General features: G+C 35.4%; 2 protein-coding genes across 2 annotated transcripts in view; both read left to right on the forward strand.

The window, feature by feature from the left end:
- Positions 1–1,021: 1,021 nt before the first annotated feature.
- Positions 1,022–30,905, forward strand: LOC138701740 (uncharacterized). The gene is made up of 4 exons (XM_069828967.1): positions 1,022–1,185; positions 20,667–20,822; positions 27,146–27,307; positions 30,612–30,905. The coding sequence occupies exons 1-4, from the start codon at positions 1,102–1,104 to the stop codon at positions 30,780–30,782; spliced, it is 573 nt and encodes a 190-aa protein (XP_069685068.1). The 5' UTR covers positions 1,022–1,101; the 3' UTR covers positions 30,783–30,905.
- A 29,668-nt stretch (positions 30,906–60,573) lies between these two features.
- Positions 60,574–72,089, forward strand: part of LOC138701741 (uncharacterized) — a 23,037-nt gene continuing 11,521 nt past the window's right edge. Inside the window, exons 1-2 of the mRNA XM_069828969.1 lie at positions 60,574–60,732; positions 65,367–65,522. Coding sequence (XP_069685070.1) covers positions 60,652–60,732; positions 65,367–65,522 — 237 coding nt within the window. The 5' untranslated portion in view covers positions 60,574–60,651. The remainder of the gene's footprint in view (positions 60,733–65,366; positions 65,523–72,089) is intronic.

Genomic DNA, 72,089 nt, shown 5'->3' on the forward strand with positions numbered 1-72,089 from the left:
ATTCTGGAAAGTATGTTAATAGTAGCGCTTCCAAAAATGAACTTCTAAAGGAAGAAACTGAAACTACAGGATATCGATAACAATTTATTAAAGTATGTGATAAATGTTACATTTATCAACAAAATAGTTCTTGAAGTAATTTATTTAATTTTTGAAAATTTCTAAACTAAAAACATTTTTAAAAAGTAGGCCTGCCATTGTTTGAACTGCTTTATTGATTGGTTGCGTTTGCTGCTGTATGACATCTGGTGAGAAATAATGACAGAGCAAAATTTGAAAGTTTGCGTTGAAAATTGTTTTCGCATGCTACTGTTTACAATAGTGAATTTTTAACAAGCTCGCCTATTACTAAAATATCTAGTTTTAGGAATTACTGTCAAAAAACTATCACACCTAGGAATGAACTGTGCATGTGGAGATATTCAGTATCGTTTAAATTGAATTGTAATGGGCTAATTATTATTTTAATTTTTCGGGAAATACTGTGGCTATGTTGCTCTGAGAGCTTATTTGCTGATTAAACTGCCGTTAAATTGTTATCTATTTGTTTAAATTCCAAAATACCAGGTTTAGTACCAGTTCGAAAGTAAGAAATTCTTTGTTAGAATTTCTCAAGTTCGTATAGTTATCTTTTCTATCGTAATATTGTTAATGGGGTTAATAAGCTTAATGAATAGGATTTTTTTATCTTTCACAGGTGAGGTTTAAACTCCCAAATGCAAACGCCCTTGATGCAAGACATAAATTGCGTGCAACTGGAGAGATTATCATTAGTGGAAGTTCGTAGTACAGGATTCAACGCATTTACTTTCCCATTAACAATTGTGACCCCTCATCCATGTCTTCTATTCATTGCTTATCATTCCCGGTTTAACACAATAGTTGAGCTAATCAGAATATACATCATACCTATCTTTAAAAGATACAACATATGACATATTTATATAGTTTTAATAAAGTGTAAAGTTGCGTAGATTATTAAACAAAGAATTGTATATAAAATTTCATCAAATTAATTCTCCTGAAATTATCGTGTTGGATATAAGCAAGTTCCTTCACATAACAAGCCTACACTACGTAGATTTGTACCACTTGTGTATCATGGATCGTACGAAGATTTTTGTAGCTGTTGCACTTCTAACCGCAATGGTTTGCATAACAGGGACATCTGGAGGTGGCAGTAAGGTATGTGAGACTTAATTGTTTAGTTATTAAAATATAAATACGAATCTAACGAAATTTAGACGCACTTTCTAATTACGCATTTAAAGTGTTCCGCATCGTACAGGGTTGGGCGTAAGTCATAGTAGGATATTGGAAATGTAGTATGGAGTAAGTAATGGAAGAATATATTTAAAAAAAATTATTACATAACACAAAGATACAGTATGTCATAGGCCAGTTTTCCGCAACCATTTTCTACTCACGGCACACCCTAGACAGGCCTAGACTCAACACGGCACACCAAAATGTTAATCCTCTCAAAAGTATATGATGTGACTCTCCTAATATAATTACGTAATGCATAGGCCAGTTTCTATCTGATGCTTTTCCAATTCACTGCGGGCTAAAGCAGGGAGATGCACTATCACCTTTACTTTTTAACTTCGCTCTAGAATATGCCATTAGGAAAGTACAGGATAATAGACAGGGTTTGGAATTGAATGGGTTACATCAGCTTCTTGTGTATGCAGATGACGTGAATATGCTAGGGGAAAATCCACAAACGATTAGGGAAAACGCGGAAATTCTAGTTGAAGCAAGTAAAGCGATAGGGTTGGAAGTAAATCCCGAAAAGACTAAGTATATGATTATGTCTCGTGACATATTGTACGAAATGGAACTATAAAAATTGGAGATTTATCTTTCGAAGAGGTGGAAAAATTCAAATATCTTGAAGCAACAGTAACAAATATAAATGACACTCGGGAGAAAATTAAACGCAGAATAAATATGGGAAATGCGTGTTATTATTCGGTTGAGAAGCTTTTGTCATCTAGTCTTCTGTCAAAAAATCTGAAAGTTAGAATTTATAAAACAGTTATATTACCGTTTGTTCTGTATGGTTGTGAAACTTGGACTCTCACTTTGAGAGAGGAACAGAGATTAAGGGTATTTGAGAATAAAGTTCTTAGGAAAATATTTGGGGCTAAGAGGGATGAAGTTACAGGAGAATGGAGAAAGTTACACACCGCAGAGCTGCACGCATTGTATTCTTCACCTGACATAATTAGGAACATAAAATCCAGACGTTTGAGATGGACAGGACATGTAGCACGTATGGGCGAATCCAGAAAAGCATATAGAGTGTTAGTTGGGAGGCCGGAGGGAAAAAGACCTTTAGGGAGGCCGATTCGTAGGTGGGAAGATAATATTAAAATGGATTTGAGGGAGGTGGGATATGATGGTAGAGACTGGATTAATCTTGCTCAGGATAGGGACCAATGGCGGACTTATGTGAGGGCGGCAATGAACCTCCGGGTTCCTTAAAAGCCAGTAAGTAGTAAGTAAGGAGTCGTCATTTCAGTGCATTATGGTGCAGGGACAGTTTGCTCGCTGCTCGATTCTAGCCCTTAGATGTCAACTGTGCAGCAGGAGGTGGGGGGAAGGAATCAGGTGCTGGCAGTGGCGACCGTTCACTTGTTCAAACCTTGTAATCAGTCTCTAATAATTATAATTAACACGGAAGAAGCATGTACTTAATTTATTTTAAGAGGAACTGTGTAATAAGTAAACCACTTTTGAGTTTAAAACAAGAAACAATATGTATTTTGCCGTTATGTATTGTATCGGTTTGGAAAGTAAATATATATATTTTTATATTAAAGTAATTGAGAACTTACAGACCTATAGGCCTACTGCATTTTCATTATTACGGAATATTAAACAAATCGAATCCATTAGTAATATTTAAATCATGTCATCCTATTCCTGTGATCAAGTGTCGTCAATAAAATAAAATTAATTATCCAATTTTTATCTGACACTAATATCACAAAACCAATTATTTGTTATTATACATAACATATGAAACATATTATCGTTTTTGTTACAATGCTAAAGTAGGCTTAAATAATTTTATTACAATGTAAATAACAAATTATAAAATTTATTTTTACTGTTCGTTAGCATTGGTTTTCCTGGATTTTTAAATCACTTTTTAGTTTAAGACAACAAGCAAGTTGTACTTTTTCATTACGTATTGCAGCGGTTTTGAAAACAATTTTTTATCATATTAAAGTAGTTGAGAACTTACAGACCTATAATGCATTTTTACTGTTACAAAATATTAAACAAATCGAACCCATTACTAATATTTAAATCCTGTCATCCTATTGCTTTGTTTAAGTGTCGCCAATAAAATAAAATCAATTATCCATTTTTTATCTGACACTATATATCACAAAATCAATTATTTGTTATTTTGTATAACATATGAAACATATTGTCGTTTCTGTTACAAGACTGAAGTAGGCCTAAATTATTTTATTACAATGTAAATAACAAATGATAAAAATTATTTTCGCCGATGATTAGCATTGGTTTTCCTGGATTTTTTAATTCGTTTTTCCCTCACTAACTGGTTTATGTTAGGTGTCAATGCTCGTGTAGAATACAATCGAAGAAGGCATTGTAAATTATGGTCAGAAAGTTGGCTTCTGTGATGGGATGCGTTGACTTGGCTCGGCACACTGCACACTACTACCTCCTCAGCCAGCGTCTCGGCGCTCCGAACTAGTATGCAGGCCAGTTGACGATGGCTGACGTAATGCAATCAAATTTATTATTATTATTATTATAATTATTATTATTATTACTATTATTATTATTATTATTATTATTATAAAACAAAAATCGACTCTTGCATTTATTAACAATTTATGAACTTTAATTAACTGTAGAAAATACGAGTACACATTTCTATTACTAATATTAAAGTAAATAACTCTACTCATACTTTCAATGTGATACTTGGGCCTGCTTAGCTGCACACATTTGTCTGAATCATTGACAGTGCAAGCTTCATTCCTTCATCGATGGATTTGAGTCTCTTCCTCTTCAATGTTTTAATTTTAGTTAACGTCGAGAAGCCCTGTTCACACATGTATTATGTAGTTGAAAATAGCAATAACACATTAACTGTCATCTCAGTGATAGCCGGGTATTCACTCCTTATTGACAACCAAAATGTTTCCAAAGACACTTCGAGAAGTTCTAATTTCAATGTTCTTATGCAGAAGGAGTGTAGTGTGCGCTGATCCCATTTCCTGACGCAAAGCAGAAAAAGCAGCATATTTAGGGACCGCGATTTAATGAAGTTCACGACTTTTACTATTTCGCCCATCACAATTTTCAGACAAGATGGCAAAACAATGGTTTCGCGGTGAATGAGACAATGGTCACCCGTATGTTATGATATAGGCTTACTTCACGTACTTTAGCCATGAATTCTTTCACTCGGTCTGTCATAGAAGCGGCTCCATCTCTAAACACTAATGCAATCCTCCCATGTTAATTCATTACGGACCACATATTCATTAGTTGTACGAAACATTTCTTCACCGGTTGCTCGCTCGGGCAGTTTGCACAAAAAATTGCAATTACATTCCCATCAATGTATCGAATGTCCTGTTGAAGACTCCAATCTCGGAACTTGCATTGTGAGGAAGCGGGGTTAAGGGGGGAATCAAAAACAACAGATAACGTACTGTGTATCATCATTGCACGTATTCAATATTTCAAGACGTTCTGAAAATAATTTCATCCATCGTAGACTGGAGATCGAGATATCTGGTGCAAATAAATGAATTCCGGAGCAAGGGACATTCAGTTTTTTTTTATATAGACGAGACCTGGCTGAACAGCAATATGACATTTCGAAAATGTTGGCAAAATGAGAATGTAATTCAGGCATGTCAGAAATCAGACACTGAAAGTGCAGTGTATGTGGGCGGAACGCCGGTCTGTGCAGATTGCGTCATTCACGTGTTGCTCTTTCCAGTTCTTAGCGGGAGGGATGTACAAGAATCTATTCTGCGCTTCTAGTGTTCAATTAAATTAACATTTGGACATTATAAACATACTTAGCAGAAGGAAAAAACACAATTATTGTCAGTGTCTATATTTGACAATACTTGTAACACAAGAAACAATAGACTTACTCAGTTACAATTCACAAAGCAGTCGTTTGTAAAGAATCATACGATTTGTGTACAGTATTTGAAGAAAATATAAATATTGCAGTAATTTCGAAACAACAAAAAACGAACACAGTATTCCATTTTACATAGTAGATACTGATTATTTCAAAGTAATACTCTTTCATTGTTCCTCAAGCATTATTGGGACCATTGGTGCACAAATGTTAAAGAAGATATTTTATTCCCAATTACATGCAATAGGACATTGTGAGGCTTTTACACTGGAATCACTTCCTTGCTGTATACTAATATAAATTCACATTATTATTAATAAACTGGATAAATTAAGCTTGAATTTAAATTTATATATAGTTTATTTGGAAAACGTTGAGCAAGTATCAGCAAGTTGGGAGCGTTACTGAATTGAGTTAAAAGAGTACTTCACAAGCTGTGAAGCCAGGACATTTCCTTTATGTCATGTTTAAAGGTTTATTAACATAAGTATATTAAGATAATATAGTAACGTGAGATGGAAAATTCGCCATTATGTATTATTTGTCGAGAAAAATTTTGCGCCTCACAAATGGTTGCTTTCTTCCTTCCCTTACAACCTCAAGACCCTCATATATATTCCTCAATCAATATTCTCATCACTTATCAGCTTATCAAATAAAAGTTGCAAGTCGTCTAACCATTCATGGCTGTGTTAGTACAGACTCCAAAACGAACATCATTGTCATGTTTATCTTGCCGTGAGAGTACCAATTAAGAAATAAGAGTTGGCGAATATCATATTTTGAGAACTTTTCTAATCTAATTTAAATTCTCACATCAGTATTAGGTCCACATGATATGATGAAAGCCTTTCATTTTAAAATAATTACTGTTGGCTGAGGAAAACATCATAACAATTACGTTTATTATTCGTGATTTCTCTTCTTCGTTATATCTGTGGACTCCTCACTTTATTTTTCAAAAACGCATTCACAATCACAGCTCAATGAGCACACCCGTACTGATCTGTGTTGCTGAAACCAAAGCTGTTCTGGTACTGCAGGTAATGTACAGCCCTGTCGCGTTCCCCTCCAAGCCGATTCACTCCCTCCAGGTAGGGGAATAGGAACTGCACATTGCACAGAGACCAGTGCACAATGTGCAAGGTTTTAACACGCCTGGTGTAAGTGTCCACACCAACCGAGGAGAATTCTGTAGACACATTGCAAATACAGAAAAACAGTACTGGGATAAAGATGGACTCCAGTGATAAACGATTAATAAAATTATCATTAGGTTTGTAATGTTGGGGACCAATTATACAAGTTGACAGCAGCTTGGTACATAGGCCGGGGACGTGAGCTAGTACGATGACATTGACTTGGTTCTGCGATCGAGTACACGAATAAGGTGCACATAAACAAATCTAGACAGGCCTAAAAGTAAATATACTCTATGCAACATTACAAAGATATATTTTTACGTACCTTTTGTTATGTGCAGAAGAATTATCATAGAAGTATTCGCGGCTTTGATTTTCTTTCTTGATTTTCTTGAGCTACAATGTCTCTGTATATAATATCGCTTGTCACCTCATATGTTTGTATTACATAATTTACATGTAATGGTCCCGTCATTCATTTCAAAACACTCACCAAATTCCGCTGCAAAAATATGCGCCTGAGAACCTTCAACCTTCGGCATTATTATTCAGCAGGTACATTGTTTACGCATGCTACGGTAGTGACTGGCGAACGGAGTATTCAGCAGGTACACTGTTTATATTGTCGGACCATCGGATCTGTGCCCCTTCAGCGCTGTCGTCGTTCTTGGAAAAGTTAACGCCTGTACTCACTCCATTCCACCCGATTTCCTCCGACCACGTTAAACAGCAGGCCACGAACCTTGCCGAATAGGGATATTGCCAAACTTCCGTCAAACGGTGTCATAAATAACTGGTCCTCCATGCTACAATATTATTTCTTTCAATCAAAATACATCTTGTATTTCTACATTTGTTAAACCTAAATCCCATGTCTCGAATCACTTTCCGTAGTTTTTCTCTCCAACCTTGAAAATTATTACTTCTCTCGCAAGCTTCAGTAATTTCTTCAATGTTGAAACTTCTTTCTGAACGGTATAAAATTCTTGTATCTTTCTTCTTAAAATAGATGGGTTCATATCACCTACAATAATTAAAAGTTCCCTCGGTCTGTTCTTCTCTGGTGATTCTAGCTTTTTATCTCCCGCATAGACTCCCTCTCTCCTGATTTTCTTTATTAGGAGTTCTGACCTGTCTATATAAATTACATAAAATGTTGTATTATCAGTATTAGTTAAGTAATTTTAATACATAATCAATTGAAATAAAATAAGCCTCACCTGTGATATCAGTTGCTCTTTTCGTTGCCTGATTTATAGGAAACAGATATTGACCTGTTTGTTTCTCTTCATCGCAAAATGCTATTTCGTACTTGCTTAATAATATTTCTTTCGCCACTCCGTGCTACAGTTTTCATGTTGAGTTGACAACACTGGATTGCAAGTGCAAATATTGTAAACTGTCCCGCAAGAAGGCCAAAATCGTGAGTAGTAGGGGACAGAAAGGGAGAAAGATAGGAATGCAGGGAGAGAAATGAATTACCGAGGCTGAGAAGGAATTAGAGTTCAGTTCGCATATCTTACGGGGGCACAGATCCGATGGTCCGATTATACATGCTACAGTACTGATGGTGATCGGATAGTCAAGTTGAAGCCACCGTAACGCACCCTATCGGTCCTCAACATTACAAGCCTAATTGTTATAAATTTAAAGGGGCTTACGACAGTGATAGTGATAGTGATAATATTAGTAATACTGATGACGGTGACGGCAGTAGGGGTAGTGAAAACAGTGAGGCTGCACCTGAATGTGACGCTGACATGGGACTTGTTCAACAGCTTCCGCTGTGAGGTGTAGTCCGGGTCAGCTTACTTCATAACCTATGGGTGAAACCTAACCATTTTTCCCCCATTGCTACATATGCTAGTGGATTGTGGTGATTTCCTAGTTTGCAGGTTGAATTTTCTTTTGCCAACTTCGTTTCGAATTTCGATATTGACAAATACTACAAATGGTAGTGATTTTGTAACTAGTATGTTGGCAGCTGAGACAAATATCGACAATATCTGTCGGTACTGGAGTTCCATGAAATTAAAATTGTACTAGATTTCTGAGCCGGTTACTGGAAGCTAGTGAAATTTGAACATACTAATAATTAATTAATATCAGTATTAATATTAATACATAATAGTTATTTTATGTGTTGCGTTGTGGTTATAATTCAAGACTATAGTCAGGTAAGTTTTCGGAGTTAGTACTAATAATTTCATGTGGTCAAACAAAATACATTTTTAGGTTAGGTCTCGTGAGTTAATTGTTTAGTCAAACCAATGTATTTCGTATTCCCAGACAAAATACTTGACATGCTGATCCCTTTCCCGTATAGTTTGCCTACGAAAATGTTACAAATTATTGAATTATTTAGAATAACCTTCCAACAAAGTACGGTAAGTAAATAAGTCATTTAGTATGTAGGATCGTGTGATGTCTGGTAACAGATGGCAACACTGACAAGACGGCAATATTTGCTGTTTAGGAACTGTTCTTATGTGACCATCACTATAGGAAGAGAACATAAATTTTAGACAGCTGGTAGCAGGCTAGCATTACTAATAGGGGTCACTAGTGTGACCTCAAGGGTCGCGTCGCATTCCTGTCAGGTTCGAAGATTAGAGTCTTCAACAGTACGAAAGAAGTTGTGCACGACCGCTAATATCGGTGGACTCGTGTATCTGAAGTGAGAACTTCTGACTGCTCTTTATTTTATCCTTCATAATGACTTGGATGTCATTGGCCATGTCACTAACCGGGCGGTTTATTGTGTCAGCAGAAGGAGGAATTTAATTTTAATTAATTTTATTAATTTCATACTATAACAGGTAAAAGTTCGCGTCACACCTTTCACCTTGTGGAGGCACACCGGTTGCGGAACACTGTGACCTGGCTAACAAATCTCACTTTTTGAACATGACGCCAGATAGATGCTCACTAGAGGCTGTCAAACTGTCGATCAGGCTTGCCCATGACTGTTTACGTCTGTGAGCGGGCTTATGCTTCGTATCGTTCGCCCGCCTGCAACCTTCCCTCTCAAGCAGGCAGGCAGTGTGGTTGCACGTGACTCCCAAACAGTCCTAAGAGTGACCCGAAAGGCCTGTGGGTTCCGCCGACCTGCAGCAGACTGCTGCTTTCAGATGCATGATAAATATGAACCTAGTCGTTCAAACCTGACAAGAAGCCTACAGATATAAGATAAACTACTGAAAACTTAATGTGTTGTCTTCTGAAACGTGCCGTTAATAAAGACAAAGAATATTATTTCTCGTCAACATAATATCCATTAAATGCCAACAGTTATTATAAATTACTTGCACTTTCCTTTTCATCGTAGTAATAAAAATTTAATGCAAATCATTCAAACTTTCGGCTTCATAAATAAAAATAAATCTGTTCCTCAGAATTTAAATAGGAAATCAATATTCTGAAGAACGAAAAACTTTGATACAGTTTACAGGTATTCATGAGGCTTTTAATTGTTGATAAGGAAAAAGTTAAAATGAAATATTTTTCTATAATAGTTGTTGATATTCATAATAATTGTTACCAATATCTTTTCAACATATTTCTCTTCTCTTCTCTTCTCTTCTCTTCTCTTCTCTTCTCTTCTCTTCTCTTCTCTTCTCTTCTCTTCTCTTCTCTTCTCTTCTCTTCTCTTCTCTTCTCTTCTCTTCTCTTCTCTTCTCTTCTCTTCTCTTCTCTTCTCTTCTCTTCTCTTCTCTTCTCTTCTCTTCTCTTCTCTTCTCTTCTCTTCTCTTCTCTTCTCTTCTCTTCTCAAATAGTCACAAGTTACGAAATGTTACTATTTTGTTGAGTCAGATACACTTTGCAGGAATATGAAATGTATAATATTGTCTTATTACTTTATGAATTCTGTAGCGCAATAAATCGTAAAACTGTGTTTCTTTAATCAAGAAATATCTGCCGTGTTGGACCATAAGATAAAGATTTTTTGAAGTGACTAAATAGCCAACGAACTTAGGTTTCAAACTAGTACTGTTTCATCTTAACCAGCGCAGACTGGCTTCCATGAATGCAAGTCACTCTACCTTGTAATACGAGCAAACAGGCAGGCTTTCTTGGGTCCCGCCTGGACTGAACCTATAAAACCCGGGCTCAATGGGTTCAGGCTAAAAGTTAACTTGCTTTGTAGCGTCACCGGAACCCAAGCCTGACGGCAACCGGGTACGGGCGTGAGTCTTGTGTGATTTGCCGGTCTCTAATGCTCACAATTACGGGCAACATATTCTTCTAACAGCCGAATGAAAGAGTGCATTACACGATGCAACATGTCCATATGCCGACATTCCCAGTACCAAGGCGTGTCTATCGCTGAGGATTTCGGAGTAGTGTATTCTGGTTCTCTTGCACCCTCTCAGGCGCTCTTCGTGTCTTTGGGTAGCCAGAGTGCTTTTTGCCACGGCATGATGCAGAGGTACTGTCCACGAATGCAGTCAAAAGAGACGCGCGGGAGGGTAGAGGGGTCGCTTCTAGCAGAGTAAAGATGGGAAAAGTTATTTTCTCGTAACGGTTCCAACTGTTCCAGTTCCTTGAAAATACTAGGTTCCAAATAACAGTTCCGAAATAACAGTACCATATGTAACTTGTATGTCACCAAATACTCGTGTCACTCACTACAAGGTGCACAGTGGTATCTTGGAACCGCACGGTAGACTAGTATCTGATGGAACGGTAGTATTTTGGAACAGGTAGTGTTATTGCAAGTTATCTTGAACCTTACATCCCCAAAGTCTGTCTTTCGAACTGCTCGGTACGGCATGTACTCATCAACGTAGCGGCACGGCAAGGATGCCCCTCCCTCGGGTAACGTGACTCTTTTCAGAAAACGTTGGTTCTTTCACTTTACGACTCTCTACTGTGAAAGAACTGAACATGGTTTCGTAGCAGGTTTTAATTAACCTGTAATGAGTAAGTATTTAAATATAATCTTGTATACATTCCTCCTCTCTCATCCGTGCTGGGGACGGCAATGGCGGAGTTACTACAGCTATTTCTATACATTATATAGGCCTACATGACTTACACCTACAGCTGATATGTACATAATCTTATAACAATATTTTACAGGCTTATTATTTGAATTTACATTAATTTACAATTATACACAATTCATATTCCTATCATTGCTGCCATCATCGTCATCGTCTTCATCGCTTGGTCCAAAATTAATTATTATTTCGTCAATGGCATCATCCATTCTGAATTATCTTAAACGTAGGTACTACTTTCTGAACAAGATAGAATTCTTCGATTGTATCCCGATTGACATGTTGATCGAATTCGTTCACTTTACCTCAAGTCCTAATTCTGGAATGAAATGATATGTTTTGCAGAGCTATAACAAAATAATAACTTACAACAGTAATTCATTATGTCGCTCACAGTACACACACTATTGTGCAAACTATTATAGCAATCATTTAATAACATTACATACCTATTCTTTCCCGGAGTAGTGTGAGGTTCATTCGGTTGTAATTCAGTATTATTCTTAATTCTCTTCACGGAACTAATACTTTTGCCAGAGTATTTAGCCGCTCTCTCATATTCCTTATCAAGAGGTTCCAGAAAACATTTCTTTAATTTTTCCTCATCGCAACATTATATTTGCGATAATTTCTCCTTCTCCGCTGTGGATAACAGCGTTACTTTTTCTCTACGGTGCCGGTGGTGTGATTTCACCACAATTACTACCCTGTGGTTGCTGCTCCATGTTAACAGTGTTAACACTACTGGTACGCAGTGAAGGAAATAACTCTATGTTTCTTTACAAGAGATTATGACGTGGAGCATGCGGAAATAATTCAGTTGGCTCCACCCACGTTAAGCGCTTCCTTCCCTCTGCCTCTCTGTCCCCGCTCAGAAAGTTCAAGATAACTTGCAATAACACTACGTACTACTAGTATGTAATGTAAAAGTGTTATTTTGGAACATGCACGTACGACTAGCAATATAACAGTGTCACACGCTACGGATTATGTACATGCCTAACGTGAAATATAATACGTTAATAACATGTTATGAATGAAAGAAGATGAGGGTGTACGTCTTATCACAGAAGCGTTACAATAAGCGCTCTCAAGGTTACATCATTCTAAGATCGGGTTCCTTCGGTTTCGCAATGGTTAACGATGTTCTGCCCAGTGCAGTTTTAGCCTTGAGACCGTTGACTTACACTTTCCTGACATGAGTATTCTTCAGCTACGAGCATAGATATTATTTTCATTCTTTCTCATCCCTTTTCCCCTCCTATGTACGTTTGTGATTAAATTTCTTTCTTGTGACGCAAGACACGGCTCGCTCACTAGCCAAACAACCAAGGACAAGGACCAATAACACTGAATCGAGCTGTGCAGTAGTTTTGCGTTCTGTGAAGACATATTATTTCATGCAATGGTCGATAATAATACGGTAAGGAAAGGGAGATAATAAGGTCAGTGGTTGTTTGTTGTTATCAAGAGGCGAAAAAGAAATTATTAACAATAAATATTAATAATACTGTATAACCGAGAGAGCTGCAGATATATAGGTGAGTCCGAGATCTGTACTCAGAATAAGGAAAGATGCGCAACATCCGAACGAGACAGTGAACTCTTCTGGGAAGAAGAGGTAGGTTAGCACAATAATATTAATTTGTGCATTTTTTTAATACCAGGACATTCGAAAAGTAATGGGAACATAATTACTAACGAAATATGTTGTCAAGAAGGACATGATATAATGGCTTGATAAGAAAGGCATTTCTGTTTCGTCGTGTATGATAAAATGTGATTTGATGGACCTAAGTAACACACACAAACCAGTAGAGAAATTATTCAGAGTTGACCAGCTTCTGAAACAGCACGGCCATTCAATACTTAGGCTCCCACCATACATGTGAAATCTCAATTGCATAGAGCTAGCGTGGTCTAAGATTAAGCAATCCTGAAAACAATCCTGCTGGTGACCTGTCACTGAAGATACTACAGGAGACGATCAGAGCAGCTGTTGACCAGGTGACGAGTGAAGACTGGGTAGACTTCTGTAACCATCTGGTGCATCTCGGATAGGGCTACTGGAAAAATGTTGCGGTAATGGAGGACACCATTGACGAATTTATAATACATCTAGACGACACCAACAGTGATGACGACTATGGTGGTGATAATGAAGAAGCGGAAGAGAAAGAAGAAATGGATAATAATGACTGTGTTCTGTTGACCTTATGGTTGCTAATGACAATCGAAACATGCACATCATCATCGTACTACGGAATTCGAATCAGGCTATAACTGATGCCCAACCCTGTATTAAGACTGATATTATTCATCTTGATTACACAACTTTTAACACTGTATCAATTCGGAATATGTATTATATGACTTTCTTGTGTTAAATTCTATCGTACCTGGTTTACATGTTTCGACCTATTATGTGTCATCCTCAGAACTGGTCGTTGTGGTCTTGGTGCCTCTTGTTTTGTTTCCTGTGAAGGTGTGTTAGTGTGGTGTAATGTGGAGATTGCAACCTCATTCAAGAAATTAAATTGCAACATTGCATACAGAACAAATAATACTCTACAAAAACATTTTAACACACAAACAACACAAACAAACAAATACGAGTACAACCATACCGGCGTATACAAACTCAAATGTAACACCTGCAACAACTTCTACACAGGACAGATAGGCAGATCATTTCAAACACGTTACAAAGAACACATCACAGCCAAAACAAAATTACAAAACACCTCCACATATGCAGAACCATCTCAAATGCTAACCACACCTACAGAGACATCAACACAGACATGGAAATACTACACATCCAACCAAAAAGCCAGAAACTAAACACACTAGAACAAAATGAAATATATAGTCAGACAAAATCTCATACCAATGAAATTCTCAACACACAACTCAATTTCAGAACACACACATTCTTTGACTCCACATTACACCACATGAACACACCCTCACAAGAAACAAAACAAGAGGCAACAAGACCAACAACGACCAGTTCTGCGGATGACCCATAATAGATCGAAACATGTAAACCAGGTACGATAGAATTTAACACAAGAAAGTTATATAATACATATTCCGAACTGATACTATTGTTCAAAGTTCAATATCTTCAACTATAGTTCGGAAGACCTACATAAGTTATACAGAATGTAACGAAAAAAAAAAAAAGTAAGTACATTTTCAGATATGGATTCCTCATATGTACGTATAGAAGAAAAAAATGGTCATATTAACATGGGTCCAGAATTGCTTGGTTTCTGAGTAGGGCTTGCAAGTATCATCACGGGGTTGGGATTTTTAAGAGCAATTTTCATAGGAAAGAGGAAGGGAAAAGGTTCTAAAATAAGACAAAAAAGAAAGAAGACAAAACGTGCCATTTAACTCAAATAATATTTCGACAAATGCTCTTTCTCCTATTTTATCGAAATGAATTTATTCGAAACTACGTATGTACATCTCTATAACATAGGCTACATTCAGTATTTATTAGGTTACATACCGGTAACATTCACCAGAGGAAACATGCATCGTATAACAGTCCTATCAGTTCCAATGAAATCCTACTTGAATTCTTGAGTCAGAATGAAGAATCAGGAATTGTATATCTCCTACATGACGAAATCTTGCATTAAACTAGTTAAAGTGGCATTTCATATGTTATAGACAACACTGAAAACAGCGACTCATAATATAAAATGGTTCTCACTAGGCGAGCGAAGGAATTTTGTTCACCACTGCTGCTGACGTCACACTGCCGCACCCGCGTCTTGCTTTGTGTAAGCTCGCAGCTGCTTAACACTTTGTTATAGAAAGAAGAAAGGTATTTTTCACGATTTCAACATGAATTATAGTAATATATGATCAGTTAACTAAAGCAGGTATGCTCAAAATTGTAAAAGCTCCGATTACACGGATGATGCTGTACTGCAGAACACACACAGTGTACGGACTGGGCTCCGCAATTACATTGCAGCGCCGCCTGTGTCATGGCTCTCATACTCTTACAGATATGGATAATAAACTGAATTTGAAAAAGGAAATAATGTAAACTGTAATATTCAGTTACTATATTGTGTATTATATTTAATATAGTTATGATATTATATCACAGATAATCTTATTTTCATATTCCACAATACATTGCAATCTATTCAACATGTGGATTCTTTTCTGCAAGTAATCGGAAATCTATTTCCAACGAATTTACTTAATGCGCAGATAACTCAAAAGATGCTCATCTGTTAATCGGGATCTATGTTTGGATTTAGAAACTTTCATTCTCTAAAATAATTCTTCGCACACGTATGAGGCAAGTGTAGCTAACATAGTGGTAGAGAATAAGCTCATCATGGGATATTTCGTTTTATTAATTTTTTAATACTTCTATGCTCGTCAAGTCATATTCTCTGCATTTAGTTCTGAATGCTACGTTATTTTGTAAATCAACTAGTCCTGGAACTGCACTCTCACGGATTGTACTAAATTTACTATGAAAGGATTAACAAAAAGATAAATATCACTTTCCATACGTCTAAAGTCACTAAATCTATGTTCTGTGAATTCAAATTTGAGTTGTTCAAGTACAGAGATATAATTAACTATATTTTGTTCAGGCACCATACATCTCTTTATAAGTTCACCATCCGTGAAGGGTTTTGGTGCCTTAGCTAATTCCCAACACACTACAGAACTTGCTCCTAAACTCTAAATTGTTCGACTTTCTTCAATATTTGGCCTTTCATTAAGTGCTTTCAATTCTTGAAACTGTAGTGCCTCTGAAAAATTATTTTATCATAGCATGTATTTCTGTTGGAATAAAATCACCACAATAATAAGAACAATAATAATAATAATAATAATAATAATAATAATAATAATAATAATAATAATAATAATCAGGGAAAGGATTTATATGTAAATACATATTTACTTATAAAGCTAATATAATTTATATTTTGCATTATCTTTATGTTTCACAATGTGTAGGGTTGAAAAATCCTACTTTTATTTTCCATATTTTTCCATATTTTAGAGTTTAGTACATATTTTCGTTAATTTCCATATATTTTCCATATTTCATATAAAACAGTCCATATTATATTAGGTTTAACAATAAAACAAAACAAAATTCCATTAACTTTTAAAAATACATTTCAACAATAGAGATTTAAACACATGTTCAGTAATCCCTTTAACATCAGAGTTATTTGAAAATTAGCAGTCCTATCAACAATGGGAAAGTAAGTTACAAAACTGTATTAATTTAATTTAAAATTTTTAACAGACTTCAGTTGTGCAGCTCAACAGTTAAATGCCAGTCAGAGTACACATAGGTTCAGTTTTGTAAATCATACTATAAAGACGGTAAATATGCCAAAAGTACGTCATTCAGTCAATTTAAAATCAAAACTAACAAGTTACATTTCAGAATTTAAAGAAGATGGTTTATCAACTGACAATAAAATATTATTTTGTAATTTGTGTCAGTGTGCAGTATCATCTACACAAAAGTTCCTGGTGCAACAACACATTACAACTAGTAAACATCAGGCCAACAAACAACTAAATTCCAAGCAGAGACAATTGTTTTTAACACAACCAACAACATCGAATGTAAGATCTGAGTTTAACATCGACCTGTGCCGTTCTCTCATCTCTGCTGATATTCCTCTCTACAAACTAAAGAATAAGGTCTTCAGGGAATTCCTTGAAAAATATACTCAACATACAATCCCGGATGAGTCAACACTTAGGAAGACGTATGCTCCATCCATCTACGATGAGACAATACAGAAGATAAGAGATGAAATTAAAGATAGTTCAATTTGGGTTTCCATTGATGAGACTCCCGACAAAGAAGGTAGACTTGTTGGTAATGTAGTTATCGGTTTGTTAAGTGAACAATATTCTGAACGAATTCTTTTACATTGTGATGTTCTAGAAAAGTGCAATAACAAAACTATAGTTAAACTGTTCAACGAAGCTATGGGTATCCTGTGGCCAAAGGGTATTATGTACGATAATGTGTTATTCTTTATTAGCGATGCTGCCCCTTATATGGTCAAAGCTGGACAAGCATTATCTGTTGTATATCCTAAATTGACTCATTTTACTTGTGTGGCGCATGCATTTCATCGTGTGGCAGAAGTGGTCAGAGACAATTTCCCTAAAGTAGATTTGTTGATTTCATCAGTGAAAAAAGTATTTCTCAAAGCTCCCAGTAGAGTTAACGTGTTGAAAGAAATGTACCCTGAAATTCCATTGCCACCAAAGCCAATTTTAACTAGATGGGGTACATGGCTAGAAGCAGTTGAATATTATGCCGAACATATAGACTCTATTAACAATGTTCTCCTTGCATTGGACTCTGAAGATGCAGTCTCAATTGATACTGCGAAAACAGTTACCTGTGACATAAGTGTGAAGAATGACTTAGCTCACATTCAGCATACATTTTCATGCATCATAAAAACGCTCAAAAGTCTCCAAAATAGGCACCTTTCACTATCTGAAAGTTTTGAAATTATAAATAGTACTGTGGAACAACTGAATCGTGGTAGAGGTAAAGTTGCAGATGCAGTAAGAGCTAAGGTGGACACTGTACTTTCAAAAAACCCTGGATATGAAGAACTACAAAAGGTTGTTGCTGTGATGAGTGGTGAATCAACAGTGAAGATTAACTTGGACTTATCCCCAGCAGACATTGTGAAATTGAATTATGTACCAGTTACTTCTTGTGACGTCGAACGCTCTTTTAGTCAGTATAAATCTATCCTCAGAGACAATAGAAGAAGATTCACTTTTCAGCACTTGAAAGAAATGTTTGTAACCTATTGTTATGGTAACAGACAATAAAAATTGTGTTTTGTTGAAACTACATTGGAAGATAAGGTACGTCCATTATATTTTTTGTTTAGTTTGATTAAAATGTACCAATATTTAACGTACATAGTCATTTTTTTATAATTTTAAGTCCATATTTAATTCCATATTTTGGTAAAAATCCATATTTAATTCCATATTTTGGTAAAAATAACTACATATATATTTACATATTTCATATATTTTTAGTCCATATAAATCCGTTCCCTGATAATAATAATAACGTTGGTATATGGATACATATTACAGAAAATAGCTTCCCTGTCATTTCGGCATGATCTGATCTGGATGTAGTTTTATGTTCCTCAGTATTCCTGACAGTATCTTACAACATAATAAACACTTTACCGAACGCAAAACAATTAATAGTCTTCCTCCCACACTGTACGGAATGGTCGTTTGCTTACAGAAGGTTTTCACTCTGTCATTGTCCCGCAATTTTCGTACGTTACAAAGTACTTGAACTACCTTCCGCAGTCATCCGTCGAGCTTCGAATGAGGAGCAGCACGCTCTACATTCGAAGGTTGTGATTACAGGACGTAATCGGGAGTCAGAGAAAGAGCATACCTGAACTAAAGCAAGAATGGACTCTCTGCGGTGCGGCGCGGCAATGTGACGTCACACGCACCGAGAGTATCAACGAATAGAAAATAGAAAAGATTAGAGAATGCTGGGTTTGCAGAGAAAGACCTGCCATTTGGCACAGAAGTATGATATTGTGGCACCCGTCTGGAACATTCTAGTCGTGGCTGGTTGCCTCGGGAGTGTATGCGCGCGTCCAGCGGAAAGGAAGGCGCGGGAGGCGAGGCTCGAGATTCGGTGGGCGCTGGGACGACGCGCGGAGAGAGGGGAAACAAGGCTACGGGACAGCGCGGAGGAGCGGAGGGAGGTAAGGAAGCGCCTGGAAGTGGATTGTTGTGGAGGTCCAGATGCTTCGCGACGCAAACATTCTAGACGAACGTGGTAAATAAATAACACCGTGAGTGCCGACGGAGATGTTAGTCAGCTGCGAGAGAGTTAGCTAGTTAGTCTTCAAGTCTTGGAGCAGGGTGAACCTGAGTTCGACGTGCAGTCAACTTGAATGAGTCTGTAACTGTGACAGTATCCAGACGAGTGCAACGTACATGGAAGGCTTGGGTTCGAAATGCAGTGAACTGTATCTGGAAGGCTTGGGTTCGAAGTGCAGTGAACTGAATCTGGAAGGCTTGCGTTCGACGCACAGTGAACTTGAGTGAGTGAGCTAAAAGAACTAGCCAAGGAGAACGAACTGTGAACTGAGAACTGACAGTTTTGTTCTGTACATAGTACTTTATGAACATTAGTTGAAATTAGGAGTACATTGTTGTTCTCAATAATACACGTGAATTGTCATTCTTGTTGTGTTCAGTGGAATACACATTGTTGACGGATGTGTGGTTAAAGGTAGAAATAAAAGTCACATTGTTGTAGGGTGAATTAAAGAGAATAAACGTCACACACACACGCACGCACATGTGTGCACACACACACGATAAAAGTGAAATAGCATTGCAGATTTCAAGAGTGAAAAGCTCATGTTGTATGCAATAAAAGCTAGTTTTTTTTTTAAGAAAACTGTTCAAAGCAAAACTACTGCCGGTAATCACATAATATGGGCTTAGATATAATCTAGGAACACCTCAAGTTAGCAAACCTAAAGGCAATGGAAAGTACAAATGCAAGATATCTCAAGGCAACGCCAGGAATCTCAAAATGGACACCTTCCCCCCTAGCTTACGAATTAACGAGGGAGACCTTCCTTGTTGAGGCCATCCGAATAACTATGCAACTACCATCTACACCCCAAGAACAAGAACTGCTACGAACAAGATGAGACGAGATCTGGGAGGAGTTTTATGCAACGAATGCCATGGTTAACAGAAACTGGACAGAATCCAATCAGGAATTAAGAAGCGCGATCACTCGACTAGCAGCAAATTGCTACCACCACAAATTCTGCATAAAGAAATATTTCCATAACCCAAGTGAAAGATGTGTGTGTGTGAACTATATGAAAAGTACCATTATGATAAGTGCTTAAAACGCGAAAAGACTTTACGTCAATAAAGCAAGGAAAAGTGTTAAACTATTTATACTATCTTCATGCACATTCGTGCGCTTTTCTTCCTATATATCGATCACATGTTAAATATTTTCTCCCTTCAGTGCATATCAGTTATGTTAGCCCACATTACCTGTACTGATGATTTCGGAAACGGCCGGTTTCCGGACGTATGTTTATTCGAACATTTTGCCATGCTTCTTCTTGTCCTGTATTCACCCCTGCCGTTTGTACTTATTATTATGAAACACCCTATATCAGATGTTCCTAAATATGCCACTGGTGTTGTCTGGAAAATTAGGAAAAATATTTAATGTTTTTGAGTTGTTGAAACAAAATATAATTATGTTAAATAATTGTAAATTTTACTGTTCTCTTTCAGCGTAATTATCAACTATTAGCATCGAGGCTAGATGAGATGAGGACCGATGAAACTTATATTAAATTGACTAAACTGAAAGTTGCCAGAGTCAATAAGACACTATCCTTGTTTAAAGGTAAACTTGAGTTTGTGCAAGACTTCCCACAAGACGCAACTGTAAGTACATTTGGAAAAGTTTAATTATTTCTCTTAATCATTAGGCATATGACGAATGCATGTTTCCATTATTATTATTATTAGTATTATTATTATTATTATTATTATTAAGCTTATTATTATTAAGCTTATTATTATTATTATTATTATTATTATTCATTATCATTCAACTGTTCTGTTTTTTTTTTTAATTTATTGGGTTATTTTACGACGCTGTATATTGGGTTGAGGGAAAAGCCCGGAAAAAACCTGAACCAGATAACTTGCCCCGACAGGGATTCGAACCCGGGCCACCTGGCTTCGCGGCCAGACTCGCTGACCGTTACTCCACAGGTGTGGACATTATTGGATAATAATAATAATAATAATAATAATAATAATTATAATAATAATTAGAATAATAATTACGGCTAGGTATTTTATGATGTAGCATATATTTTTGGTAAGAGTGATATGTTCCTTAAATACATATAAATACTTGATAAGAAAAAATAATTGAATTAAAGTTCTTTGTTAAGTCATATTTATGCATGTTTGACCATTTCTATGTGCTACAGCATATTTTAGTAATTTAATGGTCATTTTCAGCATATTTGCACTCTTTCAAGAAATAAAGAACTTTCCTCATACAATTTTGTTTCTTCCATGTTCAATTGAAATGTTAATTTTCTCAGAATTATATATCGCACCTTGTTTCTTGGAAAATGGTAAAATGTACCTTCTTCCTCCATTTCGTTTAAATTCACAATATTGACTTTGCCCTTACGTACCAGTGAACAAATATTTGTGTAGACCTATTAGGTTCGTTCCAACAGCAGTCAGGAACCGTCCGTAACCATCGTGAGCATGCGCAGTACAGAAAAAGCGTTCCAACACAATCCGAACCAGTCCTGAACCGGAAACATGTACTGCAGTCGGGCGTTCCAACAAGCTTTTGACACGGGTTCGGAACGGTCAGAAATAGTCCGCGGATTGAGGCATGTACGGAAGAGTACGCGAGACGCGCATGCGCATAAGCTCACCAACGTCTCCTGGATACTGAAGAAAGATGTGATCGACTGTTCACATCAATGAGGTTAAAGATGAAAAGTGACAGTGCAGACGAATAATAAAACTAGAGATTTAATTTAAACTTTCGCCAAAAAGAAAGGGAATGGAAATTTTTTGGATATTGAAATAGTTAATTACAATTTCAACATGCAGCTTTGATTAAAAGTATAATAAATAACGCACATACATTAATAATTAAAAAAAGAACTATTTTTAAATGAGAGTCCCCTAGTATACGACATTGAATTGGTGGAATTCTTGCCTTCCATATTTTTTATCATCTTTTTATAGAAAATGATCGAAATTTTATTTTATGCAATTAGTATTAGCTGCGAAACGATAATAATAAGCATCCCGTTATTAGCAATGATGATCACAGTTATAGCATCTCTGGATTTAGTACATAACGATCCGCGAAAGCGTTCCAACAGCGTCCAGTCCAGTTTCAATCCCATAGCAGATACTCAACTAGCGCATGCGCATAAGATGGTACAGGAACCGTACATGAACTGATCCATGAACTGCTTGTTGGAACGAACCAACGAGTTAGAAAGAGAAAGATATAGAGTGGTCATTGCGCCGCCATGTTTGAAGAAAATTGAACGACCGTCGGTAATGAACTTATGCGCCCAAAACAAAGTGGGCGTGGTGATAACTGGCATTAGAATCGTCAGCTGTCTTAATTTCGTTTGCATAAATCAGTTAAACTGAAGTGGAAAAACCTAGTATTTCGTCAAATACGTGCTAGGAACTTAATCTAAACTTATGTACGCTAAATTTAAAACACTTGAGCTATTCCTAGAAGGAATGCTTAAAAGAATAACCGAAGCAAAATTGTCATGTAGTATGACAAGAAGTCCTAGCAATTATACTGAAGAAAATGTTAATATTCCTAGGTTCTTTTAAATGCGACCTGCAAGATTGCCTATAAAATGAACGAGTATGATTCGGATGATTTTATTAAATTGTTTTCCCAGTCTCTACACGTTGCAAAACTATTTACTATACCATAAGATATAGAATGAAAGTAGGCCCTATCTGTAGTAAACAACCTTTACCTCCAAGCTTGTAACGTGGGTGAAACATGACAAAACTCGCTTTCAGTTTTTTTGTTACAGTAAAGTATAATTATTATCGAAATATGAACGTGAGGCCAACAGCCGGCTGGTCTGTCTGAGCCTTTCAAGGCCTGTGGCACCACAGATAATTATTAGTGTATAATTGAGCACCCACGTACTGTAATGGGGTAAGTAGTTACGAAAATATATATTCATACTTACCCCATTATTGCACGTGGGTGCTCAATTATGTTCTTTCGTGTCCTTCCAGTCAAAATACTAACAATACGACCTACCCCACAGTTTTGCGTTATTTTGGATGCGAGTGTCGAAATACAATTATAATGTTTGATTGCTATTACTAGGTTTGAAACGGAATTGTAGCGGTTTTATTCGTGTTTAGTATAACTTTATTACTAGTGAACCATTTATTTGATTAATCGTTTGTCTTCGAAATAGGCCTACTTCTTATAAGCTATAGCTCATCGTCTTCTTGTATAAGCAGTAAGGACAGAAGGAGCAGAAATAAAGGATGCCGGTGTCGAAATACAGTTTTAATATTGTATTGCGATTTGTTTTTCACTGGGTCTGAAACGGAATTGTATTGATTTTATCCATATTTAGTTTAAGTACATTACCAGTGAACCATTTATTTTGTTTATGCCGGGCGTTGTTAGACATTTATGCATGAAAAAGATGCTGCTAATTAACAAAACTATGGATTTAACTTCATAAAATTTACATGAAATATGATATATCAGTTGTCTTTTTCCTTTTGACAATGCAGTTATATGCAGCACACACAACAGGCATGTTTTTTCTTCGTTTTTTTTGTGCTTCTTACCTCCGTTATACAACATTGTAAGCAGACGAATTTTTACAAAGGTGGGCGCTTAGCTCAGATCTGCCGTGTTTCGCGGTGGCACCGCAAAGAGCGCTGTACAGGACAACATCACAGTCTAATAGATACAGTCACGCAACTCATACGTATAAAATATGCCAACATTTGACAGCTGGCGCGACAGTAGCCCTCTAGCGGCAGGCAAGTTAAAAGTGTGCACACGACATATGATAACACATCAGAAAACGGGTTTTGCGTAATTTATTTTATATGTTTATGCTATACAATAAGTGTATATGGTTCTAATTAATTCTACTTTAGAATCCTGCAAGAATTTCACACGCAGTTAATCTACAAGTTTCAGAAGCTGGGAATAAACGTAATTCTTTCTGCTCCTTACAACTGAATCATGGCCCTGATCGCGTATCATGGTTTGAAATAATATAATTGTTCGTGCGTCGTCGGTTAATTCAATTCATTCCTAAATATATTTATGAATCATTGGAACTTTGTATTTCCTGTGAGAAGAGTAAAAATTAGTATCTTCAAAATTGTAGGGCATATCTCGTAGGGTACATCGCGTGGTGAACGCCTCTCCCTATTTCCTGAGAAATTATCGATTTTGCATACCGCAAATCGGGGTAAACTCGGCCGCTGAGGAAAACTTGAAAATAAAGAAAAGGGGAGGATTTAAATATTAATATGAAGTTCATTATTTTTCCATTTCTTAAGAACCGGTATTTTCTTTATTATTTTGAGTCACAAATAGTGCTGATGTTATGGTTTAAATTTTTATGGGAAGTTTACCGCTTTTTACATTACATTTCCAGTTTTCACACATAATGCCTAATTTTAACTTATCCTACCTATATAATACGTAATTTACATGCACTTACTGTTAATATGACGTAGGTGAGAACAAATAAATGAACACACAATTTTGTTGAAAAAATAGTAACTTCAATTAACTCAGAAAATGTAGGCCTAATTTTATTTTCAGAGCAGAAGTGGTGTAAGTCAAAAATGGGTAATGAGGGGTTAAAGTAAACATTCTATAAAATAGAGCGCAAAGTGGCAGTTAATATTGAATGTATTTAAACTATTAATTGTCAGTGAATAGCACGAAGGATGTATTAATTGCTACTTTTCGCTGTATTTTACAGAATTTTTACTTTAAACCTCATTACCTGATTTTGACTTACACCACTTCTGCACTGAACGGCTCAAATAATCACTGGGAATGTAAAATCAACACCAATAACAGTCATGCAAATTATTACAGAAAAGATTGCTTTTTATATTAAATTTGAAAAGGCTATTTTATTTCTTGAGAACTTAATAAGTCTGGCACATGAATCTACACCAACACATCAGAAATTTATCGACACAGTCTGGATTTATTCAAGAAGTGAATATTTTGCAAAAGGATTACTATACTCCATGAATTCTTGCAAAATTATCGCCATGATACCTACTTGAATGCTATATAACATTCTTGAAAAATATAAAGAAAAAAACACGAATACAAAAATTATGAAATTACTTGCATTAAAAACTGTAGATATATTATCCAAAATCGGAATGGTTACACATTTACACATATGATCTCTGCAAAAATAATATACTGTAACAGGTATTTACTTTGTTTTTATTTAAACTGTCCTTCCTGACATACAAATAGGTAACTGATAAGTAATAAATGTTTTATAGAACACAATACGTAGGCTACCTACAACGTGGATTATTGGTTATGACTGAGTTATGATTTTCTCTTGGTCTTTAGGGAATCTGAAGAACGACAAATTCGGAGATTTAAACTTGTTGTTACTGCAATTTTCGTCATTGCACACATTGCCTTTATTCCGACGCATGATTAAAACGTTATTATAACATCTCGCATCCCTTTAAAGCACGTGCTGGCTGTATCAACCCTATGACCAGTGCCTTGCCTGCCGCTTGGGCGCTAGTGTCGCGAATGTTGGCAAAAAAAGTGTTGAAGTTGCGCGACTGTAAGTATTAGACTGTGACAACATGGCCACTCTATAGTCTTCTCTTTCTAACTCGTTGGAACGAACCAATTGTTTCGCGACAAGCAGGTAGCTGCTGAAGCCTCTCTTTATAATCTGGCACCGGACTGCAGACAAGGGTCTCATTGAGTTATTGAACCTTGGTGAAGTCGGAAGTGTGTGTAGTATAGTTCAAGAAAAATGCCAGAAGCGAAGCAAAGTATTCAAGTAAAATGAAAATAGTGTTTCGATATGGTGAGAAAGTGTTTTCGAGTGATGGGAATTTACTGTATTGTAAACTGTGCGACGTAAGAGTAACCGCGAAGAAAACATTTAACGTTGAGCGGCATGTGAGAACAGAGAAACACAAACGTGGTGTACAGCGAATCGAAAATGGAAAAACACTACAGCACACGCTCATAGGGAATCCCGCCACCATTCTGTGAAGAACTTCGTACAGCCTTCCTTTGTGCCGACATTCTCCTAAGTAACCGACTTTAATTACGTTATTGTTTATCAATATTACGAAACAAAAACTGTCACAAAGGCCATGACCGACTAGAAACATCGATACCGAAGAGATAAACCCATTCGGCTTGATGAAACAAAAGAAAATGCGAGAAAGATTTTAGTTCGAGATAAAATGGACACACAATTTTGATGACCATACTGTTAGTAATTGGAGATCGCTTGTAAGATCTGTCTTAATCTTCTATGTAGAAATGTCGTCCAAACAAATTGGTGGTCCAGGGAAAAATAATTGAAATAGATGAGAGTAACAGTGGTGCTATCTTTCAGTAATGTTCAGAACGAAGGAGGTAGAGAGAAAAAGAAACAAATTTCTCCTTCTACCAACACCACAGACCAAAGTCATGTTCTTATGTTGGCAACATTGTGTATTTAGTTAAATTTGGTCGTAACTGTAACGGCATGGTTCAAATCTACCGTGCTAATTCTCCAGTTTAACAATTTTTATTTCACACTTTATTCAAGTACAATCCAACAGTGGCTCACATATCACCAGTGATATACGTAGCATAGGTTGAGAAATAACCTCGTAGTTGATACAGCATCGTTAAATAACCCAGTAAAAATAAGTTTTTTTTTTCATAATTCCTTCACCTCCAGAAAGTGGAGATCACACCGAGAGCGAAACCAGACTCATTACTTATTTTCCAGGACGTACAAATTACCGAAAACACGAAATACGTTGCCTGGCTTCACCTGGCTGGCAGGCGATATTTCTCTTTCATTTGTTTCTTCACATCTATAATTTGGTGTTCATGAATTGTGCTGAAATGACATGACACAGTACATACCATTATATTGAGCTAAGGTCTTTGTAACTGTTGCATTTCACTATTACAGTGTGCTGTAAAAGGCTACCAGAACGTGGGCGGAGGAAAGTACGCCAAAGGTCCCGTGGACATACAACCCACTAACTGTTGTGAATTCTTTGCAAGTGATACTATAGTGTGGCCCCCTTTACGAGATGCCTTAGGTTTTCCTATGAAATGTCCATTCAAGAAGGTGAGTATATTTTACTTACGGAAGATTTATGCTTAGGGCAAGAATAAAAAGAAATTTCACGTAATGAAATGTGTTTGACTGCTAACTTTCATTTTCAGATTACAACTTCAAATGTGTAATTTCAAAAATAGTTATTTAACTTACTTACAAACGGCTTTTAAGGTTTAAGGTTCATTGCCGCCCTCACATAAGCCCACCATCGGTCCCTATCCTTTGCAAGATTAATCCAGCCTCAACCATCATATTCCACCTTCCTCAAATCCATTTTAATATTATCCTCCCATCTACGCCTCGGCCTCCCCAAAGGTCTTTTTCCCTCCGGCCTCCCAACTAAGACTCTATATGCATTTCAGGAGTCGCTCATACGTGCCCTGCCCATCTCAAATATCTGGATTTAATGTTCCTAATTATGTCAGGTGAAGAATACAATGCGTGCAGTTCTGCGTTGTGTAACTTTCTCCATTCTCCTGTAACTTCATCCCTCTTAGCCCCAAATATTCCCCTAAGAACCTTATTCTCAAACATTCTTAATCTCTGTTGCTCTCTCAAAGTGAGACTCCAAATTTCACAACCATACAGAACAACCGGTAATATAACTGTTTTATAAATTCTAACTTTCAGATTTTTTGACAGCAGACTGCATGACAAAAGCTTTTCAACCGAATAATAAGAGACATATCCTATATTTATTCTGCGTTTAATTTCCTCCCGAGTGTCATTTATATTTTTTACTGTTGCTCCAAGATATTTGAATTTTTCCACCTCTTAGAAGGATAAATCTCCAGTTTTTATGTTTCCATTTTTGTACAATAATCTTGTCACGAGACATAATCATATACTTTCTCTTTTCGGGATTCACTTCCAAACCTATCTCTTTACTTGCTTCGAGTACGAGTAAAATTTCCGTGTTTTTCCCTAATCGTTTGTGGATTTTCTCCTAACATATTCACGTCATCCGCATAGACAAGAAGCTGATGGAACCCGTTCAATTCCAAACCCTGTCTGTTATCCTGAACTTTCGTAATGGCATATCCTAGAGCAAAGATAAAATGTAAAGGTTATAGTGCATCTCCTTGCTTTAGCTCGCAGTGAATTGGAAAAACATCAGACATAAACTGGCCTATTCGGACTTTGCTGTAAGTTTCACTGAGACACATTTTAATTAATCGAACTAGTTTCTTGGAAATACCAAATTCAATAAGAATATTATATAAAACTTCTCTCTTAACCGAGTCATATGCCCTTTTGAAATCTATGAATAACTGATGTACTGTACCCTTATACTCCCATTTTTTGCCAATATCTGTCGAATACAAAAAAAAATCGTATTAATAATCAATCTATTACGCCTAAAACGCTATTTAACACAATTAAAATAAAATTAGTCCATAAACCACTAAATAATCATACACTTTTACTAAAAGATACTACGACAATGACAGTGAAGCTCTTCCATTAATATAGTAACAAAGGAAATTAACTGATAGGCACTTTAAATTTTAGATTACTTTATTTGCTGTATATGTTTTCTATTCTCTGCTTTAATTCTGAAAAGAGAAGTTCAAGATGTAAGTAGAAAGGCCAATTTCTGAAATGTGTATTTCTTAATATACACCTTACAGCGAATATTGTTGTAAATTAAAAGTGTAAAATGTCAAAAAGTAAAACTTAAATCAGTTAAAATTCGTGTGTCTCTTCATCTCATAGAAAAATGACTAAACAACGAATAATGAGATATACTGTCATTCTAGCATTGCTATCCTCCTTTTGACTTCCTGGCAGCAGCTCATGTTATTGCTTACTGTAGTACATCCCAAGTATATTAAGGTTTTCAATTGCTCTACTGCCTCATTTAGAATTCGCAAGTTTACCTTCTTTATTTATCTTCCTATGACCATGGTGTTCGTCTTGTTTGCATTTATCTTCATCCTATACTGCTCAGAGCTGCAAATTAGCTCCTATAACATATCCCTTAGTGTCATCTCCTCTTCTGCTAACAACGCCATATCATGATCCAATCTTATGCACTTTATTCTTCTTCCTCCTACTTTTACGACTCCCATGATTTCAAAACAGTTCTTCACTAAATCCACCAAGTGGATGTTGAACAGTGTAGATGATAAAGGGTATCCTGGTCGTATTCCTCTCCCTATTTCACTTCCTTCTTCCACTATCCTGAATTTGACTCGTTGTTTCATATATTCTGTAAGTTACTAAACAGCCTCCTGTCTTTCCAATCCACACTTATTATCTTCAGGATGTCCATCAGTTTGTTCCAATCCACTCTGTCAAACGCCTTTTCTATATCTACAAATACTATATAAATTTCTTTATTCTTCTCTACGTATCTTTCGCCGATTGTCCATAGTAGTCTAATTGCATCCCTTGTACCTTTTCCTTTTCTAAAGTCAAACTGATCTTCTTCCAACTGTCCATCCATCTTAGAATATAAACTTTGATTCAGTATTCGCAGGAAAATCTTCGCCGAGTGCGATATCAGGATGATAGCTATGAACTCCTTACATTTCTTGCTTAAATAAATCAGTTAAAATACATAAAACCAATAAAATCAGTTGTATTGCAAATTTAATTAATTGAAATGTGTAGTCATGTTAAGGTACACAGTGTCGTCATCTGTCCTGGATTCCCGATGAGAAAATCTGGCAGCCTTGCTCCAGAGCATCTGAATTCTCTTAAAACAATTTGTCATTTGTACCATCCAGTGCATTACTGCCAAACTTTTTAATGATTTAACCACTGTGTCTGTTTAAATTGTATCCCATGAATCTGTAACCCATTTACAAACTGAGTGTCAGAGTATAAGACGCACCCTGTTTTTCAGCCCATTTTCAAAGCAAAAATGAGCGTTTTATACTCCAGAAAATACGGTACCGTAATTAAAATACTTAAAATTATATGGAATCTCTTTAGTTCAATAATTGGTATCACTATGCTATTTAAAAAAATCCACTCTTCTTTTTCTTACTTTCTGAGTTAAGGCTGGTTCACAATAAACCTGGAACGGAAACGACAGCGAGAACGAAATCGGAAATATTGTTAAAATAAATGTATTTAAATGTGAGCATTCACAATGAACTTTCACGTTCCCGTTCCCGGGCTCCGGCAAGCTTCTCGTTAATTGTGAATGCTCACATTTAAATACATTTATTTTAACAATATTTCCGTTCTCGTTCTCGTTGCCGTTTCCATTCCCGGTTTATTGTGAATCAGCCTTTAGACTATAGTTGTCTGTTCCGAATTTCACTGATCCATAAATTAAACTCATATTGATGATATTTTCTAGGGAATATATGAGTTAAAAGGATTCGACATAAACCAGTGTAATCTGCCAGACACTCTTCCACCTCCTAACGATTGGATGATGGAAGTGACACTTACCATGAAAGATAAGGAGATCTTGCATCTCAAAGGTTATGCAGAAATAAAACGATCGGGATTGCCAATGGGACGCTAGCTGAGAACATTCGGGACACGTTACATTCTAGCTGTGAATCATATTTATGTATCTAAATATACATGAATGTAAGTAGTGTTGGATTCAAGAGATTAAATTGCATCTTAAAATATTTATTATAAACTATTGTTTAATATATAGTACTGCACCTTTAGTAACTCCCATTGTTTTTCCTATTGTCCAAAAAGAAATAGAAGTCAATTTTGGAAAAAAAAACATTAGGGCAGAATATTCATTACCAGGGCTCGGAAATTGATGACTTAAGAATCATAGAAATATGACCTATGAAAGGGCCTTAAATTTTTAAAAATATTACATTAAAAGTAAAAAAAAAAACGACCAAGATTATAATAATGATAACTACAATAATAATAATAATAATAATAATAATAATAATAATAAAAATCGTAAAAAATTATATATTACAGTTATATGAACACTAATGTTCAATTACTGTAATATATAATTTTTTACGTTTCTTATCAAATCTATGAACACTGTATAATTGGCCCAACATGTGTGGTTTGTCTTTGAATAATAATAATAATAATAATAATAATAATAATAATAATAATAATATATTCATTTCAATTTAACAAAGTTTATTGTGTTGTTAGAATAATTATTTTTCGGTATTTGATATACTGACGTGTCAAGAATTCAAAGACTGGACGCAAATTTAGAAAGAGACATATATGAACATAACAATATTGTTTTTCTTGTTCAGGAAATCATTCCAACATTAAGTTTTTAATTTAATAAAACACTTGTAAATTATTTATTTCTAGCCTACGTTGATATAGTTGACAAAATGAATGAAACATGATTTCATATACTTTTTCTCAATGAATGTGTGTACATATCAAATTTTCTGCAAAAAGTAGATATGTCCAATTTTTTTTTTTTTTCAAAGAAACTACATTCATTCTTCAAACATTCATCACTTTCATCAACTCAATAGACTTTGAACAATTGTAGGAATGCATTTATTGTTAGGTTAGGCCTACACTTATTTACCATTCAACTTAAAAAAAATGTAAATATGTTATACCTCGCCTTAACTATTTGTTTTAAAAACTCACAATTGTAATATATTCATATCATGTATATACACTTTTTTCTTTTCTTTTTTTTTTAGGTTAAGCCATGTATATGTATTTGTAATAATTTTGTATCTTGCTCAGGTATGATCAATGTGAATAAGCAAAGTAGACTAACTTGGGCGTATTCACCAATACAAACCCAAATGTATATTTATCGTAGGAAAGGGAAAACCCTAAAAACATGTAGTATTACCCTGTAATGGAGCATGTTGTTCAACAAGAAAATAAAAAAAAAATACATACATACAGACATACATACCTACATACATACATACATACATACATACATACATACATACATACATACATACATAGTTTTCTGCCCACAGGCAGGTCTTTCACTGAAAACCCAGCATTCTCCAACCCTTCCTATTTTCTGCCTTCCTCTTAGTCTCCGCATATGATCCACATACAGTATCTTAATGTCATCTACTCCCTCTGTCCCATAATAATTGTCCGGTACGCCGAAATGGTATTACAGTGATTACAGACGACGGAGCAAATGAGAAGCGCATGCATGAGGGGAAGCACAGTAGATCAGTGCACAAGGTTATGCAGAGCAATAACGTGATCTTATTGAGACAAGCAACACACACCACCCAGAAGATTACCGAAAGTGGGTATTGGTTTTCAATTCACCGGTATGGCACTATACACAAACTAGAGTAGCAAAACAAGCTGGAAATCGTTAGTAGAGCATACTCCTGCAGTGAGTACTTAAGTTTCAACAGACATGGGCATCCTGGGAACACAACTGGCAGTAGTGAGTGTCAGGGGTAGCAAGAACCTTACAGACAGTGAACGGCAGGCGGTATAGGGGTTTTTGTTGAAAAACACTACGGCTGACGTAGTGAAGAATGGTGCCATAACAGGTGCGGCCGAGAAATTGCATGTCAGTAAAAGAACAGCACGCTGCATTTGGCAACGGGGGCGGCAATCTTTGGAAAGTGGATCCATGCTAATCACCAAATTAATCCCAGCAATAAATGCAAAATGGCCTCCTGGACCGCGCACAGGGAGAATTCAGGTGTCAGTTCAGCAGGACAATACGCGTCCGCATATCGCTCCCAATGACCGCACCTGGATGGACGCTGCAGCAGCCAGTGGAATCACTTTGGAACTCGTGTGCCAACCGCCAAACTATCTGGATATGAATGTTTTAGATTTGGGTTACTTCCGGGCAATTCAGTCTCTCCAGCATCAGTCAGCTCCACAAACTATTGATGAGTTGATCGCCGCTATTGAAACAGCTTTCTTTCAGCTGACACGTGACAGGCTCAACAATGTCTTCCTCACTTTGCAGTCCAATCTCATAGAAATAATGAAAGTCAATTACGGGAACAACAAGGTTTCCCATATGGAAAAGGGGCACCTGGACCACCTCAACATCCTCCCATCTGGCTTAGAGTGTCCTCGGAACATTTACGACGAGGCTACAGTAGCACTGCAGCAATAGGTCTGCGGTTCTAGGCAAACTGTTAAAATGACAACCTTCCCGGTCTAACAAGCAGTTTTTTCGCCTTTACTCGTAGGACAATGTTTTTCTTTGTTTCACTTCTTGGTCAATTTGTACTATTCTTGGAGTTAATAAAGTTGCACTCCTAGGAGTATTTATTTTCGGCTCAATGACTAGCCAATTTGTACTGATCCTGAAGTTGTAAAGTTGTACAAGTAGTATTCATGTTCTTTTTTTGGCTCTATGATTGGCCAGTTTATACAGACCCCGGACTAATAATTTTTATCTTTTGCGAATTGAGTGGTAATTTTGTACTGATTCTGGAGTAATACAGTTGTATTACTCATTCACGTGTTTCATTTTGCTCCTATGTAAACGCCAGTGTAAAATTATGGACATCGGACAATTATTATGGGACAAGAAATAAAAGAGTACCGGACAATTATTATGGGACAGAGGGAGTATCATCTGATATCTTCTTCTGTTGCGAACTCTTCCCCCGTTCATCATTCCTTCCAGTGCATCCTGCAGTAGGCAGATCCTTCTCAGCCAGTGACCCAATAAATCCCATTTTTTCTTTCTGATCAGTTTCAGCATCATTCTTCCTTCACCACTCTTTCCAACACAACTTCATTTCTTATTCTGTCTGTCCACTACACACGCTCCATTCTTCTCCATATCCACATTTCAAATGCTTCTATTCGTTTCTATTCAATTCGTCGTAATGCTCATGTTTCTGCTCCATAAAATGCCACACTCCACACAAAGCACTTCACTAGTCTCTTCCTCAGTTCTTTTTCCAGAGGTCCTCAGAATATACTCCCTTTTTCTATTGAAAGGTTCTCTGCCATTGCTATCCTTGTTCAGAATTAATGGCTGCAGTTCATGTTACTGATCCCAAGTATTGGAAGCTGTTCACTTGCTCTACTGCCTCATTTAGAATTAGCAACTTTACCTTCTTTATTTATCTTCCGACAACATTGTCTTCGTCTTGTTTGCATTTATCTTCATCCCATACTGCTCACAGCTGTCATTTAGCTCCAGTAGCATATCCCTTAGTATGATCTCCTCTTATGCTAATGACGCCATATCATTAGCAAATCTTATGGAATTTATTCTCCTTCCTCGTACTTTAGCTCTCCCATGTTCTGAAAACAGTTCTTCACCAAATCCTCCCAGTAGATGTTGGCCATGATAGATGATAAAGGGCATCCTTGTCGTACTCCTCTGCCTATATCACTTCTTTCTGACATTTCTTCCCCTCTCCTGATTTTGACTTGTCGTTTTATGTAGGCCTATAGGTTACTGAACAGTCTATCTCTCCAATCCATACTTGTTTTCTTCATGATCTCCATCAGATTGTTCCAGTCCACTCTGTCAAACGCTTTTTCTAGGTCCATAAATACTATATACACTCCTTTATTCTTCTCTAGGTATCTTTCGTTCATTATGCGTAGCAGTCAAATTGCATCCCCTTTCTGAAGCCAAACTATTCTTCTTCCAACTGTCCTTCCATCTTAGAATATAAACCGTCGATTCAGTATTCGCAGGAAAAATCTTCGCCGAGTACGATATCAGGCTGATAGTCCTGTTATCATAAATCTATATAACAAAACGGTAACAACTCGACAAAACCAGAAAACGAAGTGCGCAACTGGGAAAAGTGACTGGTACTGGAGAAAGAAGAGTGCATGTGTGAATAATTTGAGCAATATCAAAGTAACTACTTCTTTTATGTTCACTTTGCACTTCGCTTTAGTCTTAATATAGTCATTTGTGAGTGTGACCAGTGTTCATTTCCAAAGAAAATAAATAGTGTTCAATATCTTTTACAAACAAATTTTTCAGTTTTAATCTTGGAATATAAGTGTAAAATAAAGAATCTTGGAAGGATGTTATCTCAGTGTGATTTAAGGCAACCACAAACAAGCCAAGGTAAGACATTTTGCAGGGCTTTTAATGTAGAAATATATGAAATAAACTGCTGCATTTCCTGTTGTGAATCTACAAATAAATTATTTTGTTTCCCGTGCCTGCTATTTGCTAATGGTAAAGATATGAGCTGGGCATGCACTGGTGTGTCAGATTTAAGCCATTTGACAAAGAAAATTAAGAAGCATGAGGAATCTATTGCTCATAAGAATGCTTGCCTAGATTTATCAGTCCTTGGAAGAACAGAAATTTGGCAACAGATTAGCTCATTTTGCAGACAGATTATTGAAAGGCAGAATGGTAACGTAAGGAAAAATCGCTATGTTCTTTCAAAGATAATTAACCATCATCATAATCAGGCTCATTTTAAGGTAATTATCTACTTTAAAGAACTAGTATTTTTCTAATTTTTCAGAAATGAGATACTGTTTAAATTGTTGGAAAAATATACAATACCCATGAAAGTAGTGAAACCCTTGTCATTTTAGGCACGAACCGCCACTGGTTGTAACACTTTCGCATTGCAAATATTCATAGTTTGAGTTTAGATTTGGCCTACTTGATAATACAATACCTAAATAATGGTAGCATAATGTTGGCTGCATTTTTTTAAAATTAATATTATCACTAATTTTGTCTTCACCATCCACACAGCTTTGAAACATTAATCCTTGTGAATTTTGTATTGCCCGTGATTGTGTTAAATATGGAAAGTAAAGGCAGGTGAATGCTGGACTTGGTATTAAAGCCTTGATTGAAGATAATAATAATGGTGATGAAGTTTCAACTGATACAACATTGCAAATAATTACCGGAGAATTAATTATGAAATTATTATTATTATTATTATTATTATTATTATTATTATTAGGTACTAGCTGTACCCGTGCGCTCCGCTGCACCTTTTAGAAATAAATATAAAATAATTACGTAATTAAAATAGGACGTTTGATCCAGGGAACATTCGTGTTTGATATAAGAATAAATCGTTTAATATGTGTAACTTAATTTAATTTGTATTTAAATAATTAAAATGCGATCATTTTGATCCAGAAACACTCATTTGGTGCAATGACAATTCCTTTAACATGTTTCTTAACTGTTATTACATGCAACCGTAGTTTAATGAAGATTGACATTTTAGTTTTAATATGTAAACTTTATATTACTTGCTATTTGTTTCCATTGAATTATGGTAAGAACTTAATTTTAACCCTTGTTTTCTACGTCTTCAGTAAATGGCGCTTGGCCCACCATGGTTCTGAACCCTTCAAATAACCTCAATAGTGATGCAGCATATACACAGTGATATGTAATTATATTTCTTTCTTTCGAAAATTAATGTAAGAATTCACGATCTCCTATGTACCATTGCCATGGAATGAGTAAATGTGTTTTATCTTCCTACTCAAAAATTGTATAATTTGCACATAGGAGTTACTGCAGGAACAACAACCCTATAATCTGAGCGGCGGTGAAAATGTATTGTATTGTTATATTGAAAGTCTTGTATATTCTTAAATATCAGTCTTATCAAAATTTTACACAGAATAAAACTTATCGGAAATGAGTTTTAAAGAAACTTTTGTTATGTAACATTTTTCATGAAAATTAATAATAAGGGAGATATTTAGATTTATTTAATTCAACCCCCCTTATAACCTCCCTTTTAAATAAAGTATTTTGAATGCTATATAGCCTAAAATCTAAGTTACAACGAACTTAATATATATTCCAATTTTCATATAAATCGGTTCAGCCATTATCGCGTGAAAAGGTAACAAACATCCAGACAGACAGACAGACAGACATACAAACAAAAATTTCAAAAAAGCGATTTTCGGTTTCAGGACGGTTAATTATACATGTTAGGACCAATTATTTCTGGAAAAGCGAAAATTACCAGAAAAATTTCGGCTACAGATTTATTATTACTATAGATTATTACATTTTTATAATGTTACTACATAATTATGATTATTATCATGAACCTGTAATCAAGAAATAACAAATGTTAGTTCAGATTTCGGTAAAAAGTTAAAAACACTCTGTTATCATGTTCTTTTTTGTTTGAATCCGTTCTTCGACTAAACAAATTCTTCCGATGATTCAGTTCAGGATCCTACCTTCATTACTGCCAATGAAATGGGTACCAGTACTGAAAATTGCCAAGAAGAAAGGCAGTATGTACAGAGTCAGTTAACTAGTTACACCAGACATCTTAGATTATAAAGACTCAACTCCACAAATCTCAAACAAATCTCCCAGAAATTAAAATGAAGATAATGTAAATTGATGTAATATTAAGATCGTGGAGGTCAGAAAACAGCATCCTTTTGCTATCTCCTACAAGTACCAGTAGCGGCTGGTGGTCAAAATAATGAGTGTGCTATAATCTCTATATTGGCCTACTGTATACACTTACTGTATTTATCTTAATTTCAGACTTGCTTAGTGACGAAATATGAAATCCATACTACGTTCCTTCCTACTGCAGAACTTGTCAATTACACTGGTGTTAAACCCCTCCATCTTGGACATCATACTATTTTCTACTGACAGTATTGCATGAGCAGTGAGGCGATCCTGGGACATAGTGTTCCTTAAAAACGTTTTTATGCGCTTTAAGCAAGAAAAACATCTTTCTGGCTCAGCAGTGGTCATTGGTTTTGTAACCAAAATATTTAACAACTTCGTTACTTTACAGAATGGATCCTGTAAATTGTTGGAGACTATGTATTGTAACAATTGAACAGCTCCATCTATATTTCGGAAGTCGGGTCTTCCATATAGAACTCCAAGTTGTGTCTTTAACACTCTTTTGTTCAGTACAGTATAGCTGTTGACAGCAACTTTAAGTTCGCGTTCAGGAAATTATGCGAAAAATTGTCAAAAAATTTGCTGTTTAACAATTTTGTTGCGTCTTAGTAGCTTAAAGACTGGAAACGATAAGTAGTTTCCTGAATTATACGGTCACATACTTCCTTGGCATCAATTTTCTGGGACTCCATTTTCCGTCGCTTGCTGACTGATTCAGGAGGAACCTAAAAAAACAGGTAGACGGCAGCAGCAGTCGGACACTTGAATTACCAAATACATTATGCATAGTTCCGAGTTCTTCCACAAACAAGCATTCTTTCGTTACGATTTACTTTTGCAATCTCCAAGCTGTGTCGTGCTGAAGCTGACTACAGCACTTCCCCGCGTAAAAAAAGCCAAACAGGGCAGTGATTTCAGCTTCGCACATGCGCATTAATTGTCTACATTCTCATGTAGAGTTTTGAGTAGCACAACGTACCCCCTGAGGCACCAAAGAGCGAAGAGAGAAGACTAAACACTCTATAACGCGTCATGAACATGACCAAGGGGAAATTGTCAATTTGCAGATAAAATAATATGGTGGTATTGCAAATACATTATTTGAGCAAAAATTATCATTGTGCTGTAGCACTGTAGCACATAAGGACTGGCCGCCCCTGATAAGTACTCATATGAACAAGATTATTTTGAACAAATAAAAATATTCGACAAAAGACGAAGGGCAGTCTTCTCAAGCAATACTAAAGCCAGCATTTTCTTCGCCTCCAGAAATAGATGCGGGTAAGGTTGGAAATTTGCTTCATCTGTGTAAATGTGATTTCACTCCAAGCGTTCATGGCAAATTTTATAAAAGTATGAAACTTTCCAATTGTGTTGAAGAAGAGAGTGAAAACAACCAAGTAAACTTTATTTTTCTCCACTACATGATGTTATTTATTTCTTTTTGTTACTGTTGTGGGATTTAATCTATTAATCGATCAATTTCTGTTGTAAGATTAATCGATCAAAAATATTTAATCGAATAATCGAGTCGATTAAAATTAATCGGTTGTAGTTGATACTATTATTTTGTTAATACAAACTCATACTAAAAATTCCGACAATATTTCTCTCTCGGAAATTGCTTACTTAAAAGCACAATAGAGGCTACTGTTATTTTCTAACTGTAAACCAGGTAGCGTAGGGAAAATCTTTGCACAAACACTTCAGAAAGAGATGGAGATATGAGGACATTGACCTAGTCTACCTCTATTGAAAGTTGAAACACAATGCGAAAGCCTTATTAAGTTTTATGGTTTTCCAAGAAAACTTCCACCTTGTTGTCAGCTCATCTTCCTAGCATACGAAATACATACTTTTCTGTGATTCGTCCCCCTCATCTCTTATAAAATAGCCATGTCTACACTGTGTGTAAGTGAGAGCGTAACCACGTTCTCCTCTTTTTAAAATCTAGTAATTCGATTACAATAGGGGCCAGTCTTCCGTTTTGACCGCTGTAGTTTTGCTGGAGTTGCAGCTTCTGTGCTGAGTTTGTTTATTAAGGTTGTGTTTAGTTTGATAAAGAAAAAAATCAGTTTTCTGTGGTTTGTCAAAAGTGTAAACTCCATTATGTCATGGGAATTTGAGAGGTAAACTCAGTGAAACGTTTAGATTTAAATTGAACGGTCGTGGAGAAGTGCCTTGTTTTTGTTTAGTGATACAGGAAACATTGTTATGAAACGTAGAGCGGCACTTAATTCGGAGCATGTGAATGCACTCACATGTTTAAAATCATGGATGAAGCAGTACTAACTAGGTGAGTCTTCATATTTTTTGTTATTTATGTTTGTCTAAAAAATTCCCGGACAAATTAACACAATAAATTATAAGCCTCATAATAAATATGTTAGTAAGTAATCAAAATAGTTGTTTTGTAATATAACGATACGATATATACAAATATACAGAATTTAATACTTATGCTTATCACCGAACACAAGTAAAATTTAACAATAACTGTGTATTACAATATATTAAAACATTTTTTCAACTCGATCAAAACTCGATTAATGTATCGATTAATAGATTAAATTAAAATAGCTAATCGATTAAATATTTTGATCGATCACCAGCACTACTTTTTATTGTTGTAGTAACCAATGCTATTTTCTGCTCCTAAATCTACATTCCATTCATTTTCTCATCGTATTATCTTATTGCATTACACATCCACGTATGGAAAAAACTGTTGCAAATAATAAAATATTATGGAATACAGTTATATCTGAAAACTTTTGTCTGGATATTTTAATGCGAAAGTATTAAAAAAATAAATAAATCACATTTAAGTCAGATAAAAGGAACGCCGACATAATTAATCTTCTATACTAATAATAAATGTTATGTTATGGTTTATTTAACGACGCTCGCAACTGCAGAGGTTATATCAGCGTCGCCGGATGTGCCGGAATTTTGTCCCGCAGGAGTTCTTTTACATGCCAGTAAATCTACTGACATGAGCCTGTCGCATTTAAGCACACTTAAATGCCATCGACTTGGCCCGGGATCGAACCCGCAACCTTGGGCATAGAAGGCCAGCGCTATACCAACTTGCCAACCAGGTTGACCTAATAATAAAGCTGTAACCAAATTGTTTCTGGTAATATTCGCTTTTCCAGAAATAACTGGTGTTAATATGTATAATTAATCATCCTGAGATGGAAAATCGCATTTTTTAATTTTTGTTTGTATGTCTGTCTGTCTGGATGTTTGTTACCTTTTCATGCGATAATGGTTGAAACGATTTATATGAAAATTAGAATATAAATTAAGTTCGTCTAACTTCGATTTTAGTCTATATGGCATTCAAAATACTTGATTTAAAACGGGGGTATAAGGGAGTCTGAATTAAATAAATCGAAATATCTCGCGTATTATTGATTTTCATGAAAAATGTTACATAACAATAATGTATCTTCAAAAAAGGTTCCCGATAAGTTGTACTTATGGAAAATGTAGAAAGGACTGATATTTAACGAAATATACGAGTTTTAAAATAACAACACGTTTAAGCAGCGCCTCCTCAGGCTAACAGGCCATAACGAAATGAAAAAAAAAAAAACTCCGTCTACTTAAGGCGGTCTTACACAACAAACGGAGAATATTATTCATTTAACACTATTTTTATACAGATATAATTCTATTGCATTCTGTGGTGGGAACATATAAATGTTTATGCTCGACCATGCCAAAATGTAGTAATTATACACTTGGTAGCAGTCCTTTAATGCGTGTCATTAAAGCACACCTATTCATTAAAGTTCAGGTCTTCGATTATTCTCGGATATGCAATCGAAAGACGCGGGAAACGTCACGGAGGCTGGAAATGCAATACTGTCGCAGAAAGTATGCTCTGTTACTATAATAATTAGCGTTAATTGTAAATAATATTCAAATAAATTCAATTTGTCATCTCGTTTTTCAATGTCTAAATCAATTTCCAGGTTATATCAATATTAATGTTCATTTTACACTCTAGATTATATCAAGATCAATGACATTTGTTCCTCGGAAAAAAATCAATACTTTCGCGTCTGCGCACATCTCACAATTTACGAGCTATGCACAAGGTACTTCCGCTCTCCAGTCAGATACGAATAAAATGAATACTTCTGAATAATTTCAAGTTAGAAATATGGTCGAGCATAAAAAGTCGTATGAAATTTGCCTATAATGCTAATTAAGACGCTCGTATGAAAATTATGAAATTCGCTTGCGCTCGTTTCATAAACAAACATACTCGCGTCTTAATTACTATCATTATGGGCTCGTTGCATAATGTACTAATAAATGTTTACCAATATTAAGATACAGAGAATGTTTGTGTGTTTGTATGAAGAAATCTCAGAAGCTACTTAACCGATTTAGTTAATTCCTTTACTATTTGAATGTGTAATTTCTCTAGATGGACATAATGATATATGCCATTACGGTAACTCCTGAGTGAATTGAGGATTGAGGTAAGGTTAAAATATATTATATTTACACACAGAAAACTCAATATTCTGTAGCAATATTGCATAATAATAATAATAATAATAATAATAATAATAATAATAATAATAATAATAATAATAATAATAATAATAATAATAATAATAATTCTTTATCTGATTACTTGATTATTTCAACTTTATTTGGTCCACATAAAATACACTAATTTTATACACTTCAGTTTCTTTTTGTTCACAGAACATAACAGTATTTTTAAGTGTTTTGTCGTAAATGACTATTTTTACTGGTCCAAAAATATAGCACATATGGAGTAAAAATTAGTATTTTAACATTGAGCTCACTTGACCTGAGTTATTTTACAAAATATAACAAAATGGCGTTCCTGCGCTCATAATTTACCCATATTCGTTTCATGTGTTTCTTGAAATAATATTTAAGTACCACATTCATTTTCATTTTTTTATTTACGTAAATAATGATGCACATCTGTGCGACTTGGCTTAGACGGTAGAGTTTGAGACTCGTATTCGGGAGGTCACGGGTTCAAATTATGTGGCCGACCAATCTGACGAGTTTTTCTTGGTTTCCCTTAGTCACAAAGGCAAATGCCAGACTGGAAATTTACATGTCATGATTCATCACCACCTCAATTACCAATATGATAAATATTAATCAAAATCTATATTCAGTTATACGAACACAAGCCAACTACAACACATCTCAGTCGGCTAAGGCGTTTGCCTGTCTATTCGGAGTTGCACTTGGGCGCGGGTTCGATTCCCATTTGGGCTGACTGTCTGATTGGGTTTTTTCCGAGATTTTCTTGAATCCTAATGTCAGATAAGCGGTCGCGAATCCTCGGCCTCATCTCGCTATCACTAATTCCGCTAAATAACTTCGTAGTTGATACAGTGTGGTTAAATAACCAAGAAACAAACACAATAAAAACAGGAACTCAACAAGTGTAAAAACGCCTACTGATATAGCCTACCCACACATTCCAAAAACGCCGCATGATCACAGATAATACAAAAATGTGAAGTTTTGATGGTTCAACCTTTGATTATTTATTATATTATTTACACATTATTTATTATACATATTTTGCTATAATAAATAAGTCAAAGATTGAACTTTCAAAACTTCACATTTTTTATCATTATATGACTTACTGGAATACACATAAAAATGAATTCCAAATTCAAATTTATGATCGTAGATGTTAATGCTGTATAAATAAACTTAACAAAGGAAACAAAGATGCACAGTGAGGTCAACATAAACAATTGTCTTTGTACGCAATACACTGTAACATTGACATTAATTTGGAGTGTTTTATTAAAGAATGCATTCAACACTAATTTACAAAAGTGTTAAACGAAATATCCTTGCACTAAAAACGGATGTTCCCTGAACCAAACGATCCTATTTCAATTACTTGCATATAATAAAAATTAAGGAACACGTTAAAGAAATTATCCTTGCACCAAATGAGTTCTCTGTCGACCAAAATGATCGTATTTTAGTTATTTAAATACAATGCCATTTGAGACGGTTAGAAGCAAAGATATGTAAATGCCATTTCTAAAAAAATGAGTTAAGTGCATCCAGGGTAAACAAAATCATTCAAAATTGCAGTGGGCTTCTATTTTCTTAGTATGTTTTCTTGAGGTAATATTAGTTATTTGCGATACAAGTATTAAAAGTGGCAATTTATTTTAAGAGTAGGATGTTTGATAAACGAGGCCGCACGACGAGTGTCGCACAACTACGAACAAAAGTAAATCACTGTAACATATTTATGGCACACTATTTTTAAGGCAGCTGAGTATTATTTATAGATATTGCACATAACATATTTATTTATTTATTTACAAATCTTACTGTATTTGTACCTGGCGGCAAATTTATGAACTGTCGTTATCGATTGATCGACATTGACAGGTATGGCAGTGAATGTCATCTGGCGGTATGCTTATAAAACATTATGACTGGAGCTGAGAGGATAAAAAAAAAAAGGAGGGAGCGATCCAAGCGGAAATGCTTGCAAGCGATGGGACGAATGTGACGTCAATCTACACCTTTTGTCCCATAATTCTCCGCGAAATACCGCCAAGTATTTAATTTTGCTACAGGCTGCTATGTCACATGGCGAAATTTAAATGTCTAATTCAAATTTTAATAATGGTTAGTTGTTGCGTTTGTGGTGTAACAGCTAAACCAAAATCTTCAGGAAATGCCGTGACCTTTCATATCTAAGAATTATATTGTTATATTTATGTATAATGAATGGAATTCATATAATAGTATATAGGGCTAACCATTATGGCTTACGTTCTTTACAGATTTCCGAAAGATTTAAGTCGTAAAAATGAATGGATAAAATTTATATATAAGCCAAATTGGCAGCCAACGGCAAGAAGCGTTATTTGTTCGCAACATTTCCTGGAAGAATGTTTTGACAGGTCCTCCTCCTGCTCCAGTGTTAGACTGAAATCAAATGCAGTTCCAACTTTGCATGCGGAAAGACTTAAATATGTAAGCATTTAGAATTTAACAATGATGAAGTACAGTGTATTTAATTATAGTCTATAAGATTTCATATACAATTAGACTAGTTTTTTCCGCTTCCCTTTGAGGTTCGGCATTATAATCCAGAGACTCTAAAAGAAGTTCCTGATATTATATAATTTCAACATCATCAGAACTGCCATCAAACTCTGGCACACCAAGAAAGTTGGGCGAAAAGGAAGTTACAAATGACAATGGATAGTAATCACCTCCCAGTCTGTTATAATTCTACACAGAATTCCAGCACTTTTTTCTCCAGAAGAAAAGCACTGGCTATAGCCTATGCAACAAATGCACACTTTGCTCATTTTTCTGAAAATTTAGACATATTTAGATATATATATATATATATATATATATATATATATATATATATATAACTTAGTACTGTATTAGGCCGTATAATGGTCCATCTATATACAAGATAGGCCTACTACATAACCTATATAAAAATGTGGCCTACACTTTTCTGAACATTTATTAATAAAACAATTGATTATGAAAGATGTAATTTAGCATTATAATAGGACTGTGTATATTCTTTGTACTGTATATAAACTGTAAAATATTTTATAGCCTATATTTAAAAAATAAAGTAACTTACCAGTATTAGGCCACGTAGCAACTACATGATAAAAATAATAGCCTACACTCTTTGAAAATAATGCAGCCTATAATGATATTTTATTGTCGAACAACCTTACGTAATTATAATAATCATGGTTGACCTTCACCCTGTACTATAAAAAATGTACTTTTCTGCATAGTAACTTACGGTATTTTATAAAGCCAGGTATTAAAAAAAAAAGACTCAACTGCACAACATGTTCATCTATGCTCTATCTAACATATAAAGCTTCAAAAATTACATTTTGTCTTACGCAAATGGCTTAGAATGGATGTGGAGAGGACAGGAGCAAATTAGTAGTGAAGTTAAGTATTTAGGCATAATTTTCGATAATCATTTAAAATGGAACCAACACATTAATTACCTTTGTAATAAATTACATAAAATAGTATATTATTTTGTTTTATTGAGGAATTACTTGTCAATAAGTTTACTACGCACAATATATTTAACTTTATTTCAATCGGTAATTATGTATGGAATTGTAGGATGGGGTAGCTCATTTAAATCCAATTTTAATCCACTTTATTTATTACAGAAGAAAATAATTAAAATATGTCTTCATAAACCTATTGATTTTCCATCTCAAAATTTGTTTTTAGACTTTAATGTACTTAACTTAAAACAAATTTATTATATTGTATTAATAAAATTCATACACAAAAATCGAAATAATTTTGAATTGTATTCTCATAGTTATGAAACAGAAGGTATGAATTCTTTAAGGTTGTTTGAACCAAAATGCAACACTGCTACAGTATTTAATCATAGTAGTAATTTAGGCCCAAGAATATATAACAAATTTATATTTAAATATCCTAATCTTGTCAATTCTAATTGTTCTAGTATTAAATTAAAAAAGTTATGTATGGATTTTATAAAAATTGAAAAATTGTAAATTTAAATTTGTATACTATAATTGCATAGTACACATAAGACAAATTGTATTGTATAATTATTAATTTCAATTCAGGAATCCGCCCCTGAGCACGAGTTCTACTCTTTCAGGGTTGAGCTAAAGTTTTTCTGTATATATTATATTTTATGTTACAATTATTATCAAAATAATAAATAAATAAATAAATAAATAAATAAAAAATAAGTTTATCAATGTATATTTCACTGTAGCTTTATTAAACGTATTATGATTGTTACATGGACTGAACACTTCATTTCTACATTCTTTTATTGCTGTTCACTATATTCACCAACAGAAAAGAATATTAGCTTTCATAAAAATAACACTCGCTGAATTTTACTAGACTTTCAAAATATTCACAACACAAAACAGAAGTCGTAATCGTAATACTACGAACCAACGAGTTAGATACTATAGAGAGGACAAAGACCTCAGAAAGTTGAAGACAATTGAACATTGGTCCGCCATGTTTCGGTTAGTCAAAACAAAGGGGCGTGGCTCGGATGTTGTAGGAAATGACTGTGATGAAGTTAGTATTATTGTGAATTGAGTTATATATTAAGACTATGTTAATAAGTAAAAAGTAAAATACACACAAGACTTTACGTTTTATAACAGCTGTAGGCCTATGTTTTATTAGTTTCACTAAATATAGCCCAGTTATTAAATGACAAGCTATACTCGATGCAACCAAAGCAAAGCACTTAAAGACGGATGAATTTAATCGGCAGAAGAAAAATAAATAATTTTTTGACTGCGTCACAAATTTAATTACCTTACAGCTAGTCTAACCTAATATGAAATCATGTAATTCAGTGCTCACCAGGTGATATCAAGAGAGACGACGTATGTAACTAATAGGAGTAAAATATAGGAGAGGTAGTGGCGAAAATTAAAAAAAAATATCCAGTAATTAAGTTATTGAGAAAAATTCATTTGAAATTAGAATTAACACAGAGAACTTTTGAAAACTGAAATTATTAAAACTACAAATAACCTCTTAGCATGCAACATAATAATTAAAGAATGACACTAATAGAAAGTTACTCATGATCATAACTCACCACATTTATTGAAACGATAAGATACTTACGATTAACATTGTTATCAGAAACAACAGGAGCCACAGCTAGCTACACTTCTTTTCGCGTGATGGAGACATCGTGTAGTCTAATATAGTTTGAAACAAATATTGTCGCGTGATGGAGACATCGTGTAGTCTAATATAATTTGAAACGAGCATTGATCTCACACGTGTCTCGCAACTAAGCAGAGGCTTTTGCAGAATAAAACTGTTCTTACATTATTTTGAACAATAATGACAAATTGTGTGTGATGCAAGTGCTAACTTTCCTCTTTGGTAACAAAAAGAGCCCTAACGCATTAATAAAAAGAAAATTGGAGTAGGCCCTATAAACACAATAAATACTAAACTCTTGATGGTACAAACTTATTAATACAGATATTTCGCTTATGCTCAGTCCGTCTTATCTTATAATTCTCTGCGGCAATGGTACCTGCATTGAGAGGGTTTAATTATCCAGCAACGAATATTATGATTTACGGTACATTTCATTTAAATCCGAGGGAATGAGACATTTTTGGAAATTTTAAAGTCTTAATTATTACTCTTTCATTCATAAATCAGCTTTTTACAAAACCTATAGCGAAATGTTTAAATTATCTGAAAAATATAATACATGTACCAACTCGTTACAGTGTACCTTTGATAAGCACTCCTTGCGGAGGCTGGCGGTACTATAGACGCCATGTTTTTTAGGGAACGATCCATAATACTGTTGGCCTCCGCAGGGAGCGCTTATCAGAGATCTTTAGCCTGTCTATAGTATCTAACTCGTTGCTACGAACATAACAGCTGTTTAACCAAAGAGTTTGTAATACTTACTAGAGACACATACCCGTGAGTGGCAGGCAAGAAAAATGTCACAAATTGAATCGGCTAGCATCCGCCATTAAAGGGAGTGTTTGCGGCGCAAAATTCGAAAACAGTACCACAATACATTGATGTAGCCTGGTGATAGACACTGTTTTAAACATCTTTTACAAAGGATGAGTCGTGATGAAATAAACATGAATGGCAGAGGAGCGCTATATTTATTAAAGTATTATAATGGTTCATCTTTGGCGATATTCTAAAAAATAAATTAAATCACCCATATACACTCGGGATAAGTAAGTGAAATAGTGAATAATGGCAATGTCAGCTTTAATTTTCAGTATTACTAGTATTGTTTTAAGGACATAATAATGGATATTTACTGTAATATTTCAAATGATCTATATTTCAGTCCTTTCATGCAAAGGAAGAGGAAGGTATATGGTGCTTAGAAAATATTTAGTGGTGAAATATGAGATCATAAAAATTCTGGAAACAGATTTAAAATATAATGAGAATAAATTTTATCATAAAACAATCTATTCATTGTGTAGTTGATGACCACCAAGTTAGAGGTCAGTACAGACTTTTTAATACAATTAGTAGCGGTAATAGTAGGCCTAGAAGTAGTGGTAATAGTAGGCCTAGTAGTAGTGGTAATAGTAGGCCTAGTAGTAGTGGTAATAATAGACCTAGTAGTACCGGTAGTGGTAATAGTAGGTCTAGTATTAGTGGTAATAATAGGGCTAATTTTTGTGGTAATGGTAGGCCTAGTAGTAGTGGTAATAATAGGCCTAGTAGTAGTGGTAATAGTAGGCCTAGTACTAGTGGTAATAGTAGGCCTAGTAGTAGTGGTAATAATAGTCCTAGGAGTAGTGGAAATAGTAGACCTAGTAGTAGTGGTAATAGTAGGCCTAGTAGTAATGATAATAGTAGGTGCAGTAGTAGTAGGTCTAGTTTTTGTGGTAATAGTAGGTCTAGTTTTTGTGGCAATAGTAGGCCTAGTAGTAATGGCAATAGTAGGCCTAGTAGTGGTAATAGTAGACCTAGTTTTTGTGGTAATGGTAGGCCTAGTAGTAGTGGAAATAATAGGCCTAGTTTTGGCGGTATTAGTAGGCCTAGTAGTAGTGAGATCTAGTTAGTAGTAGTGGTAATAATAGACCTAGTAGTAGTGGTAATAGTAGGCCTAGTAGTAGTAGTCATAGTAGACCTAGTAGTAGTGGTAATAATAGGCCTAACTAGGCCATCAGCTATATTTTCACTAATTTCTTTGCATTTAATACAACCAAAAACTAGGAGTACATACTGTACAATACGGAAATTACATTATTCATTCATTTATTGTGAAACAAAACAGTTTTAGACAGATATAGTCTGAGGATTTTCTTATGCACTCTGCTATTATAATCCACTGTAATATGATGGCACCTAACCGTTACAGACATTGTTGAAACCAACCTTGTAAACCTGATTAATGTGTTTCTGGAAAAACTTTATCCAAGAAATATTCCGACATTCTGTAAACACATTCAAAGGAGGAACTGCATTTGGAACATTCTTTCAAATATTAAGATATGCATGCTTTCCTGAGCATCCTACAATAGTAGCTATGTTCGAACAATTATTTGCGGCGCAGTATTTCACCATTTTCTTATTATTTCCCTTCAAGTGTACTTATATTTATTCGTACTCCTCAATAAGCACGAACTGCTCGCACTCCCGGCGAAGCATCAACTTCCTTTAATGGCGGCCGAACAGCGGTTCAATTTTGTACGCGAAACTAGCGCCGTTGGTGTCTCTAGTTATATATTACAAACTCTTTGTGTTTAACACACCGGAAAAAAAGATGAACTATGGGTAATTTGGCGGCCATACTAGCACACCTTTTTGGTTCCACCAACGAGTTAGAAAGAGAAAGATATAGAGTGGTCATTGCGCCACCATGTTTGAAGAAAATTGAACGACCGTCGGTAATGAACTTATGCGCCCAAAACAAAGTGGGCGTGGTGATAACTGACATTAGAATCGTCAGCTGTCTTAATTTCGTTTGCATAAATCAGTTAAAATGAAGTGGAAAAACCTAGTATTTCGTCAAATACGTGCTAGGAACTTAATCTAAACTTATGTACGCTAAATTTAAAACACTTGAGCTATTCCTAGAAGGAATGCTTAAAAGAATAACCTAAGCAAAATTGTCATGTAGTATGACAAGAAGTCCTAGCAAATATACTGAAGAAAATGTTAATATTCCTAAGTTCTTTTAAATGCGACCTGCAAGATTACCTATAAAATGAACGAGTATGATTCGGATGATTTTATTAAATTATTTTCCCAGTCTCTACACGTTGCAAAACTATTTACTCTACCATAAGACATAGAATGAAAGTAGGCCCTATCTGTAGTAAACAACCTTTACCTCCAAGCTTGTAACGTGGGTGAAATATGACAAAATATGCTTTCAGTTTTTTTGTTACAGTAAAGTATAATTATTATCGAAATGTGAACGTGAGGCCAACAGCCGGCTGGTCTGTCTGAGCCTTTCAAGGGCTGTGGCACCACAGATAATTATTAGTGTATAATTGAGCACCCACGTACAATAGTGGGGTAAGTAGTTACGAAATATATTCATACATACCCCATTATTGCACGTGGGTGCTCAATTATGTTCCTCCATGTCCTTCCAGTCAAAATACTAACAACAATACGACCTACCCCAAAGTTTTGCGTTATTTTGGATGCGAGTGTCGAAATACAATTTTAATATTTGATTGCTATTACTAGGTTTGAAACGGAATTGTAGCGGTTTTATCCGTATTTAGTTTAACTTTATTACTAGTGAACCATTTATTTGATTAATCGTTTGTCTTCGAAATAGGCCTACTTCTTATAAGCTACAGCTCATCGTCTTCTTGTATAAGCAGTAAGGACAGAAGGAGCAAAAATAAAGGATGCCGGTGTCGAAATACAGTTTTAATATTGTATTGCTATTTGTTTTTCACTGGGTCTGAAACGGAATTGTATTGGTTTTATCCGTATTTAGTTTAAGTACATTACCAGTGAACCATTCATTTTGTTTATGCCGGGCGTTGTTAGACATTTATGCATGAAAAAGAAATGCTGCTAATTAACAAAACTATGGACTTAACTTCATAAAATTTACATGAAATATGATATATCAGTTGTCTTTTTCGTTTTGACATTGTAGTTATATGCAGCACACACAACAGGCATGTTTTTTCTTCGTTTTTTTTTTTTTTGTAGTTCTTACCTCCGTTATACAACATTGTAAGCAGACGAATTTTTACAAAGGTGGGCGCTTAACTCAGATCTGCCGTGTTTCGCGGTGGCACCGCAAAGAGCGCTGTACAGGATAACATGGCCACTCTATAGTTTTCTCTTTCTAACTCGTTGGGTTCCACCCTTAGAGGATAAAAAAGAAGGAGAGAGCGATCCAAGGGGAAATGCTTGCAAGCGATGGGACGGATGTGACGTCAAACTGCACCTTTTGTCCCATAATTCTCCGCGAAATACCGCCAAGTATTTAATTTTGCTACAGGCTGTTATTTCACATGGCGAAATTTAAACGTCTTATCCAAATTTTAATAATGGTTAGTTGTTGCGTGTGTGGTGTAACAGCTAAACCAAAATCTTCAGGAAATGCCGTGACCTTTCATATGTAAGCATTATATTGTTACATTTATGTATAATGAATGGGTCCCATATAATAGTATGTAGACCTATAACCTAACCATTATGGGTTACGTTATATTAATATATAATATTCACTTACATCACAACATTAAAACTGGCCAATGGCACTCTTCTTGTGCAATCCTCTCGAAAAACTGGGTTTGTCGGAATTATAGCTGGTTTAAAGTCAGCTATTTCAATATTTGAAAAATATGTCAATGGATCCAACCCAGTACTGAAATTTATACCAATCTATAAATTATCACAGGACCACATAGAATTATTTTTTGGTACTATAAGATCTCATGGGGGGCACAATGACAACCCCACATGTAGACAATTCACAGCAGCTTATAAGAAGATTTTAATCCATACTGAGATTCGAGACCATGGAATAGGAAACTGCATACCTTCAGATCATATCCCAATCTTACATTGTTCTACCAATAGAAAACCTGCTGAGGAGATGCTAAACGATTCCAATGCAATATACAATGAAATTGACCTACCTGTTTTTAATGAGGCATTACAAGATCATGACTATGCTTACCACACAACTATGTCAGAATACACAGAACATGTTACCATATACATTGCTGGTTTTGTAGTAATTAAATTGATTTCTAAGATCAAGTGTGAAAACTGTTCACATGCAATAACGGGACTGAAGGAAAATTTATTGCATTCCTTCATTAATTTCAAAGATAAAGGAGCATTAACTTATCCTTCTGGTCCAGTTATTGCAATCTGCAAAGGCACTGAAAAATTAATTAATAGGTATTTAGTAGTGAACCTGGCTTTAGACAAACATATAAAACAGAAAATAGTGTTGCAAATATTACAACAATTCTTTGACATTTTTGATAATTTAAACAATGATCATCACAACCTTTCCTGCAATGACAATCATGAGTTATTGTTAATAAGAGCTGTGGCAGAACAGTACATACGTGTTCGTTTAGATCATGTATGCAGAAACTTTAACGAAAGAGAAAGAATTAGAACCTATTTCAAGAAAATAATATTGTTCAAAGGAGATTGAATACGTCAGCATTAGCACTGTGTTTGGTTAAGTACGTAGCATACTCTTTATACTAGGCTATAGTCAGTGCTTTTTTTTCTAGCAGAACTAGAGAAATGTGTTAATAATTAATTTTTGTTTGAATTCCACCTAGATCTTGGAAAGTTTTAAATTTGGGCGAAAAGGAGGTTAAAAACGACACTGGATAGTAATCGCCTCCCAGTCTGTTGTCATCCTACACAGAATTCCAGCACTTTTTTCTCCAGAAGAAAAGCATTGGCTATAGCCTATGTAACAAATGCACACTTTTCTCATTTTTCTGTAAATTTAGAAATGATAAAGTATAGCTACATAACTTAGTACTGTGATTGGCCTAGTACTGGTAGTATAATGGTCCACCCCTTATACAAGATAGGCCTACTACATAACCTATATAAAAATGTGGCCTACACTTTTCTGCACATTTATTTATAAAACAATGGATCGTTAAAGTTGATGTAATTTAGCATTATGATAGGACTGTATATAAAAATGTAAAATATTTTATAACCTATATTTAAAAATATATATTACAGTAGCCTAGAAGTAATTTACCTGTATTAGGCCATGTAGAAACTACATAATGATAAAAATAATAATATACTCTTTGAAAACGCTGTAGCCTATATTATATTGTATTGTCGAACAACCAACCTTACGTAATTATATTTGTCATGGCTGACCTTCAACCTGTACTATAAAAAAATGTAGGCTACTTTTCTGTATAGTACGGTATTTTAGAAAGCCAGGTATTAAAAAAATTAGACTCAACAGCACTGTATGTCCACCTATGTTCTATGTAACATATGAAGCTCCAAAAATTACATTTTTTCATGCGTAAATGGCTTAGAATGGATGTGGAGATAATAGGAGTAAATTAGTAGACCTAATTATTATATCACTGAACATATTACTGTAGCTTTATTAAGCGTGCTATGGTTGTTACATGGACTGAACACTTCATTTCTACTTTCTTTTATTATTGTTCACTATATTCACCAACAGAAAAGAATATTAGCTTTTATAGAAATTACACCCGCTGAATTTTACTAGACTTTCAAAATATTCACAACACAAAACAGAAGTCGTAATCGTAATAATACGAACGTAACAGCTGTTTAACACACCGGAAAAAGATATGAACTATGGGTAATTTGACGGCCATACTTGTACACCTTTTTGGTTCCACCGTTTCAAGCTTACGGCCCGGGGTTGGTTCCACCCAAAGAGTTTGTAATATATAACTAGAGACACCAACGGCGCTAGTGTAGCGTACAAATTTGAGCCGCTGTTCGGCCGCCATTAAAGGGAGTTGATGCTTCGCCGGGATTGCGAGCAGTTCATGCTAATTTGAGGAGTATGAATAAATTTAAGTACACTTGAAGGGAAATAATAAGAAAATGGTGAAATACTGAGCCGCAAATAATTGTTGTAACGTAGCTTGCTATTGTAGGATGCCCAGGAAAGCATGCGTCTCTTAATATTTGGAAGAATGTTCTAAATGCAGTTCCTTCTTTGAATATGTTTACAGAATGTCGGAACATTTCATGGAAAAAGTTTTTGCAGGAACACATTAATCAGGTTTATACGGTTTATTTCGACAATGTATGTAAGGGTTAGGTGCCATCATATTATAATGGATTATAAATTATAATAGCAAAGTGCACAAGAAAATCCTCAGACAGCATCTGTATAAAACTGTTTTGTTTCAGAATAAATGAAATCATATATGTTCCCATTTGGTGCAATATGTACTTCTAGTTGATTGTTGAAAGTATAGCCGATGGCAACGAATTTATTAACACCACCACCACTACTAGTAGGCATACCAATACTACCAATACTAGGCCTACTACTGTATTACCACCAATACTAGGCCTACTACCACCACTACCACTATTAATGGCACCAATACTAGGCCTACTATTACCACTACTACTAGGCCTACTGTCACTACAACCTACTAAGCCTACTGTTACCACTATTCCTAAGCCTACTGTTACTACTATTAGGCCTACTATTACTTCTACTACTACTACTACTACTACTACTACTAGGCCTCTATTATATCACTACTACTAGGCCTACTAATATCACTAATACTAGGCATACTATTACCACTACCACTAGGCCTATTGCTACTAATACTACTAGGCCTACTGTTACTACTACTACCTACTAAGCCTACTGTTACCACTATTCCTAGGCCTATTACCACTACTACTAGGCCTACTACTACTACTACTACTACTACTACTACTACTACTACTACTACTGTCCACACGTGTGGAGTAACGGTCAGCGCGTCTGGCCGCGAAACCAAGTTCGATTCCCGGTCGGGGCAAGTTACCTGGTTGAGGTTTTTCCGGGGTTTTCCCTCAACCCAATTGAGCAAATGCTGGGTAACTTTCGGTGCTGGACCCCGGATTCATTTCACTGGCATTATCACCTTCATCTCATTCAGACGCTAAATAACCGAAGATGTTGATAAAGCGTCGTAAAATAACCTACCAAAATAGCTACTACTACCACTACTAGGCCTACAAATATCACTAATGCTAGGCCTACTGTTACTATACTACTATTAGGCGTACTGCTACTATACTACTAGGCCTACTACTACTACTACTACTACTACTACTACTACTACTACTACTACTACTACTACTACTACTACTAGCACCACCTACTAAGCCTGCTGTTACCACTATTCCTAGGCCTACTATTACTACTACTACTACTAGGCCTACTGTTACTACTACAACCTACTAAGCCTACTGTTACCACTATTCCTAGGCCTACTGTTACTACTACTACTACTACTAGGCCTCTATTATGTCACTACTACTGGGCCTACTAATATCACTAATACTAGGCATACTATTACCACTACTACTACTACTACTACTACTACTACTACTACTACTACTACTACTACTACTACTAGGACTACTGTTACTATGGGTCTACTGCTGCCATTATTACTACTAGGCCTACTACTACTACTACTACTACTACTACTACTACTACTACTACTACTACTACTACTACTACTACTACTACTACTACTGCTGCATTAAAAAGCCTGTACTGACCTCTAATCTATGGTCGTCAACTATACAATTAATAGATTGTTTTATGACGATAAAAATTTATCCTTAGGCCTATTATGTTTTTAATCAGTGTTTCCAGAATTTTGATGCTCTCATATTTCACTAAACATTTTCTAAGCACCATATACTTTCTTCTTCCTTTGCATGAAAGGACAAAAATATAGATCATTTTAAATATTACAGTATATATCTATCATTATGGCCTTAAACAATACTGGTAATACTGAAAATTCATGTTGGCATTTCCATTGTTCAGTATTTCACTTACTTATCCCGAGTATATATGGGTCATTTAATTTTTTTTTTTTTATAATATCGCCATAGATGAATCATTTAATATTTCAATAAATACAGCGCTCCTCTACCATTCATATTTATTTAATCACGATCCATCTATGGTAAAGGATGTTTAAAACAGTGTCTATCACCAGGCTACATCAATGTATTGTGGTACTGTTTCCGAATTTCGCGCCGCAAATACTCCCTTTAATGGCGGATGCTAGCCGATTCAATTTGTGACATTTTCCTTACCTGCCACTCACGGGTCTGTGTCTCTAGTAAGTATTACAAACTCTTTGGTTCCACCGCTTCAAGCTTATATCCCGGGGTTGGACTGGAGTTTCAAACTGGCGTTCGAAAACGAATGATTCTGAGAGTGAACAGAAAGAAAGGCAACTAGATTTACTGCAAGCAAAATTAAGGAAGCCATATAGACTGGCCAGTTCAAAACGGAAACAATTCAAAATTCAAAGTTTTGAGAAACCCGCATTTTAAAGCTCCATCTTTCCGTGAAAAATCTAGTTAACACACACTATATAACACACGCAAAACAGATTAAGGAACACCGACATCCGAATAAGAAGAGGTATGCAGGATGCAGTGATGCTGGCGCAACTTCTAAAATGGAAATGGGACGGACACGTGAGTAGGATGGACTGCAGCAGGTGGGCCTATGCCTCGACCATGTGGGACCCACGCATTGGGAAAAGGAGCAGAAGACGTCCAAGCAGAAGGTGGTCGGACACTTTCCGGAGAGAGACTGGAGCACAGTGGACGAGAACAGCGAGGGACAGGCATGCATGGAAAAGACTGGAAGAAATTACCAAACCCATGTAAACTATGTATAGTTGTGTATTGTTTATGTAGTTCTTTTTGTGTATGTTAGTTTGGATATTTTGTTTGCGTGTTTAGCTGGTAAATTTGTGTGTTTAATTGGTATAATTAATACGTTTAGTTGTATAGTTTTTGTGTGTTTAGTTGGCACAATTTATGTGTTTGGTTGGTATAGTTTTTTGGTGTGTTTAGTTTGGATAGTTTGTTTGTGTGTTTAGACTGTATCATTTATGTCTTCGATTTGTATAGTTTTGCGTTTTAATTTTTGTTTCTATTTTAGTAGGTTATTTTACGACGCTTTATCAACATCTTAGGTTATTTAGCGTCTGAATGAGATGAAGGGATAATGCTGGTGAAATGAGTCCGGGGTCCAGCACCGAAAGTTACCCAGCATTGGCTCATATTGGGTTGAGGGAAAACACCTGAAAAACCTCAACCAGGTAACTTGTCCCGACAGGAATCGAACGTGCACCTGGTTTCGCGACCAGACGCTCTAACCGTTACTCCACAGTTGTGGACTTGTGTTTTATGACTGTATAATTCGTGTTCAATTTGTAGAGATGTTTTGTGTGTTTAGTTTGGATAGTTTGTGTGTGTGTAAGACTGTATAATTTGTGTTCAGTTTGTATAATTTATTGTTTATTTAGTTTGGATAGCTTGTGTGTGTGTGTGTGTGTGTTTGTGTGTGTGTGTTTAGACTGCATAATTTGTGTTCAGTTTGTATAATTTTGTGTGTGTGTTTTTAGTTTGTATAATTTATGTGCTTAGTCTGTATAATTTTTCATGTTTAGTTTGTAAGTGTATTGTATAAGCTCTCTTGGACTGGCTCCCCGAGTTTAGTAGACCTTCAGCTTACCCTACGTTGCCCTTATGGGATTTCAGGCTTTTCGTATTTCATATAAAACATCATTAACAGAATTTGGAGTAATTTCAAGATGCATGGATTTTTCACAGCAACATCAAGCTTTAAAACGCAGGTTTATAAAAAATTTAAAGTTTGAGTTCTTTCCCTTTTGAACTGACCTGTCGCTATTATAAATTATGCAGGATAAATATTTTCAAAATTTGTATTGCAAAAAAATTCTTCCCACTCGTTCAGACAATGTTTCAAATCCTAATTTACTTCTCGTAAATTCTGGAAAGTATGTTAATTTTAGTAACGCTTCCCACAATGGACTTCTAAACCAAGAAACTGAAACTACAGGATATCGATAACAATTTATTAAAATACTAGCCGTACCCGTGCGCTCCTCTGCACCCGTTAGAAATAAATATAAAGTAATTACATAATTAAAATAGCACTCTTGATCCAGGGAACATTCGTGTTTGATAGAAGGATAAATCGTTTAGTATGTTACTTAATTTCAATTGTATTTAAAAAAATTAAAATGCGATATCATTTTGTTCCAGAGACCATTCATTTGGTGCAATGACAATTCCTTTAACATGTTTTTTAATTGCTATTACATGCAACCATAGTTTAATGAAGATTGACATATCATTTAGTTTTAATGTGTATACTTTATATTACTTGCTATATGTTTCCATTGAATTAATAATAATAATAATAATAATAATAATAATAATAATAATAATAATAATAATGATTTATTTTACTGGCAGAATTATGGTAATAACTTAATTTTAACCCTTATTTTTTACGTCTTCAGTAAATGGCGCTTGGCCCATATGGTTCTGAACCCTTCAAATAACTGAAATAGTGATATAGCATATATTAAAGTGATATGTAATTATATTTCTTTCTTTCGATCTCCTATGTACCATTGCCATGGAATGAATAAATGTGTTTTTTCTTCCTACTCAAAAATTTTATATTTTGCACATAGGAGTTATTGCAGGAACAACAACGCTATAATCTGAGGTGGCGGTGAAAATGTATTGTATTGTTATTTTAAAAGTCTTGTATATAATTAGCTTTCGATATTATTTCATACAAACACAGAAACATTCTCTGTAGGCTATGTTTAATAGCTTTCGATTGTAGTTGTCCAAGGCCCCTTATAGATGAAGTCATTTGTTTCCATTTCATTACAGGCCAATAGGTGGCGTCGTTATTTTAATTTTAAAACTCATTTATATAATTAAATATCAGTCCTATCAAAATGTTTCTTAGAATAAAACTTATCGGAATCGGAAATCATGTTTAAAGATACTTTTGTCATGTAACATTTTTCATGAAAATCAATAATAAGGAAGATATTTCGAGTTATTTAATTCAAGCCCCCTTATAACCCCTCTTTTAAATAAAGTAATTTGAATGCTATATAGCCTAAAATCTAAGTTACAACGAACTTAATTTATATTCCAGTTTTAATATAAATCGGTTCAGCCCTTATCGCGTGAAAAGGTAACAACATCCAGACAGTCAGACAGACAGACAGACAGACAGACAGACAGACAGACAGACAGACAGATAGACAGACATACAGACAGACATACAAACAAAAATTTCAAAAAAGCGATTTTCGGTTTCAGGATGATTAATTATACATGTTAGGACCAATTATTTTTGGAAAAGCGAAAATTGCCAGAAAAATTTCGGCTGCAGATTTATTATTAGTATATTATCAACAAAATAGTTCTTGAAGTAATTTATTTAATTTGTGAAAATTTCTAAACTAAAAACATTTTTAAAAAGTAGGTCTGCCATTGTTTGAACTGCTTTATTGATTGGTTGCGTTTGCTGCTGTATGACATCTGGTGAGAAATAATGACAGAGCAATATTTGAAAGTTTGCATTGAAAATTGTTTTCGCATGCTACTGTTTACAATAGTGAATTTTTAACAAGCTCGCCTGTTACTAAAATATCTAGTTTTAGGAATTACTGTCAAAAAACTATCACACCTAGGAATGAACTGCGTATGTGGAAATATTAAGTATCGTTTAAATTGAATTGTAATTGAATTATTGCTATTTTAATTGTTCGGAAAATACTGTGGCTATGTTACCCTGAGAGCTTATTTGCTGATTAAACTGCCGTTAAATTGTTATCTAATTGTTTAAATTCCAAAATACCAGGCCTAGTACCAGTTCGAAAGTACGAACTTCTTTGTTTAGAATTTCTCAAATTCGTATAGTTACCTTTTCTCTCGTAATATTGTTAATGAGTTTAATAAACTTAATGAATAGGATTTTTAAAATTTTCACAAGTTAAGTTTAAACTCCCAAATGCACACGGCCTTGGTGCAAGACATGAATTGCGTGCCACTGGGGAGATTATCATTAGTGGAAGTTCGTAATACAGGATCCAACGCATTTACTTTTCCATTAACAATTGTGACCCCTCATCCATATCTTCTATTCATTGCTTATCATTCCCGGTTTAACACAATAGTTGAGCTAATCAGAATGTACATCATACCCATCTTTAAAAATACAACATGTGACATATTTATATAGGTTTATTATTGTATAAAGTTGCAAAGATTATTAAACAAAGAATTATATACAAAATGTCATCAAATTAATTCTACTGAAATTATCGTGTTGAATATAAGCAAGCTGCATCACATAACAAGCCTACACTACGTAGATTTGTACCACTTGTGTATCATGGATCGTACGAAGATATTTGTAGCTGTTGCACTTCTAACCACAATGGTTTGCATAACCGGGATATCTGGAGGTGGTAAGGTATGCGAGACTTAATTTTTTCGGTATTAAAATATAAATAAGAAATCTTACGAAATTCAGACGCACTTTAAAATTACGCATTTAAAGTGGCCATTAAAAATACGTTTAAATGCGACAGGCTCATGTCAGTAGATTTACCGGCATGTAAAAGAACTCCCGCGGGACAAAATTCAGGTACACCGGGAGGTGCGAGCGTCGTTACTTCCCATTTTTAACCGTAGTTTCATTGTAAGGAGCACAAACATGGACATTACGACGAAGTGAATAAAAGCGACTAGAAACATTTGAAATGTGGACGTGGAGAAGGATGGAGCGTGTGAAATAGACAGAATAAGAAATGAAGCTATTAGTGTTGTGGGATTTAAATCGATTAATCGATCAATTTCTGTTGTAAGAATAATCGATCAAAAATATTTAATCGCATAATCGAGTCGATTAAAATTAATCGGTTGTAGTTTATATTAATTATTATTTTGTTAATACAAACTCATACTAAAAATTCCGACAATATTTCTCTCTCGGAAATTGCTTACTTAAAAGCACAATAGAGGCTACTGTTATTTTCCAACTGTAAACCAGGTATCTTAGGGAAAATATTTGCACAAACACTTCAGAAAGAGATGGAGATATGAGGACAGTGACCTAGTCTACCTCTATTGAAAGTTGAAACACAATGCGAAACCCTTATTAAGTTTCAATGTTTTCCAAGAAAATTTCCCCCTTGTTGTCAGCTCATCTTCCTAGCATATTAAATACATACTTTTCTTGGATTCGTCCCCCTCGTCCCTTATAAAATAGCCATGTCTACACTGTGTGCAAGTGAGAGTGTAACTGTCTTCTTTTCTTTCTAAAATCTGGTAATTCGATTACAATAGAGGCCAGTCTTCTGTTTCGACTGTTGTACTTTTGCAGGAGTTGCAGTTTCTGTACTGAGTTTTTGTATGAAGGTTGTGTGTTTAGTTTGATAAAGGAACAAAAAAAAAAAAAAAACAGTTTTCTCCGGTCTGTGAAAAGTGTAAACCCCATTATATGTATGATATGACAATTTGAGAGGTAAACTCAGTGAAACGTTTGGATTTAAACTGAACAATCGTGGAGAAGTGCTTGACAGAAAAAAGGTTTTTCGTGTTTAGTGATGGAGGAAACATTGTTACTAAACGTAGAGCGGCACTTAATTCGGAGCATGTGAATGCACTCGTATGTTTAAAATCATGGATAAAGCGGTATTAACTAGGTGAGTCTTCATATTTTTTGTTATTTATGTTTGTCTAAAAAGTGCCCGGATAAATTGACACAATCAATTATAAGCCTCATAATAAATATGTTAGTAAGTAATCAAAATAGTTGTTTTGTTCTATAATGATACAATATATACAGATATACAATATTTAATACTTATGCTTATCACCGAACACAAGTTAAATTTAATAATAATTGTGTATTACAATATATTAAAACATTTTTTCAACTTGATCAAAACTCGATTAATCTATTGATTAATCGATTAAATTCAAATAGTTAATCGATTAAATATTTTGATCGATCAACAGAACTAGAAATTATGCTAGAAAAATTGAGTGAAGAAAGAATTATGCTGAAACTGATCAGGGGGAAAAAAAAAAGGAATCGATTGGGTCACTAGCTGAGAAAAAAAACTGCCTACTGAAGGATGCACTGGAAGAAGCTGAGAACGGGAGAAGAGTTCGGGGCGAAGAAGAATCTCAGATGATAGACAACATTAAAATATGTGGGTCTTATGCGGAGACAAAGGGGGGGGGGAATAGAAAAGTTTGAAGAATGCTAGGTTTACAGAGAAAGACCTACCATTTGGCAGAAAAACACACACACACAAACACAGGGTAAAAGTGAAATAGCCTTGCAGATTTCTAGAGTGAATAACTCATATTGTATGCAACAAAAAAAGTATAATATCATATTGGAGGAAAGTTCATAGATTTTTTTTTTTAAATGTTCAAAGAAAAAGTACTGCGGGTAATCACTTATGGCTTAGATCTAATTTGGGAACACCTCAAGGTAGCAGACCTATTGTAAAAGCAACAGAAAGTACAGAGGCAAGATATCTCAAGAGAACGCTAGAAATCTCAAAATGGACACATTCCCGCCTAGCTTACGAGTTAGCGAGGGAGACCTTGTTTGTTGAGGACATCCGAATAACTATGCAATCACCATCTACACCCCAAGAACAAGAACTGCTATGAACAAGAAGAGACGAGATCTGGGAGGAGTTTTATGCAACGGATGCCATGGTTAATAGAAACTGAACAGAATCCAATCAGGAATTAAGAAGCGCGATCACTCGACGAACAGCACATGGCTACCACCACAAATTCTGCATAAAGAAATATTTCCATAGTCCAAGTGAAAGATGTGTGTGAACTATGTGGGGAACGATGTGAAAAATACCGTTATGATACTCGTAAGTGCTTAAAAAGCAAAAAGAGTGAATGCAGCAAAGAAAAGTGTAAAATTATTTATACTATCTTCATGCACATTCGTGCGCTTTATTTCCTATAGGGTAAACATTGGTAATTTCGTGGCAGTGGTTATTTCGTGATACTTTTTCTTTGCTCTTTTGTGAACTAACCAATAGTGTTACGAGATCCAAATTTCCGCCAAGGGATTGCATATGTTGTCCAGTTTCCAGAAACATACAGCTAAGCTTTGTGTGACTATTGTAGTTGCTTCAGTGAGGTTTTATATTTGGAGAGAGCAAGTTTGCGTCGACTTCTCAGGCATACACATTTTGTGGATGTTTGTAATTACATTACAGTCTTATTACTAAAGGTAAGCATATGATATTTGGTACAAAGATTTATTGTATCTTCATGAAATTTTAGGAAATGCTTTTGGAATTTTAGATACATCTGTAGTCGCCATATAGGCTTAGCTTTACTGATAGAAATCTTAGCTGTTTGAGGCGAAATTTTGTTGAGCATTAAGTGTTACAATTTTTAAAATAGTATAAAATTGTGTTACAATAGGAATTTTAGAAATCTGAAGACAAGATGTGATAACAAAAAAGAAAGCGGAGACGCAATGGGTTCAGTGTAGCTTCTGTTTGATTTGTTATCATGCTAAGTGTCAATGATAAGTGTTAGATGACTTACTTGCAAGAATTGTGACAGAATATGGAACATGGCTGCACCATTTTTGACCGGAGACAGAGGCAGACAATGGAGTGGCATCATGCAAATTCACGAAAGAAATAGAAATTCAAAAGTACACCTTCGGCAGGAAACGTTATGGCTACTGTGTTTTTCGATTCAGAAGGACTCTTCTTGTGGACATCATGCCACACGGAACCACCATTAATTCTGACGCGTATGTTGCAACTCTCAAGAAACTTCAAGCTCGACTGAATCGTGTTCGACTACATCGGCAGAAGCAGGATGTTCTGCTATTGCACGACAACGCACAGCCATATGTCAGTCACAAGACCACAGACCAGATCAGAAAATTCGGATAGACAACACTGAAACATCCGCCTTACAGTCCTGAACTGGCACCGTGCGATTACCATCTCTTTGGTAAACTGAAAGATCCCTTCGCGGAACGAGGTTAGAACATGACTCCCTTGTGCACGCTGCTAAAGAGTGGCTCAGACGTGTTGGTCCAGACTTTTACCGTGCTGGTCTACAGACCCTCGTTCCTAAGTTACGTAAGGCAGTTGAAAGGGACAGGGATTATGTGGAAAAGTGACATTTTGTTCCTTAAGGATGCATCTACATTCTGTGAAAATAGCAAAGCTGTAGGATAAAAATATAATTTTTAAACAAATTTATGCATTACTTTTGGAGTTACCCTAGTAATATAGGCTATAGTAAAGTCGGTAATAAAAGTGTTCACCCTTTCAGGGCAAAGAAGATCTCTTTTCAATTTCAGTTTTTACTTTGATTTCATTCTTATTATGTGTTGATATGTATTTCTGTGTTTTCTTGCTATGAATATTAGACGGAATTACTATGTTTGAAGTCTTGTAACAATAAATGAGAATTTCATTTTACTTTAATGAATTTTTCCATAATTCTTCTATCTCTCACGAAATTATCAATGCAATATCACGAAATTACCAAGGTTATCACGAAATAACCAACCTTTCAGCTTAAGTTGTAAAAGTGGTTTTTGGCACATATTCAAGAACGTATCCAATCTTTTATGTCTCCAGATTTGTACAGCAAGTTACCGTCTTTTAGATGAAAAAATCGGAATAAGGATATATTTACATATTTGCATTTTAAATTAGTTTTCATGAAATTGTCACAAAATTACCAATGTTTACCCTATATCGAGCACATGTTAAATACTTTCTCCCTTCAGTGCATTTCAGTTATGTTAGCCCACATAACCTGTACTGATGATACATAAAAAAACCCCATTCATTTCGGACACGGCTGGTTTCCGGACTTATGTTTATTCGAACTTTTTGACATGCTTCTTGTCCTGTATTCACCCCTGTAGTTTGTACCTATTATTATGAAACATCCTGTATAAGATGTTCCTAAATATGCCACTGGTGTTGTCTGGAAAATTAGGAAAAATATTTAATACTTTTGAGTTATTGAAACAAAATAAAATAATGTTAAATAATTGTAAATTTTACTGTTCTCTTTCAGCGTACTTATCAACTATTAGCATCGAGGCTAGATGAGATGAGGACCGATGAAACTTATATTAAATTGACTAAAATGAAAGTTGCCAGAGTCAATAAGACACTATCCTTGTTTAAAGGTAAAATTGAGCTTGTGCAAGACTTCCCAAAAGACGCAATTGTAAGTACATTTGGAAAAGTTTAAGTATTTCTCTTAATCATTAGGCATATGACGAATGCATGTTTCCATTATTAGTATTATTATTATTATTATTATTATTATTATTATTATTACTATTATTAGTATTATTATTATTCATTACCATTCAACTTTTATATTATTGGATAATAATAATAATAATAATAATAATAATAATAATAATAATAATAATGATAATAATAATTACGGCTAGGTATTTTATGATGTAACATATATTTTTTGGTAAGAATGATGTTACTTAAATATATATAAATGCTTGTTAAGCAAAAAATAATTGATTTAAAGTACTGTGCTTTGTTAAGTCATATTTATGCCTGTTTGACCATTTCTATGTGCTAGAGCATATTTTAGTAATTTAATGGTTATATTCAGCATATTTTCACTATTTCAAGAAATAAGGAACTTTTCTCATACAATTTTTTTTACATCGTGCAGAAAGTATTCCCTCCCACCCTCATAGATATTCAAAACTAACCCAATTTAAAATAAAACATTCACAGTTTTATTCCTCACAGCATATTCTACTGAACATTTTTACCGGAGCCAACAGGAAGATAAAAGAGACGATGTGTTTTACACTACCCGATTAAAATAAAACCAGACAGACACAAAAAATAAAGCAAAAGGTTAGATAATTGGGATTGCATATTTTGGGTAGGCTATTTATTGTACAGCATAATGGAGAAGTCTGCAAGAACTACTTAGATAGTTCAATTTATTATATTACTATTACTTTACAATACATTGAACAACACTATTTTTACAACGTCCATAAACATCACTGTTTAACATACACTGCTTATACACACACGTATCACTTTAAGTTCACTTATTAGCAAGTTTCAGTCCGCCATCTCGGGCTCTCGGCTCCTCGACTCTCCCGTACAGCAATATCTCGAACGGATAAATAGAGAAATCTGGGTAATGTACCCAACACGTAGTTCTAATGTTCACCACCTACGACGTTGGGCGCTGATCACCTTATTTCAGACCCCCAAAGCCAGATGGTGCTGACCGCAGTTTCGCATCCTATTATATATTTATCCATGATTATATGTCGCACTTTGTCTCCTGGAAAATGATAAAATGTACCTTCTTCCCCTATTTCGTTTAAATTCACAATATGGACTTTGCCCTTACGTACCAGTGAACAAATATTTGTGTAGACCTATTGTTTCGCGACAAGCAGGTAGCTGCTGGAGCCTGTCTTTACAATCTGGGTACCGGACTGGAGACAAGGGTCTCATTGAGTTATTGAACCTTGTTGAAGTCGGAAGTGGGCATAGTAAAGTTCAAGAAAAATCCCAAAAGCGAAGCAAAGTATTCAAGTAAAATTAAAATATGTCTCGATATGGTGAGAAAGTGTTTTTTTATCTGTTCATTTGTTGTTGAACATAACAGGCAAAGCCCAATTACAATGTTCAAGACTAACAAATTAATTTATAAAAATAAGCAAGGAAAAAGAGACATACACGTATCACTTTCGAGTGATGGGAATTTACTGTATTGTAAACTGTGCGACATAAGAGTAACCGCGAAGAAAACATTTAACGTTGAGCGGCATGTGAGAACAGAGGAACACGAACGTGGTGTACAACGAATCGAAAATGGAAAAACACTACAGCACACGCTCCTAGGGGAATCCCGCCACCATTCTGTGAAGAACTTTGTACAGCCTTCCTTTGTGCCGACATTCTCCTAAGTAGCCAACTTTAATTACATTATTGTTTATCAATATTACGAAAAAAAAACTGTCACAAAGGCCATGACCGACTAGAAACATCGATACCGAAGAGATAAATCCATTCGGCTTGATGAAACAAAAGAAAATGCGAGAGAGATTTTAGTTCGAGATAAAATGGACACACACATAGTGTTAGTAATTGGAGATCGCTTGTAAGATCTGTCTTAATCTTCTATGTAGAATCTTCGTCCAAACAAATTGGCGGTCCAGGGAAAAATCATTGAAATAGATGAGAGTAACAGTGGTGCTATCTCTCAGTAATGTTCAGAACGAAGGAGGTAGAGAGAAAAAGAAACAAATTTATCCTTCTAACCAGGGGCGGCTCGTCCATAAGAGCTGCGGAGCTGCAGCACTCCCTGCTTTGACAGGAAATTAAAAATAATACTTACTTACTTACAAATGGCTTTTAAGGAACCCGAAGGTTCATTGCCGCCCTCACATAAGCCCGCCAGCGGTCCCTATCCTGTGCAAGATTAATCCAGTCTCTATCATCATACCCCACCTCCCTCAGATCCATTTTAATATTATCCTCCCATCTACGTCTCGGCCTCCCTAAAGGTCTTTTTCCCTCCGGTCTCCCAACTAACACTCTATATGCATTTCTGGATTCGCCCATACGTGCTACATGCCCTGCCCATCTCAAACGTCTGGATTTAATGTTCCTAATTATGTCAGGTGAAGAATACAATGCGTGCAGTTCTGTGTTGTGTAACTTTCTCCATTCTCCTGTAACTTCATCCCGCTTAGCCCCAAATATTTTCCTTAGCACCTTATTCTCAAACACCCTGAACCTATGTTCCTCTCTCAGAGTGAGAGTCCAAGTTTCACAACCATACAGAAGAACCGGTAATATAACTGTTTTATAAATTCTAACTTTCAGATTTTTCGACAGCAGACTGGATGATAAGAGCTTCTCAACCGAATAATAACACGCATTTCCCATATTTATTCTGCGTTTAATTTCCTCCCGAATGTCATTTATATTTGTTACTGTTGCTCCAAGATATTTGAATTTTTCCACCTCTTCGAAGGATAAATCTCCAATTTTTATATTTCCATTTCGTACAATATTCTGGTCACGAGACATAATCATATACTTTGTCTTTTCGGGATTTACTTCCAAACCGATCGCTCTACTTGCTTCAAGTAAAATTTCCGTGTTTTCCCTAATCGTTTGTGTATTTTCTCCTAACATATTCACGTCATCCGCATAGACAAGAAGCTGATGTAACCCGTTCAATTCCAAACCCTGCCTGTTATCCTGAACTTTCCTAATGGCATATTCTAGAGCGAAGTTAAAAAGTAAAGGTGATAGTGCATCTCCTTGCTTAAGCCCGCAGTGAATTGGAAAAGCATCAGATAGAAACTGACCTATACGGACTCTGCTGTACGTTTCACTGAGACACATTTTAATTAATCGAACTAGTTTCTTGGGAATACCAATAAGAATATCATATAATACTTCCCTCTTAACCGAGTCATAAGCCTTTTTGAAATCTATGAATAACTGATGTACTGTACCCTTATACTCCCATTTTTTCTCCATTATCTGTCGAATACAAAAAATCTGATCAATAGTCGATCTATTACGCCGAAAACCGCACTGATGATCCCCAATAATTTCGTCTACGTACGGAGTTAATCTTCTCAAAAGAATATTGGACAAAATTTTGTACGACGTCAACAAAAGTGATATTCCTCGAAAGTTACCACAGTTGGTTTTGTCCCCCTTTTTAAAAATAGGTACAATTATGGACTCCTTCCATTGTTCTGGTACAATTTCCTTTTCCCAAATAGCAAGTACAAGTTTATAAATTTCGCTATATAATGCACTCCCACCCTCTTGTATTAATTCTGCTGGAATTTGATCGATACCTGGAGACTTGTACTTTTTCAGATTTTCTATCGCAATTTCGACTTCTGTAAGCGTGGGTTCGGGTATAAATGGCTCAGCAGTTTGTATTTCAATTTCGTCCCGATCATTTCTATTTGGCCTATGTACATTTAGTAGTTGCGCAAAATAGTTTTTCCATCTGTTTAGGATTGATGGAGAGTCTGCAAGCAAGTCACCATTCTCATCCTTGATCACGTTTACCCTTGGCTGATATCCGTTCTTAAATTCCTTTATACCCTTATATAAATCTCGAATGTTTTTATTCTTACTATTTGTTTCTACCTCATTCAGTTTTTCCTTCAAGTAACCTCTCTTTTTATTCCTAAGTGTACGACTTGCTTCCCGTCTTTCATTGAAATAATTATCTCTCTTCTCCTCAACTGGATCCTGTAAGAATTTCAATTTTGCCTGTTTCCTTCTTTCTACTACCATGCAACAATCTTCATCAAACCACGGTTTCTTTTTCTTAGTTTCATAATAACCTATGCTCTGCTCAGCTGCAATTTTGATACTATACTATTTTAATTTGTAGAAGAATTGTTACAGCTTTTATTGGTAAATTGCTTTATATTTTATCTGGCCGGGAATATGTACTATTATCTTATGCATAATCTTTTTGCGCGTCGACTGTATTGGAATTGACACTGCATTCAAAGTCGTCCTGGTATCTGCAGGGTGAGACAGCTCATAGAGAGTGTGGTGTCTTGCATGGTCAGGGGGTAGAGAGGTGAAGGGAAGCAGGGGAAGCAGAGGGAAACTGCCGCTGTTTAAAACCCGTATCTCGCTGCAGTGGCTTGCAGAGCCAGGCCACAAGGGATCTTTCCTCTCCTCCCACACCGCTATTGTAATGCTGCGTCAAATGGATTCTCTATTCCCCTGAAACTTAATGACAACATTTTTATTTTCTTTCCACATACTTATTGTTGTATAATCTTATGGAGTTAATATAACGAAATTAATATTCTCTTTTGCCTTATTGTTACGTATATATCCAGCCTCCAGCAGAACCTAATATTTGCCTTAACTCAAAATGATTCCACAAGTAGAATCCTTTTGATATAGCACGTAAAATACGAAAGAGACTTCTTTTCCAGTTTTAGAAAATTGTTGACCATCAGTATATCTGAGTGTTGCTTTGATGTGACGTCTTAATACCGTAACTTAACCAGTGCAAATTTGCGAGCATGAGTGTGTGTGAATTACAGAATATTAATTTTATTATTCTCAACTTTCCCTTGCGGAGAATATTGATGTAATGAAGCGAAATTAAAGGGTCGTCCGTTACCCGACTTAAATCTACTTAAGCTTCATCCAGCCGAAATAGTGCATATATGTAAGGAAGTATAACAATGAAATTTACGCTAAGCATTTGTGGTTACGTGGATGTGAACAAAAAAATCTGTATTTCGATTTCCTTGCCTCCTCCTCGGTGGTGATGCTGCATGGACTAGGAGTGGTGTGACAGATTTAGGGCATTTGCCCCTAAAAAGCAAAATGCACGAATCTTCGCAGTCTCACCAGAAAAATGTTGTTTCATTGGCTATGTTACGTAACTGATACTGCTGTGCAATTAAGTGAAACGAACAGAACAAACATTTTCAAACATAATCAAGAAGTGAGAAAAAATCGTGAAATTATTAAAAGAAAATACTGATCGTATTAAATTTTGTGGCCAATATGAACATCCCCTTAGGGGACATGCTGAAAAAAACGATTCGAAGAACCCTGATGTGTTTCGTGGGTTGCTACAGTTCGTGAGTAATCTAAACGAGGCTCTCAAAAATAATTTAGAACATGCCACTGTTTTAAGGTTATTCTAAGGCAATTCAGAATGCACTGGTAGATTGTAAGTTGAGTGTCTGCCGATCTGAAATTCAGACTGAAATCGATGGTATTAGTTTTTCTTAGGGATTAGCAAATGGTCCCACAGACATCTCCCAACTAAGTCAAGAAGTTTTGATTTTTCGATATGTAGTGCATTTATTTTTGTCCTATACTTATTAGTAATGGTATCAAGAAGTGAAATTTGTATGTACCGAAATCTACTGCAGCTCTCCCAATCCACCAGTTCACGAGCTGCCACTGCTTCTAACACCATCACAGACCAAAGCCAGGTTCTTATGTTGGCAACATTGTGTATTTAGTTAAATTTGGTCGTAACTGTAACGGCACGGTTCAAATCTACCGTGCTAATTCTCCAGTTCAGCGATTTTTATTTCACACTTTATTCAAGTACAATCCAACAGTGGCTCACTTATCACCAGTGATATACGTATCACGTAGTTTGGACTGAAATTGAACTCAGAGAAATCACAGGCAATTATAATGGGACATCAACGAATTTTAAGTAAATTAAATACAGGTGACATATCTCCTGTTAAAATGAGTGAAACTATTATCCCTTACAGTGACAGAGTAAAAAATCTAGGAACTTATATGGACAAAAACTTAGGTTGGAATACTCAAATCACACAAACATGTAAAATAATTTTTATGAAAATTCACACACTAAAAAGAATCCGAAATTTCCTTTCGTTGCTTCTCAAGAAGAATTTAGTACAGTCGCTCTTGATGCCTCATTTTGATTACTGTGACACTCTCTACACTGACCTTAACATGAGACTGACAGACAGACTACAGCGTGCTCATAATGCATGCGTTCGATTTATTTGCAACGTCCGTAGATCTGACCGTATCACACCTTCACTAAATATGCTGTCCTGGGTCCGTCTCAAGGAGCGAAGAACTATTCACTCCCTCACTTTACGCTTCAGTATTCTTAAAACCTCTAACCCTAACTACCTAGCTTCTTGTTTTCAACATTTGTCCTCATATCACGAAATAGATACTCGCTCACAACACCATATCACACTCTCCATTCCGAAACACA

This window comes from Periplaneta americana, chromosome 6 (genome assembly GCF_040183065.1).
Source record: "Periplaneta americana isolate PAMFEO1 chromosome 6, P.americana_PAMFEO1_priV1, whole genome shotgun sequence".
Taxonomy (NCBI): Eukaryota; Metazoa; Arthropoda; class Insecta; order Blattodea; family Blattidae; genus Periplaneta; species Periplaneta americana.

Coding starts and splice junctions, on each gene's coding strand:
- LOC138701740 (XM_069828967.1), top strand. CDS start 1,102: ATGGATCGTACGAAGATTTTTGTAGCTGTTGCACTTCTAACCGCAATG. Junction 1,186..20,666: donor CATCTGGAGGTGGCAGTAAG/GTATGTGAGACT, acceptor GTTCTCTTTCAG/CGTAATTATCAACTATTAGC. Junction 20,823..27,145: donor ACTTCCCACAAGACGCAACT/GTAAGTACATTT, acceptor TCACTATTACAG/TGTGCTGTAAAAGGCTACCA.